General features: G+C 36.6%; 9 protein-coding genes and 1 long non-coding RNA gene across 11 annotated transcripts in view; 5 read left to right on the forward strand and 5 right to left on the reverse strand.

The window, feature by feature from the left end:
• Positions 1–8,016: 8,016 nt before the first annotated feature.
• Teh2 (tipE homolog 2 phospholipid transfer protein) lies at positions 8,017–9,930 on the reverse strand. The gene is made up of 2 exons (XM_028302145.1): positions 9,164–9,930; positions 8,017–8,068 (listed from the first exon to the last, which is right to left on the reverse strand). Exons 1-2 carry the CDS (start codon positions 9,928–9,930, stop codon positions 8,017–8,019), a joined length of 819 nt encoding a protein of 272 aa, XP_028157946.1.
• On the reverse strand, positions 9,807–12,315 carry Teh3 (tipE homolog 3 phospholipid transfer protein). Its single transcript, XM_028302150.1, is given in 3 exon segments — positions 9,807–10,014; positions 10,711–11,310; positions 11,313–12,315. Coding segments are annotated over 2 exon segments (1,302 nt in total). The 5' UTR covers positions 12,025–12,315; the 3' UTR covers positions 9,807–10,014; positions 10,711–10,720.
• Positions 12,316–20,712: 8,397 nt separating this feature from the next.
• Positions 20,713–24,626, forward strand: LOC114351082 (general odorant-binding protein 56d-like). 2 transcript variants are annotated; one of them, XM_028302130.1, is made up of 5 exons: positions 20,752–20,811; positions 21,539–21,580; positions 22,075–22,185; positions 22,942–23,056; positions 24,070–24,626. In XM_028302130.1, the coding sequence occupies exons 1-5, from the start codon at positions 20,767–20,769 to the stop codon at positions 24,201–24,203; spliced, it is 447 nt and encodes a 148-aa protein (XP_028157931.1). In that variant the 5' UTR covers positions 20,752–20,766; the 3' UTR covers positions 24,204–24,626. The 2 variants fall into 2 exon arrangements, with proteins under 2 accessions (XP_028157932.1, XP_028157931.1); XM_028302131.1 differs by lacking the exon at positions 21,539–21,580 and having other exon boundaries at positions 20,713–20,811.
• Positions 24,627–27,322: 2,696 nt separating this feature from the next.
• LOC114351083 (uncharacterized) lies at positions 27,323–31,126 on the forward strand. The gene is made up of 2 exons (XR_003655757.1): positions 27,323–27,491; positions 28,103–31,126. It is a non-coding gene; the product is annotated as an uncharacterized LOC114351083 (long non-coding RNA).
• Positions 30,921–34,549, reverse strand: Gnpnat (glucosamine 6-phosphate N-acetyltransferase). Its single transcript, XM_028302129.1, has 6 exons — positions 34,292–34,549; positions 33,840–34,056; positions 32,669–32,796; positions 32,524–32,585; positions 32,115–32,255; positions 30,921–31,807 (listed from the first exon to the last, which is right to left on the reverse strand). Exons 1-6 carry the CDS (start codon positions 34,319–34,321, stop codon positions 31,789–31,791), a joined length of 597 nt encoding a protein of 198 aa, XP_028157930.1. The 5' UTR covers positions 34,322–34,549; the 3' UTR covers positions 30,921–31,788.
• Positions 34,550–34,740: 191 nt separating this feature from the next.
• On the forward strand, positions 34,741–39,848 carry CIA30 (complex I intermediate-associated protein 30). Its single transcript, XM_028302160.1, has 4 exons — positions 34,741–35,156; positions 38,282–38,499; positions 39,023–39,208; positions 39,591–39,848. Exons 1-4 carry the CDS (start codon positions 34,862–34,864, stop codon positions 39,831–39,833), a joined length of 942 nt encoding a protein of 313 aa, XP_028157961.1. The 5' UTR covers positions 34,741–34,861; the 3' UTR covers positions 39,834–39,848.
• On the forward strand, positions 35,582–38,024 carry LOC114351100 (transforming acidic coiled-coil-containing protein 3-like). The gene has a single exon (XM_028302159.1). The coding sequence runs from the start codon at positions 35,766–35,768 to the stop codon at positions 37,341–37,343; it is 1,578 nt and encodes a 525-aa protein (XP_028157960.1). The 5' UTR covers positions 35,582–35,765; the 3' UTR covers positions 37,344–38,024.
• Positions 39,849–49,369: 9,521 nt separating the features above from the next.
• On the reverse strand, positions 49,370–51,400 carry Mp20 (muscle-specific protein 20 transgelin). Its single transcript, XM_028302161.1, has 4 exons — positions 51,267–51,400; positions 50,722–50,933; positions 50,347–50,467; positions 49,370–49,841 (listed from the first exon to the last, which is right to left on the reverse strand). Exons 1-4 carry the CDS (start codon positions 51,294–51,296, stop codon positions 49,650–49,652), a joined length of 555 nt encoding a protein of 184 aa, XP_028157962.1. The 5' UTR covers positions 51,297–51,400; the 3' UTR covers positions 49,370–49,649.
• Positions 51,401–53,912: 2,512 nt separating this feature from the next.
• LOC114351093 (paired mesoderm homeobox protein 2B-like) lies at positions 53,913–59,685 on the reverse strand (the record flags this gene model as incomplete). Its single annotated transcript, XM_028302146.1, has 2 exons — positions 53,913–54,926; positions 59,397–59,685. Coding segments are annotated over 2 exons (486 nt in total), but the record flags the coding sequence as incomplete, so codon positions are not given.
• An 8,113-nt stretch (positions 59,686–67,798) lies between these two features.
• The window catches only part of LOC114351094 (uncharacterized), a 4,354-nt gene continuing 784 nt past the window's right edge, over positions 67,799–71,368 (forward strand). Inside the window, exons 1-5 of the mRNA XM_028302147.1 lie at positions 67,799–67,897; positions 68,252–68,455; positions 69,011–69,052; positions 69,577–69,687; positions 70,474–70,588. Coding sequence (XP_028157948.1) covers positions 67,799–67,897; positions 68,252–68,455; positions 69,011–69,052; positions 69,577–69,687; positions 70,474–70,588 — 571 coding nt within the window. The remainder of the gene's footprint in view (positions 67,898–68,251; positions 68,456–69,010; positions 69,053–69,576; positions 69,688–70,473; positions 70,589–71,368) is intronic.

A 71,368-nucleotide genomic window follows, 5' to 3' on the forward strand; every position in this document is an offset into this window, starting at 1 on the left:
AAATACGCAAACGTCATATTAAATCTATTACTTTATGCTTCGACTAGCAGCCGCCCGCGACTTCGTACGCTTGGATCCCGTTTTATCCCCTTAGGGGTAGAGTTTTGTAAAATCCATTCTTAGCGGATGCCTACGTCATATCCTCTACCTACATGCCAAATTTCAGCCTGATCCGTCCAGTAGTTTGGGCTGTGCGTTGATAGATCACTGTGTCAGTCAATCAGTCAGTCAGTCACCTTTGAGTTATATTATATTTATGTAGATTAGATTTTAACTACTACTATTTAACTTATTTTCTGTTATAAACCTTTTATTTATTTTATCACATCTCCCTTGTGGCCTTCTGTGTTAAGACAACACTTAAGCTGAAGTACTTGAGTGGCTCTTAACATCTTTACTCAACGACTATCGACTTCCCGATCCAATAAACAGATATTATGTCTAAGTTAACTTTTAGAATTTAAGATAAAATAATAAATAAACTTAACTTTTTAAATGTGAGATAAATAAAATCATAAAATAAATTAGAGGAGGCCTATGTGTTCAGCAGTTGATGTCCTGTGGCTTAAATGATAATGATAAAATAACAATCGTATCTTATACACAAAATAATTTAATTTACCTTCGTTCGTTCGTTCGTTCGTTTCAGCCGTCCACTGACAAATAACGTCCACTGCTGGACAATTTACATTTTAAAATCTAAATTCAATAAACGGGATATCACAATGTAAGTTACCTAGTTTGATCTTATAGGGGCAGTTATTATGTACCAAAAAGTCTTATTACTTAGTACCGTATAAAAATGATATTAGATGATTTGACTATCAGACAAACCTTAGCTAGCATCAAAGACGTTTTTGACCCCAACCACCCCAAAACCTAGTCAACTAACTAAAGGCTTTTTCTCACGGAGATATCCCGGAGGATCCAGTACAGTGTACGTAATTACGTATTTTAATATTAAACTAATATTCACACCAACATCCCGCAAAAAACCGATCTGTTCAAAGGAATGAGAATTTCAAACATTTGTCTGTCCACACGACAGTCCAGTTTTGCTGAATTCTGCATAACTGGATACTGGAGAAAGGGCTCTAAGAAGTCGCTTCAAATAAAGCACAAATACGTCAAAATGTGCAAAATCCCATCTCCATTGAGCCAAAGGTGTTTGACGCGAACCATAAACGAGGTAGAGTTTATACGGCAATGCAGAGAAACGCAACTTGCCGTGCCGTTCGGGTCAAAGAACCCTTTTTAAACACTCGCAATTCTTCCGAAGGGATCGTTCATGGTTATGACAGTAGCGATTTTGTGACGGCAAAGGTAGTTCAAAGAAATTTTGTGAGGCAACACTTCAAAGAAATTAAAAGTTTCATCATCATCGTTTTAGCGATTGGCCGGTTGATAGTGAAGTGAAGATAAACAGAAGAGCTCGATTACTATATTGTACTTATTCATAAACATTACTATGAGATCTCAAAGTGCGCGTGGGCGCTCAGGCTAACACACGAACCAATCACAGAGCTCTATTCAGCGCTGTGCGTTCGATTTGTTCCTTCACTTAAGCAAGTACCGTCTGTGAATACGGGCGTAAGATAACAAACATAGCTTTGACCGTGTTAAATAGGCGTCCCTATTTAACACAGTCAAAGCTATGTTTTATCATGACATGCAAGTCTTGTCAGTCAAGACAATGATTTCCTAGGATACCCATTATGAGCATTGTATAAATAGAGACAGTGACTGCTTACTTAAGATAGTCTGAACTGTAAAAGTAAACTTTCAATCAAAAAAATGTTCTTGTAAAATGTTGCCAAGACGAAACCATATGGCTCGCACTGTTAAAATGTTATCAGATCTCATGTGCAGCTTTTACCATACACGATCTTTCGTAATGACCAAAATCGTTACAGATTATCGCTCCGTTTATGGTCTGCGTGCTACCGAACATCAATGTTAAATTATTAGCTAGTATTGATCGCCTAGTAGTTTTATGCCTAGTAGCTAGACCAGGAACTGAAACTTTATACTAATAACAGTAATAAGTAATTTAGTTGGTCTACGGGGGCCAAATAACGACTGAAAACATGACTGTCATTATTTTATTAACGAACTAAAATGCTATATCTGGGGNATAAATTTTAACTACTACTATTTAACTTATTTTCTGTTATAAACATTTTATTTATTTTATCACATCTCTCTTGTGGCCTTCTGTGTTAAGACAACACTTAAGCTGAAGTACTTGAGTGGCTCTTACCATCTCTACTGAACGACTATCGACTTCCCGATCCAATAAACAGATATTATGTTAGTGATAGATGCTAAGTTAACTTTTAGAATTTAAGATAAAATAATAAATAAACTTAACTTTTTAAATGTGAGATAAATAATTTATCATAAAATAAATTAGAGGAGGCCTATGTGTTCAGCAGTTGATGTCCTGTGGCCTAAATGATAATGATAAAATAACAATCGTATCTTATACACAAAATAATTTAATTTACCTTTAAAAACCTACATTCAATAAACGGGATATCACAATGTAAGTTACCTAGTTTGATCTTATTGGGGAAGTTATTATGTACCAAAAAGTCTTATTACTTAGTACCGTATAAAAATGATATTAGATGATTTGACTATCAGACAACTTAGCTAGCATCAAAGACGTTTTTGACCCCAACCACCCCAAAACCTAGTCAACTAACTGAAGGCTTTTTCTCACGGAGAAATCCCGGAGGATCCAGTACAGTGTACGTATTAATATTAAACTAATATTCACACCAATATCCCGCAAAAAACCGATCTGTTCAAAGGAATGAGAATTTCAAACATTTGTCTGTCCACACGACAGTCCAGTTTTGCTGAATTCTGCATAACTGGATACTGGAGAAAGGGCTCTAAGAAGTCGCTTCAAATAAAGCACAATTACGTCAAAATGTGCAAAATCCCATCTCCATTGAGCCAGAGGTGTTTGACGCGAACCCATAACGAGGTAGAGTTTATACGGCAATGCAGAGAAACGCAACTTGCCGTGCCGTCCGGGTCAAAGAACCCTTTTTAAACACTCGCAATTCTTCCGAAGGGGTCGTTCATAGTTATGGCAGTAGCGATTTTGTGACGGCAAAGGTAGTTCAAAGAAATTTTGTGAGGCAACACTTCAAAGAAATTAAAAGTTTCATCATCATCGTTTTAGCCATAGGAAGTCCACTGCAGAATAACTTTCAGATTGGCCGGTTGATAGTGAAGTGAAGATAAACAGAAGAGCTCGATTACTATATTGTACCTATTCATAAACATTACTATGAGATCTCAAAGTGCGCGTGGGCGCTCAGGCTAACACACGAACCAATCACAGAGCTCTATTCAGCGCTGTGCGTTCGATTTGTTCCTTCACTTAAGCAAGTACCGTCTGTGAATACGGGCGTAAGATAACAAACATAGCTTTGACTGTGGGACGCCTATTTAACACGGTCAAAGATTATCTTTTATCATGACATGCAAGTCTTGTCAGTCAAGACAATGATTTCCTCGGATACCTATTATGAGCATTGCATAAATAGAGACAGTGACTTCTTACTTAAGATAGTCTGAACTGTAAAAGTAAAAGTTCAATCAAAAACATGTTCTTGTAAAATGTTGCCAAGACGAAACCATATGGCTCGCACTGTTAAAATGCTATCAGATCTCATGTGCAGCTTTTACCATACACGATCTTTCGTAATGACCAAAATCGCTACAGCTTATCGCTCCGTTTATGGTCTGCGTGCTACCGAACATCAATGTTAAATTATTAGCTAGTATTGATCGCCTCGTAGTTTTATGCCTAGTGCTAGCTACCTGGAACTGAAAATTTATACTAATAACAGTAATAAGTAATTTAGTTGGTCTACGGGGGCCAAATAACGACTGAAAACATGACTGTCATTATTTTATTAACGAACTAAAATGCTATATAGCTATAAAAGCTACTGACTCATTCATCGCGAAATCTCAGAAACTACAAGTTTCAAATTTCAATGCTTCAGTGCTAACTACTTGGCGCCACTGTCTTCGCCACTAGTAAGCAACAGTGACCTTACTCTAGAGTGGCGCCATCTGATAAGTTCTAATACGAGAGCTCTCGTTAGCCTACGCGCAGACGCTGCACTCGGGCGATGACGGCACGCCGCAGAGGTTTTACTGGGTATACCAAGTCCTTTTCAGAACGGAGCAGCGCCCTTTTCAGGGCGCCGGGAGTCCCACACACCACCCTGTCCCTCGGCAGTGGTAAAGGTGCGCAAAGCATTTCCTCCGCGACAAAAAAAAGGCTCAAATCTATGGTTTGATTGTCTGAGCTTTAGTTAAAGACCCATTACACTGAACTGTCCAACCAAACACATTGACAGGGGGGCGCCACCATCGTTCAACTATTTAGATTCCAACGTGTCAAATTATATGTATTGACGGTGGCGCTCCCCTGTCAGTGTCACAGGTGGGACAGTTCGTTGTAGTGGAAATATACAAAAAATGCCAAGTCTTCAGTTTCTTAGGGCTTGTTTGCACGGGAACATTCCGTTTTTTGCAGAAACTGTATTTTGCAGGATCTTATTCATTAGTATACGGTTTTGATAATAACATTCACACGGATATCCCGTTTGCAGTGTCCCATAAAAAACGGATCATCATCATCATCATCATTACAGCCATAGGACGTCCACTGCTGAACATAGACCTCCCCCAATGCTTTCCATGTTGATCAATTGGTAGCGGCCTGCGTCCAGCGCTTCACTGCTTTATGATGTCGTCGGTCCACCTTGTGGGTGGACAAAAACCGATCCGTTATTCCAAGCAAACACACATTCGCACGACAGTCCAGTTTAACGGAATCTTGTATTACTGGATTGTTGTGGGAACGAGGTTTTATTTATTTGCTAATTATTTAAAAATAAAACAATTTTACAAAATAAGCTTTATTTGTCATAACAATTTGTGTCGTCTTGCGCTTCAGATGCTGTTGCGTAAACTTACAAATAAAACTATCCTTATGTAAATCATTTATATAACTTTGAAAATTATATTATTTACATTTGTTTCACAGCATATTTAAAGTACAATTTTCATTATGTACAAAATATATTGGTAACATATTAATTTATACAAATTAAGTGAAAAAGCAAAACACATTCTACGTACAGACAATAAAACTACGTACGAATAGAGAAAGGCTCACATACTAAATTTTAATCTTCAAAAGAATTAAAACAGAAAATAATTGACTATCTACATCATACCCAATTACTTTCAAAATGTAGTAGTGATTTTCTTACGTTTATAAAAAATGCTTTACTCCGGTGCAATATTAAATGAAAGTTACACAATATAACCTTTTTCAAAATTAAATAAAACCAATATTTAACTTTCACAAAATTATAACACGTATCCTCCAATAATAATATTAATTGAAATTAATTGTTGCAATTTTTAAATTTGTACTTTAAAATATTATTTGTCTATTTGTAATGAAATGCATTGCTATTTTGTTATAAGGGAAGCAAAATTACAAATACATAGTTATTTGTGATTTTGCTTCTACTTAAATTTTTGTACGATCGAATAATTAATTTATGTCTTCATGATATGATTGGTACAATTTGTTATATTTTTATTAAATTTATTTTAGCATGTTTTAATTATTTTTCTATGTGTGCAATGTACATCACACGATAAGCACTAATATCACAAAAACATGGCAGATACATTAAAATTATTGAAGGCAGTATATTATAATTTTATATTATTTAGTTGTACTTTGAAATATAAATAATATTTTTTTTATTTCATACTAAAATAGCATTTTTAAGATAAATGACAAACTTATAACGTACATAATTTCATGTAACATTTATTACACAAAATATTATTTTGAAGATAAATTTACTTAAATTATATCTATAAGTGAATATAATTCATCTACATTTTGTTTGAATCTACAACTAAAACGTTGCATAATACTTTAATTATAATTAATTTTAAGATTTTAGTACAAAAACTAAGTTGCATTTACAATAATTTTAAAAAGCGAAAAACTTTATTTCACTTTTGTTTCTCATATTTATATTTTTCTGATAAAAACTGAATTATTTACGATATCTCAAAAATTCAAACCGTTATTGAAACTGAAATTATGATTTTCACAAATAAATCCACTTAACTATTTTTGTATTTCAATAATTATTATCATTTGCCTTAATATTTTTGCACTATTCAATAGGAATTATTCTATCTAGGTATACTTATTTGCTAGTTTATACAGAACACAATATTAAAGTCACGCGTTTCCGGAAGCAAAAAAGATCAAAGAAAACTTATACAACTATAATATCCGGCATAGCTCAATTTTATAACAAAGAGACGCTCATTTTTTATGTTATCAATTTTCTCAAAACATTATTTATACAAATATCAAGCAAAAGCCCTGCAGCCCGCCAAAATCGTTTTAATACTGCTCATTTTCATATACCACCCCAAAAAATTTGCGTTTGCGTCAGAATATGTCATTGAAACAAAATATCGCTATTTTATGTGTGAAAAACCACAGTATTGGAGTCACTACTTAAGCTTCGAATAGTAAAATTCAATATTTCATTTCATTATTGCCATTAATCGTTATTGTAAAATGTACCTCAGTTTTCATAATACGCATTCGCAATATTGATGTAGCGCTTTTAACTAGCTTGCGATGAAGTAACGTGTGTGACGTCGTTGTTTATAATAGCACCGTAAAGTGACCTCGAACAAAAGTTCTTTAGTAAATTATTTTAAAGTTATGTAACGTTTAACACGACAAATTTAAGGTGGTGCTATACATGCCGCCCGTATTTCTGTAGTCACTTTACTCATAGTAGCTACGTGGCGTAGCACTGGCCGTCTACGAAAAACAAAGGCTACGCCGTAGTAGAGAAAGTTCTTCAGTGATTACGTATGTTACGAGGCTATGAAATTACGAAGTGTTTACAAGACTTATTTCTTGGTTAGAATAAATACGGCTATAGTGGACACGACGTAGTCAGTGCTACGGAACTTTAGGGTTAGTTACGCCTCAATTAGTGCTACGAACCTTAGAAGTGATCACTCGAAGTCAATGTTACGACCAAAAAAATGTAGCCACATACGTAGTAAGTGCTACAGACTTCAGATGGCTACATACGTAGTCCATGCTACAACTTTAGCAGTAGTAAGTGCTATAGACTTCAAAAATGGCTACATGTAGGCAATGCTACAGATTTTAACAGTAGCTACATACGTAGTAAGTGCTACGGATTTCAGAAATGGCTACATACGTAGTCAATGCTACAACTTTAACAGTAGCTACATACGTAGTAAGTGCTACCGATTTCAGAAATGGCTACATACGTAGGCAATGCTACAGACTTTAACAGTAGCTACATACGTAGTAAGTACTACAGGCCTCAGAAACGGCTACATACGTGGTCAATGCTATAGACTTTAACAGTAGCCACATACGTAGTAAGTGCTACAGACTTCAGAAATGGCTACGTACGTAGTCAATGCTACAACTTTAAAGTCGCTACAAACGTAGTTAGTGCTACAGACTTCAGAAATGGCTAAGTACGTAGTCAACGCTACAACTTTAAAGTAGCTAAAAACGTAGTTAGTGCTACAGACTTCAGAAATGGCTACATACGTAGTCAATGCTACAGACTTTAACAGTAGCTACAGACGTAGTTAGTGCTACAGACTTCAGAAATGGCTACATACGTAGTCAATGCTACAGACATTAACAGTAGCTACAGACGTAGTAAGTGCTACAGACTTCAGATATTTATGGCTACGTATGTAATATACGCAGGCTTTAAAAGTGGCTACGTAATAGTCAGTGTTAAGAACTTTAGCAGTAGCTACCAGTCACTCACGTCACACAAATGACGTCATCGCAAGATTAGCCAATCAGCGTCTTTAAAGCTGCGTATAGTTGCGGGGGGAGGTGCGGCGGCGGGCGGCGGAAGCGCGGCGTCAGAACACTTCGTCACTCGGATCGTCATCCAACTCGCAGAGCAGTTTGCTGCTGTAAATAGAGAAAAAACTCAATTTAAATACAAATATTTGGGCATGAAACAAAGATACTTCGTAATAAAAACAATAGCACATCAACCGTAACATGTTCAATTTAAAACTGCGCTTATTATGGACAAAGTAAAAGCGCTTTTGCGTTGCAACTGTTTCACTTGATGTGCCGTTCTCTTTAGCACTTATGTTACTTATTTATAAGAAATATCACTCAACAGATTCTGATAGTTAATATTTTTAAACTGTTGCATTAATAAGCGGCATTATCATTCAAATTAGAATTGGTGGTCTGGTTAGTTAAGAAGACCGATAGATAGAAATTTAGAGAAAAATATACCAATTGAAAAAATTAAGCTTATTTAATAAACTACACTAAGGTTTCGTACTTTGTTCAAGAAAAGTGCTTGTTCTAATGATGACTAGATAGTTCAGCAGTTGACATTTTAGAAATACATCCGTGCAGTCTAATCTAGGTCTTAATGTAGTGTTTTTGAAGACTATTTTTCTACTTTACTTTCGCAATTAAAGATCAATCAAATGAGTAAGACATAAAAATTATATTAAAGGTTAATTTCAAAAGCCAATTTGAATATTTATTTCTGTTTCAATATTGTGGGTTATAGCATCTACATCTACTATTAATTTAGAATATTTTTAAGCGTTGAAGCCAATTTAAAATTTAGATAAAATTGTGTATAAAGTGGTTAATTGCGAACATAAAGTAGAAAAGGAAATTATAGTTTGACTGACGGATACAGTGATGTTACTGAAGTTTTTTGAGTCAAAAGATTGAGTACTTCACTCTTTACAGTGCATCAACATGAAACGTACTTGTGAAGTAAATTATTCCAACAATAATAATATCCACTACGATGTTCCATCGCCAAACTTGAAATCGCTATCGGACCTGAAAGTCCAGTATTTAGAATCATCAATAAACTAAAAAGTTCTCCTTTCGCAAGCACTGACACCGATATAACTCCCAAAAAATTAAAACTGCATTGAGATGAAGAGGAAGATTTTCAGTCATCAGTGCTCGTGAAGGCTGTCAAAAACAATCACTACAGAAATTAAAAGGTAAAAAGATACTTACTCCTCTTTACTCGCATACGATTCGGCGTGAACTCGCCTATTGCATGCTCTGTCGCAGCAGCGGCAGTGCCAATAAGCGAGCACACTTAGACTGAACACGAAAACAGTCGTGGGTAGCACCAGGGCCAATATCAAGCCCCTGACAGTAGACTCCCATGAATACCTCGCGACCACCAGATCTGGCCTCGTCAGGCTATAGTAACATGGAAATATCTTCGGGGCTTTAGGCCCTGCATACTCGCTTGCGAATATAGAACAGTTCACTCTCGGTGGATATCCGCAACCCTCAGGGTTGATTAGGAATTTCAAGTCAGTTTCGTCCCATTCCTTTGGTACTTTTGCGCCTTCCTCATAAGGTCTTCTTGCTAGATTGACGCGGATCTTGTGGCATTTTGTGTGGGCAGTTGTGCAGCCCTCCCGACATGATGCCCATGTGCAGTTGGTTAAAGTATTCGCTTGGACGTGTTCGGATACCGCACAGATACCAGCTTCTGGGACGAATTCTGCTAGAATGGTTTGGATCGCGGGCTCCACGACAAAGGGTATTAAGAATAGGAAGGCGAAGACTGCGAGTATAGCTGACGTGCCGAGGCAAAGTGACGTGTAGAACTTGAATCGCTCGAAAAAGTGCGTTAGCAACTGCTCTCTGGTCGGTTCTAGTGGCTTGAACTCCGGGCTGCCTGGTTCGGCTGAAGCTCCCATGGGGAGCGTGGATCTCTCGGAGGCGGCTGGGGAGAGGCTCCCCCGGGATCTGCTCATCGAAGACATGAGGAGTTCAGCCAGTAGAAAGCATTGCAAGCGGTTAGTCGTCTCTTAGTGAACCAGCCGGACCCTCGCAGAGGAGGGGAACGCCTGGAATGAGAAATAGTAAACGGCATTACCAATAAAGTTGGTCACATAAAACTTAATACAGCTTGTTTGCGTGACAACAGCTCATTTAAATACCCCCTATGACGTCATCTTACTGACGCTTGCTTTCTTATTATTTTTACTTACATACCCATAAAGAAATGGTTTAGGTACAGTTCACAACATGTATATTATAGGTTTTTAAATTTTAAAATTATGATTGTGTATTTGTAAATAAAAAGTAACATGTAACATGCAATTGTTTCTACATTTGTGCATTATGTCATCAGTTAAAAATAGCCAAGTCAATAATCCATTTGACAACCTACTCGTAAAATTATGACTTTATCAAATTGGCTAATCACCTAGAGACAATCATGTAATCAAATTCAATTACTACAAACTACTGTAATCACTCCACTTACTCTGTTAATAGGGTATGCATTAGTAACTAGGTTAAATTGAATCCGAAGTAGAGTTCCTTTCCTGTGTAGGAGAGGCCTTAAAATAAAATATTCAATGTACGCAAACTCCTTCCAGTCACGACATATTTATATCAAGGACAAATATATTAACTGGCTTGAACTGAAATACCACTATTTGGATTTCAAATCAGGGTAATAATTACCTGTATTTTGTTTGTATTTTTAATATATTTTATGGGCAATAAATTATTGTTTGTTTGAAAAAAATTCTTACGTGACTGATCTCAGAGTGGAGAAACAGGATCATTTGGAGATAGCTGCATTTCAGCTTGACCGCTGGTGCAGCCCTTGAAACGCATCTTTGCGTCATCACCTACTTCTACAGTCTTTTGACACAACATCAAAGTTATACACGACACAACCACCAACACTGTGGGTAGTACTAGAGCTACCAGAAACTGGCGATACGTTGTTTCCAGATCAAATCTGGCTACAACAGTATCTGGACTGTTTTCCATGTAGAAGCAAGGGAATCTTGCTTTGGCATTATGGTCAGTGCCATCTCGCCCGTAATCTTTGAGGAACTCTTTGCATTCATCAGCTAGAGTATTGACGCAGCCTTCCAGATTGATCATCAAGCGGCTGTCATTGGCCAATGTCAATTCTACTTCTGATGGAGCGATCATTCGATTCGGTGCTGCTCGTACGGTATACAAATACTGTAGGTACGTGAAATTGGTCAAATCTGTCAGCTCAGTTCTAGGCAACAAAGCAGCGTTTATGCAATCAACAGCCACAACACCCGACGTGCCATTATGCACAGCGTGACAGGACAGCATTAGCACTTCTTCACCAGAATCGTTCCACACTATCACACCGCCTTCTTCTTGGCCAGTTTTGCACATTTTGCGAGAAAAACCCTGTCCCCACTTAGCACTATGACGTTTTTGTTGCGGGTCGGGATGTCGACGCAGCGGCGATCGCAGTTGTACGGCGTTCGTATTTTTCTACAAGTTCCTCTGTTACACGAAAACAATCCATGAACGTCTATACAAGTTATCTTCCCTCTTCTCCCAGAACATTTCAAGGGCGGATCTGTTTCTCTGAATGCGCATTCAAAAGCGTCTGTTATGTTGATGCACTTTCCTTCTGTACAGTTGAACGTTCCTGTCAAATTTTTGCATTCATCTCGAATGCAGTGATACTTCCTGGCGTTTTCTTGGTCGATGCCGTAGCAGGTTTTGTTGGCTGCACTGCCGCATTCTGACAGGAGTAAAGACGTGCCGTTCTTTCTGACGTTGACGTAGATTTGAATGCAGGCTCCCGATGTCTTGCTGAGGCACCATTCTCCACACGATCCCCAGTCGCAGTTGTCTTTGTTGACGGCCCTTGTTGTGGTGCACATGATCGGTGTGGGGTCAATCCCGGAAGCGATGGCTCGCGTATAGGGCATGTAAATAGCGACTGTGAGGTAGACGATAGCGACAGCGCTGAGCACTGCTGTCATTTGGCAGACGCATATTGTCCCGCATATCTTTTGGTCTTGTGGTGGTATTATAAGGTCCTCCACTGGCGTCGGTTTCGGCATGTTGAGTACCCTCGGCACCCCGGTCGCGTAGCCACTGGCTCGAGGGTAGCGGCGTGCGCCTGCGTGGCGCTGCAATCGATACGGCGCAGTGCGGGCAACCCCGCTTGTGCTATTTTTTTAATACACCCCGATGTCAACGTCCTGACGTCGAACAATAATAACGGACCGTATGGAATGACATTAGAAATTAATTGTATGAGTTTGTTTAAACGATAATGCAGTTGACAATATTAATCACTTTAGACACTAGAATAATTTTAAATTCTTGCTTTAACTGATATAAACACGACCTTTGTCTTGTGAAACAAGCGATAAATAATTCGGATACTAATGCAGTATACACAAAAAATATCTCAGTGTATGTAATTGATAAGAAACTTTGAGCTGGACGAGAACTATAAATTACACCTACTGTACAGTCAACATTAACGTCAAATCATATTTGCATACAACAATGATAATAATAAAGAAATTACCTTAAAAGAAAAGAAAATCTATTTCGTTCAGGCATTTTAGACTAATTAACTACCTACCTTTATTTATATTTTTAAATATCATAAGACATTTTTCAATGAGCTCACGTATTGATGATAAAATCATAAAGCTACTTGTTTTAATTTCTTTAATTATGAGTTTTGTTCAAAGGTCTATCATTATGTAGTTATAATAAACAATATAAAGGACAATGCAACCGATTATTTCATACAAATAAAATTTTGACATGCCAAAACACACAAGTAAGAAAAATCAGTATTTTCCCTATCTTCGCAAAAAATACGTTTATGAAAATACCTACCTATTCTAGATACGATGCAATTAGACCATACATTTTAATTTATGCCGTACAGTGACGTATAAGGACTAGTGACTTACCGAAACAGATGTTTGTGTAACTTCTCAATTCTCACAATTATTAATAATCCAATCCTCAATAATAAAACCAATGTATATTCCGTGAACTGTACCAAATTTTTGGTCCAATATTTGGTGTATTTTCACAGTTTTTGTTGATTTATCTGTCGTGTATGCGTTTTGTGGGTTTTGGACAACTATTCTGAAGTTGGCAACGATTGGGCATGCGCAATGCGGACTTGTGCAGACGAAAGTCCATCAAACTGTACTTGTTTTTGTTTTAAAATCGCCTTTATTACAACTGCATAAGATAACAAGGTGTCAAGCTTGATATGCAGTTGTCTGTGCCACTGTGAAGTTGTCTTGGATGGGTTTAGTTTACCGCAACATTATGGACAAACTATAAATCTTACAGAACGCCTAAGTATTTCTCATTAGAGGGAAAGAGAGGGTTATTGCGGCAATTTGAAATTATTAGGGTTTATGGACTCCCCCGAGCAAAAAATTGATTGTCATGAAGCTTCCTTATGAACTTATTTTAACTATTTAAGACTATGTTATACAGTCCGGTAACAAGTTGATAAAATTAAATGTTCTTTATTTAAATACTATTAATTTACATCAACTGAAGAAAGCATGAGGCAGTCACAACTTGAAAGTTCTTAGCACCTGAAAGTTTTCTGACAATGGCACATCAAACTCAACATTGTGCTACGTATTAAGCAGATACTATAAGTGCTGCTTATTTTGCAACATTGCACAAAAATGTGTTGTGGACTGTACCATTATTTTTTTACATTGTGTTTTTGTAAAACGCAATTTATTATTTTAAACTTTGCACATTGATAAGAAGACCGCTACTTTACGCAAAATATGTTTTATTTTTAATAACGACAGCGTGCGCTGGGCAAGTTAAAACTTTTTTCGTGGAAAAGTACAATTTTGATTTATGACAGTCTTCAATGCGATTAAATTACTAATTTCAATTAACAGATAATTTCTACTTTAAAATATCAAAACTGCTTACCTTCAAGTCTCCTCGGTCTTCCGTCCATTTTACTTCACATTTCTTCTGCTCTTTCAAGTTTGCTCACTTTGTTTATGTTTACATTAACACGTTCGACTACGTTCAGTGCAGAGTCGTTTAAACGGTGCCAGGTTAACCCCGTGACAGCGCATGCGCGGTTTGGTGCCAGTTTATGTCATATTTACTATGTTTGCAGCGTTTTCATCGACGTTTGCAGATGTATTGCAGTGGTTTATGAATGTTTGCAAAAGATACTAAAACGAATGAAAAAGCCACCACTTAATAATAAATAAATAATCACATGAGAATCTTTGGACTCTCCGCAATGGCAGAGTCGTATACGGCTTTGATTTCCAAATAAACTGTTTTTTTTTTAAATCGCACTATTAAATTAATAACCATATTGTCTCATTTATGCAGAATTTGTAATATAATCATCAGGTAATATAATTATTAATATCAATAAATATACTCTAAAATCTCCATTTTCTTGTTGTAATTAAGGTACATAATACGGTTAATTAAGTAAGTTCAGTACGGCAAACGTAGGTACATAATACCCATTTTTTTACTTTCGNAAATTCTTGCTTTAACTGATATAAACACGACCTTTGTCGTGCGAAACAAGCGATAAATAATTCGGATAGTAATGCAGTATACATAAAATTTATCTCAGTGATTGATAACAAAATTTGAGCTGGACGAGATATAGTGCCTCTATACTGTACAGTCAACATTAACATCAAGTCATATTTGCTTATAACAATGATTTATAATAAAGAAAATATAGGCTAATCACAACCTTTACCTAACCCTATAACAAAAGAAAATCTGTATCGTTCAAGCATTTTAGACTAGATTTTATTCCTATAATTTATATTTTAATGTCAAAATTTTTTTCAAGGAGTTTAGTAAGCCAGTTATTTTTACTTTTTATTATGTATTATATGCATGTCTATCATTATGTTATAATAAACAATAGTAAAAAAAGGACATTGCAACCGATTATTTCATATAAATAAAATTTTGACATGCCAAAACACACAAGTTAAAAAATTCAGTATTTTCCCTATCTCCGCAAAAAATACGTTTATGAAAATACCTACCTATTCTAGATACGATGCAAATAGACCATACATTTTAATTTATGCCGTACAGTGACGTATAAGGACTAGTGACTTACCGAAACAGATGTTTGTGTAACTTCCCAATTCTCACAATTATTAATAATCCAATCCTCAATAATAAAACCAATGTATATTCCGTGAACTGTACCAAATTTTTGGTCCAATATTTGGTGTATTTTCACAGTTTTTGTTGATTTATCTGTCGTGTATGCGTTTTGTGGGTTTTGGACAACTATTCTGAAGTTGGCAACGATTGGGCATGCGCAATGCGGACTTGTGCAGACGAAAGTCCATCAAACTGTACTTGTTTTTGTTTTAAAATCGCCTTTATTACAACTGCATAAGATAACAAGGTGTCAAGCTTGATATGCAGTGGTCTGTGCCACTGTGAAGTTGTCTTGTATGGGTTTAGTTTACCGCAACATTATGGATAAACTATAAATCTTACAGAACGCCTAAGTATTTCTTATTAGAGGGAAACAGAGAGTTATTGCGGCAATTTGAAATTATTAGGGTTTATGGACTCTCCCGAGCAAAAAAATATTGTCATGAAGCTTATTTAAACAAACTTATCTTTAACTTGTATTTACGAGTACCTATTACATTATTGTCCGGTAACAAGTTACTTATTTAAACTTGATAATTATTATCTAATTAAGTAGTCACTATTTATTTACATCAACTGAAGAAAATATGAGGCAATTTGATAATTCTTAGCACCTGATAGTTTTCTGATAGTGGCAAATGAAACTCAACATTGTGCTACCATAATTTGCAAATAATAACTGCTATTTTGCAACCATATTATGTTATGGACTGTACCATTATTTCATTACATAATTAATTATGTTTTTGTAAAACGCAATTTCTTATTTTACATTTTGTACGTTGATAAGAAGACCGTCTCTATACGTTTTTTTTTTATAATCGACATCATTCGCTGGACTAAAGATAAAACGTTTTTCGTGGAAAAGTACAATTTTGATTTATGACAGTCTTCGATGCGATTAAATTACTAATTTAAATTAACAGAATAATTTCTACTTTAAAATATCAAAACTGCTTACCTTTAAGTCTCCTCGGTCTTCCATCCATTTTACTTCACATTTCTTCTGCTCTTTCAAGTTTGCTCACTTTGTTTATGTTTACATTAACACGTTCGACTACGTTCAGTGCAGAGTCGTTTAAACGGTGCCAGGTTAACCCCGTGACAGCGCATGCGCGGTTTGGTGCCAGTTTATGTCATATTTACTGTGTTTGCAGCGTTTTCATCGACGTTTGCAGATGTATTGCAGTGGTTTATGAATTATTGTAAAGAAATAAAACGAATGAAAAAATGGTAAACATTTGAGAATATCATGAGATATTCTGGACCCTCCGCAATGGCAGAGTCGTATACCTACAGCTTTGATTTACAAATTAAATTTAATTAAAAAATTTATAAAGATATTTTTTTAAATCACACTATTAATAAACAGTGGGTATTTATGCAGAATTTGTAATATAATCATCAGGTAACATATTAGTATCAATAAATATACGCTAAATCTCTCCATGTTCTTGTTGTAATATTGGTACATAATACGGTTAATTAAGTAAGTAAGTTATGTACGGCAAACGTAGGTAGGTACATAATACCCATTTTTTATACTTTCGAACATAATATTATTAAAAAACTAACATAAAAATAGTCAAAAGGAGTAAAAACTACACCAAAAAGTATCATAAAAAGGGTTCACTCGTGGGTAGTGACAGATGACTGTTCCAACATCACCCCTTTTGCCCAGCAACATCGGCCCACGCGCATCCAATCGTTCCTAAAGTAGCATCTTCCTTGCATCTTTATAGCTTGATCAATCGTGATGAGGCGCACGGCACCGGAACGCCAAGGTCGGGAACTGGTTTGAAGGGACACAAACTAGAGTTTATTGAGAGGGATTTANAGAGATGAAATGTAGTGAATTCAATTACGTGGGAAGATTGGCTCATACGTATGAGAGGATGTCCGTGAATTAATACTTTATGCTCATAAATAGGGATGTTTCCTAGGTAAAAAGGCAAGATTTTGAATTAGTCTGTCAGTTATCAAAAAAACTCGACACGTATTTTTCACTTTTTCAAACTTATGAAAATCGAAAGAGATAAAGCGCTCCCAATTTCAAAAGAAGAGGCCCGTGACGTCAAGGTAGCCTAAAAGTGTAGCACTTTGTGACGTCACGCGAAACTTTAACGCCCCATAACTTCGTAATTGCTTGTTTGATTGACAAATTAAAATATTCAAAGTGTCCAAGATTTTTGATGATTTATTCCTTCCTTGCATCTTTATCACTTGATCAATCGTGATGAGGCGCACGGCACCGGAGCGCCAAGGTCGGAAACTGGTTTGNAGCTGATGGATTTAATGTAGTGAATTCAATTACGTGGGAAGTAATTATGTTGTAGGTACGTCACTCTTTGTACAGTGTAATTCTTGTGTAGGTATTGCATGAGTCATTGAGCAGCAAATCTAGATCAGATCTTTCCATTTTTCTTTATAGTAAAGTACCTATTTACGTCGACCATTTTATTTCCTATATTTCTCTCTATCTAACATCTCTGAATAAATTACGTCAGTTAAAGATTTTGGTATTTATTGTCTTGCTCAAACTTACATTGTTTTGGTGAGAAAGACGAAAAGTAAATAAGATCGTCACATGAAGATTTGTAAACACAGATCAGAAAAGTAAGTCTAAAAATAACTTAAAAATCGTTATTGTCTATCAATATAAAAACATTTTGTATCAGTATTTTTACGTGTGTAATTATTAATTTGGAGTGTCTTACCCCATTAGTGTAAAAGGTCAAAGAGTACACACAATTATAAATACATAGCAGGCAAACTTGGCCATTTTTTTCATAAACTGCTGTATCTTTCCATTGAATTGGTAGGTATATACATATAAAAATCGCAGAGGCCGTCCGGGTCAACGGACAACAATAAATCAATGATCGGAGCTGCCCGCTCATTGTGCGCTGCAATTTAGCTATTAGACTTGCGCGCGCGCACACGGGGGCTTATTTTAAACCGACTTTTAAAAAAGGAGGTTTTCGTGCACTACTTATTTTTAACAAGATCGTGTTTAAATTTACTAATTAGACATGCGCCCGCGCACAAGGGGTCAGATTGTTAACCGACTTCAAAAAAGGAGGATGTCATAATATCCTCCTTTTTGGAAGGCAGTTTTTTAAAAAGATCGTTACATAAATTAGTATGTCAACATAATGCCCTTAAGGTGGACAAACGACCTATAGGTTAGGTAAAGGTTGCAGAAAGGCACTGGATGAAGGCATTGGACTTATATTCACGTTTGGGAACATAGAGTTATGTTTAGTAAGATACTAAAATTTTTAAGTAAGGTACTCGGTGAAAACTTGGCTATTTTTGACAACTACCTTTATGACGAAATACCTTTAAGTTTTATTTGACCTTGGTACTTCCCATCATGACCTATTCAATAAGATAACATGTTTGTGAAAAAATAAACACATGCAAATTCAAACAGCTTACGAGTACACACAATTTTTTAATGTTTGTTCACTTATGATTTTTGTATGTTTACTTATGAATGCAAAATAACCCATCTCCAGTTTTACTGCCCTAATAAAATAGCAAAACTAGATACCCACTTACTTATTAATACTCAATAAACGAGTCCAGGACTGGGACTGGTTTCGCATCATTAATAATAAAAATACAATTACAACAATTATAGTAAATATCGAGTAGTGTGCGCCGAAGACATCAGTTGAGATGTGACACAGGCTAATCCCAGATCATTCCAGACCGGCCTGTATTGGGCAGGGGTGCGCAACATTTTGTGTTCAGATAATAATATTCCATACAGAACTTTATTTAAGGTCTTAACTATTCATCATATCATCATTGACTTATTTACGCCGGTATTTACAAATGATGATTTTTGAATAGAGCTCTGTGATTGGTTCATGTGTCAGGCGCAATGTGAGACCTCATAGTTTGTGTAACGCCCGTAGCGTTTACCAGAGGCAAGTGGAAGATTTGGTCTGAACTCCTCGTGCTGGTCAAATGGATTTAGAGTAAAATAATCTACATCACATACTCGTACAATTTTTCTAGTAGCCAACCAGTTCCTATGGATTAGTTAGGAAATTGAATGAACGCTTAAGAATAAAAGTGGAATTTTGTGTAGCCATTTCTTAGCCATGACCATAACGTTACCTACTTCTCGCCTCGTCACACGCGAGATATTCAAGGTCTCAAAAATATTGTTTTCTACTATAACGTAATCTTATGAGTAGTATAAAACATGTACCTATATCTCTTAGAAAAATATTGATTCAACAACTTACTACATCCCCTTTTTCGTCTGATTAATTTCGTTGCGGGTCCAATGACAGTTTAACTTTCCCCCGGGACAAATTTAATCTTCTCTGATTGGGTTTTTATTGGCGGTCAAGCTGTAGATCCTAGCTACACAGGAGTTGCAGCGGTGGGAAAGAGAGGTGGAAATAGTCCCGTTACTACTTTTTGTTCGTCTGCAAAACTTCAAGATACAGTCTGTCTTTAAACAAAAAATCTATACTTATAATAAATCTGTAGAGAGGTCAATTCTGTACATGAAATATATTTTCAAAATAACTATCAGGGGGTGATTAGTGATCGATACTGACGCCAAAAATGCAATCAGTAAAATTTTTGTCTGTCTGTCTGTCTATCTGTCTGTCTGTCTGTCTGTCCGTCTGTATGTTCCTTATAGAAACAAAAACTACTAGACGGATTTTAACGAAACTTGGTGCAATTATTCTTCATACTCCTGGGCAGGTTATAGTATACTTAGGAATTCCCACGGGAACAGGAATTAGCGGGAAAATCCTTTTGTATGAAAAATCTAAACCGCTTAAGTTAGACGCTTGAAATTTGGCTTGTAGGTAGCTTAGTAAACTTAGAGCTTAGATACAACAAGGGATTCCCGAAATTTCCACGGGAACGGAAATTCGCGGGAAAATCCTTTTGTATGAAAAATCTAAACCGCTTAAGTTAGACGCTTGAAATTTGGCATGCAGGTACCTAAGTAAACTTAAAGCTTAGTTACAACAGGATATTGCAAAATTCCCACGGGAACGGGAGTTAGCGGGAAAAAACATTTGTATGAAAAAATCTAAACCGCGTAAGATAGATGAAGGGGGTAAAACGGGATCCACGCGGACGAAGTCGCGGGCGGCCGCTAGTCTTTAATATAGGTCAAATTGTCTAGACATCCAATTATTTATGAAAAGGTCACAGACAGAGCTCGTATAAATAATTAATATGAATATCGCTCAAGGAAATATGAATATTACCGTGAAGTTATAATAACAATAGTTTTATGCTAAATTATACTAATTAGTAATTATTCAAAAATGTAACTCTAAATACCGTATTATGATTTAACTACACATAAGAATATTCATAATAATTATAGTATGTTGGCTCTTTTCAGGGCGCATACACGTCACAAATATCTTGCTCTACCACTTTGAGACAATAATATATCGGCTAGTACCGACAATAAGTGCGTTTTATCTTTTTTTAAATAAAAATTAACCCAAAAAATATTCCATTTTAATTTTGAATAAACAATTCACCACCCCTGAACGTCCTGCGTAAACGGATCGACTCCTGCGCACGCCCCGGGCTATATAAAGCTGCGTCTGCCCACGGGTACGCATCATTCCACCATGAAGACCTTAGTCGTGCTCGCCGTCTGCTTCGTTGTGGCCCAGGTGAGTTTTATCACTATCAATATAGCCATCTGTTCTGCCCTTTAGATACTATGGCGTTGGTCTTTTTGTTCGCTATAAAGTTACTCGTAAAAATCATTGGTGTTTATCAAGATCGGATAAGGGATAGGTCTTCCCTTTACAGCCTTTTGGGTTAGTCTTTATGTTTGCAATAAAGTTATAAATAAAAATAAATATGCTGAGCATCGGTTCTGTGGGCATTTAAACAGGTTCATTGCAAAGAATATTCACATTAATCGTAGCCCTTGCCAAGTGTTTTGTTTGTATTTTAATTTGCTATAATACTCGTACCTAGAATTTAAATTCTTGAACCTTAGAACTCACTGAAAAGCAATTAACCCTAGAGTGGGCTCGTNGAGCTCGTCTTTTTTCGTAACGCCAGTGGGCGCGTGGGGAGCATTTTGCCGCTCCTTTGTACAGTGATTATGTTTCGGCAATATAGACTTGACATAGGTGTGTGCAATGTTCATATTATGTTCAGCATATGTGTTATGGACTAGACGTCCTATGGCTGAAATGATAATAATGATGAAGTAAATAAAATCTTAAATAATGTCATAAAATCTATTATTTTTTTTATTTTTCAATTTAACACGTGATACTTTTAAATTCTTTAATTCAAATATTTTTTTAGCCTTTACAACAAATAAAAAATAAATACACTACAAAGTAAGGTCTAATTTATGAGACAAATTTTTACTTACATGAGTGGGCGTACGGTGAGAAAATTGCCGCGTGGCGTAACCTGACGGTAAGAATCTCATCCTCAAGAGGCCATTCATGCACTGATTGTTGATGCAATTGTTTAATGATAAATGTAAATGTTATTTTTTAAGTTTTTGCAACGCCTTCACTGGGCGTCACATATTATTATACAAAATTATGTTCTACCAACCCTTACCTATGTGACATACAATAAATAATTTGAATTTGATGGCGTTAAGCTTTTCAGAATGAGTTGGGAACGAACGCAGGGGCAGCTACTAAAAGCTCACACTTAGAGGGCAATTTATTGCTTTACGAATTATTAACACTTTTTTTGCAAAGGGCGGCAAAATGCTCATAGCGCGCCCACTCTAGGGCTAACTATCAGCCAATCTACTTTTATAAAATAAAGTAGTTAATTACAGAACTAACACAAATTTACTTTTGCTAGCTCCTGTAGAGTCCGGACCTCATTTTAACCTAAACTTGAAATAAAATAATTTGAATTGAAATGTAACTTGACATTATTATTTTGTTCAGTCCTTCACCGATGAGCAAAAGGAGAAGTTGAAGAAGCACAAGTCAGAATGCCTATCGGAGACGAAGGTGGAAGAAGCGTTGGTGAACAAGGTGAAGACTGGTGATTACAAGGTACGAAAATATTACAGACGCACACATTTTCTGTAACTGTAAGTCTAGGCGCTGTGGTCTAGTGGTAAGACCACCTGCTTCAGACGCAGAGGTCCCGGGTTCGATTCCCAGTGGGGGCAGATTTTTCTGTTCGGTTTGGTTGGTGGTAGGGCTTGTTCTAAGTCCGCCTGGCTAGCTACCACCATCTTACCTAAGTCTGTCGCCATAACAACAATGTTAACATTACTGTGTTCCGGCAGTTAGAGGTAAGATAGCCAGTTCCTCCGTGGTTGAGGATTCCGGGTGAAGCTCGCTTCCACCTTCGGCCTGATCGTCACTTACCATTAGGTGAGATACAGGATACAGGCCAAGAGCTTCCTCGTTGTGCATAAAAAAAGACCATCAATTTTTTGTTGGTCGATAGTTGGGCCCGATTTTTATTTGTATGAAGAATCGTCCAAATCAAATAGGTGTTATGTGTGCACTTCCATACATGCCCATACTGATCAACTGCTCGACTAAACTATGGGCCGACGAAAAATCGATGGTCTGCGCATAGGCTAAAAACCTGTTTCTATAATATTAGTCATTGTTTGCGTATGATATAGGTACTGCTTTAATTCCTTCTATAACGATAGAAATTGAAACGTAAGAAAATACATTTAGGTAAGTAACTATTTACTGTCGGTTGGATGCTGGCCACTGCCAATCGACCAATTTGGACAATAGGGGGAGGCCTGTGGCTGATATGATGATGATGACCTCTTATTGTTGCAGACCGAAAATGATGCCCTGAAGAAGTACGCCCTCTGCATGATGATCAAGTCGGAGCTGATGACCAAGGAGGGCAAGTTCAAGAAGGACGTCGCCCTGGCTAAAGTTCCCAACCCAGGTATGTATTTATCTATTACTGTAAGGTAACGTTAGCCCAAACGTTGGTCCAACAGTGTGGACTTAAAAATAGCTTGTTCCAACGCTAGTGCCAATACTTTTTTCTGGGTTCATACGTTGGACGTGTGGCGTTTGGTAAATAGCTTATACAGACAAGAATATCAAGCTGATGAGAATAAGAATGGCATCTAATACGGTTGTAATAGATGTTATTTTGCGACAAATATTTGGTCTGAAAATTTGCTAAACAAGCTGCAAGCAGTGACAGTAGCATCTTTAAGTAGGTACCTATAGTTGTATAGGTGATATTTTGAAACAAGAGTCTGATGTACTGACATAGATTTACACAAATATAGACTGTAATAAAACAGGTTCTGATGGTGTTAGTGAACTTACAAAAGGTATCGCTTCGATTCTACCTGATGCACCATATCGACTTAATAGTTATAACGCAATTTGACTACCCTGCATTTGTCCACTCCATTTGTATACGATCAGACACCAGAACTTGAATAAGAGCATAATGTTTCAACTCCGTGTCTTAGTGGCATACGGCTCAATATTTTTGAACATACTTTTATTAAGAACGACATATTGTGGTAAACTGATATGCTGTAGACGGTACATGGAATCGATTTAAGCTCGAATTATAATTGGCCTTTGTTTTTCGGGCTTGTAATCGATGCAAAGCACAATCGCCATTTTTATCCTGTTAGATAAAAAATCTAACAGTTGAATGTTGCAGACATGATCTTTTTTTTCACTTCGTTATCAAGGAAAAAACAAGCAAAATAGGTATTTTAAAGTAATTTATTATCATCCCAAAAATTTTTGGTAACACTTATTGGAACTCATATTGTTTTGCAACTGGTATCTTAAGTCATTGACTGCCAAGACACTAGACACATTGTTCGAGGTTCACCTAGTAAGGCTCACGGCGTCCTACGTATTAACTAAGAGAAACATTGAAAAATTAAATTTAATATATTATTGAATGTACAAAATTGTCCACAGCTGATAAGCCAGCGGTAGAGAAGGTGATCGACGCCTGTCTAGCCAACAAAGGGAACACCCCCCACCAGACAGCCTGGAACTACGTCAAGTGCTACTACGAAAAGGACCCCAAACACGCCATTTTGACCCAATAAGAGCTCCAAATAGAGTATCTTTTTGCTCAAGCTGCCTTCAAGATTGGTGATCCATGGCCAATGTCATTTGTTCCTATACTAGTCAGTTGATAGTGACATCAACAGTGACCTACGAATCGGTCAAGTCAGTTATGACCCCAAACTGACACTTAGCTTGAGCAATTGAGATAACCTGTTTATTGAAAGGCAAATACTTTGGTTCATCATCATTGGCTTTAGTTATCGAAGTATCAACATCATCTAAAAACATCAATTTGTAACCTTTATTTTCAAAAACCATGTCATAATAGTTACATGTTCTATTACTACTAAATTCATCCAAGTGAAATTAAATACAGGGAACAATTTGGTTGTAAAATCTTTATCAATACGGTGACTGCCCAAGCGAATTTATTAATTAGAGAAATAAACAGTGGAATTATAGTTTTGGTTTTTATTTCCCCATTTATGACAAAATTAAGAAGAAGAAGAATATTGGTTTTTATTTCCCCATTTATAGCAAAAGACCGAGTTTTGATAAAATTATTATTAAATGAAGATACTTAGTTAAAAAAAACATGATCTATCCAGAATCTAATCTGGGGCGATATACGTCACATCGACAATTTGAAGTCACTATTAGGCCATACACATTAAGCCTTGGCGTAGACCACCAACTTTTAGTTGGCCGATAGTTGGGTCGGGCTGTTAATCAGTATGGAGAATAGAGATGTATGAAAGTGTGCACACTATAAATACCGATTTTATCGGCCAATTCTTCATATAAATTAGAATCGGGCCCAACTATCGGTTAACTAAAAATCCTTGGTCTGCGCCTAGTCTAAATACTGGATTGCTTCTACTCGTAGAACTTACGTAGCTAGAATGCAGCGGAAACAACAAGTTAAACTCGTTTATCTCATTGAGAACAAAAGAACATAAATTNACCTTAATGAAAAAGGGCTACTATAAAGTTGATGATTATTAAAAGATAAAAATGTTTGGAATGTTTAACTACCTAGCTCGCATCAATACTTTGTATAGACTATAATTTGTATATTTTTAAGACTGTAAAACCTTGAAAAGGAGGCTGACAATAGTGTCTGAGTTTCTTGCGCTGGACGTGCGACGTGTAAAAGCGCTTATTTAAAGCCTATTTGCAAAAATAAATGAATTTTATGAATTTAATTTAAGAGAGACACATGAAGATTTGTAAACACAGATCAGAAAGATGTACTTAAGTCTAGATAACTTAAAAATCGGTATAGTCTATTGATATAATTTACGAGTACCTACATTTAAGCAAGTAATTATTAGTTTGGAGTGTCTTAGCCCGCCATCGTAAAAAAATTATTAAAGTCGTTACAAGTGAAAAAGTGCACACTATTATAAAATTAAATAACCTACATAATCATGAAAACTTAGCCATTTTTTTCATAAACTGCTGTATCTTTCCATTGAATTGGTAGGTATAATATAAAAATCGCAGAGGCCGTACGGGTCAACGGACAACAATAAATCAATGATCGGAGCTGCCCGCTCATTGTGCGCTGCAATTTAGCTATTAGACCTGCGCCCGCGCACACGGGGGCTTATTTTTAGCCGACTCCAAAAAAATGAGGTTTTCGTCCACTACTTATTTTTCAACAAGATCGTGTTTAAATTTACTAATTAGACATGCGCCCGCGCACACGGGGTCAGATTGTTAACCGACTTCAAAAAAGGAGGATGTCATATCCTCCTTTTTGGAAGGCAGTTTTTTAAAAAGATCGTTACATAAATTAGTATGTCAACATAATGCCCTTAAGGTGGACAAACGACCTATAGGTTAGGTAAAGGTTGCAGGAAGGCACTGGATGAAGCCATTGGACTTATATTCACGTTTGGGAATATAAAATTAGGTTTAGTAAGATACTAAAATTTGTAAGTAGGCATTCGGTGAAAACATGGCTATTTTTGACGACTACCTTTACGACGAAATACCTCTAAGTTTTATTTGACCTAGGTACTTCCCATCTTACGACCTATTCAATATGATATATTCGTGAAAAAATAAACACATGCAAATACAGACAGCTTACAAACAATTTTTTAATGTTTTCATTTACTTATGAATGCAAAACAACCCATCTCCAGTTTTACTGCCCTAATAAAATAGCAAAACTAGATACCCACTATTAATACTCAATAAACGAGTCCAGGACTGGGACTGGTTTTGCATCATTAATAATAAAAATACAATTACAACAATTATAGTAAATATCGAGTAGTGTGCGCCGAAGACATCAGTTGAGATGTGACACAGGCTAATCCCANAGAGGGATTTAATGTAGTGAATTCAATTACGTGGGAAGATTGTCGTAGGTTCGTGACTCTCTTTGTACAGTGTAATTCTTGTGTAGGTATTGCATGAGTCAGTGAGCAGCAAATCTAGATCATTTGTCTTTCCAATTTTCTTTTTAAAACGCTAGAAGTATAGTAGGCACCTATCTTCGTCGATCACTTTGTTTCCTATCTCTAAATAAATTACGTTAGTTGAAGTTTTTTTTAACTTGTCTAGCTCAAACTTACATTATTTTAGTGAGACCATTTTATTTTTACCATGGGTGTGCCGCAGGGATCGATATTGGGACCTTTGCTAATTCTTATTTACATTAATTACCTTCCCTACTTTGTAAAAGATCTATGTGATATTGTGTTATTTGCTGATGACACATCTCTCATTTTCAAAGTTGATAGAGGTAAAGTAAACCTTGATGATATAAATGACACACTCTCACAGGTTTTGCATTGGTTTACTGTTAACAACTTATTGTTAAATGCAAACAAAACTAAGTGTATTAAATTTACTTTACCTAATGTGAGGCAGGTTCCCACACAATTGATGGTGAAGAATGAACCATTAAATAGCATAAGTTCCACAACATTCTTGGGAATCACTTTAGACTCTAAACTTCAGTGGGGTCGTCATATTGAAACCTTGTCAGCAAGGCTCAGTTCAGCTGCTTTTGCAGTGNTCGAATAAAATTAAAATAAATGTTGAGCTCCATACAAAAAAAAAGGAAATTGTCAATAACTTATTAAATAATAACTTTATCAAGAAACGTTACATAACATAAAATATTCCTTTTTGGTAAAGGAACACATTGGCATATTTATTTTTTCAAAATTCGGCACTTGATTTTTGAGCGACGCTAAGTCTATGAAGCTCTAATATAAGCCCACCGTGCGCCGCGCACCAGAACAGCGGCGACTCGCTCGGCGGCTGGGAGGACGGCGAGTTCGAGCCTATCGAGGAGAACGTGGACGGTGAGTCACCCGGCCCCTTCCTAGGTACGGCTCTGGCAGCGAGTCACCCGCCCTAGCATTGCCTCATACTGCCCCCTCCCTAGCTACAGCCCTGACAGCGAAACACCTGGCCCCTCCCTAGCTACGGCCCTGGTAAGTCACGTGGCCCGAGCACCGCCCCGCCGCGCACCAGAACAGCGGCGGCTGGGAGGACGGCAAGTTCGAGCCTATTGAGGAGAACGTGGATGGTGAGTGACCTGTGGCCCCTCTCCTTAGGTTCGGCTCTGGCAGTGAGTCACCCGCCCCTCCTAGCTGGCCGGCCCCCTCCCTAGCTACGGCCCTGGTGAGTCGAGCACCAGCCCGCCGCGCACCAAAGAGCGGCGGCTGGAAGGACGGCGAGTTCGTGCATATTGAGGAGAACGCGAACGGTGAAACACCCTTTCCGTTATGGTTCTAGGCCTCGGCCCTGAGCACGTCGTCATCCAGCCAGAGCGCTGAGGCCGGTACCAGCATTTGTTTCAGTTTGGGCAGAATTTCAGAACTACTGTTTATGAAATGACTTACATTATTACGGCATTGTCACTCCCATCATTGATTACGGAATGTTTTATTTATTTATTTTTCAATTTCAGAGAACAACGCGTCTAAAATGGACGAGATGCGGCGCAAGCGCGAAGAACGCAAGCTGCAACGGCAGCGTGAGATGGAGGCGCGGCGCTCGGCGCGCGCGCAGGGGCCCATGAAGCTTGGCAGTAAGCTGTCCGGGCCCGCGCCGCCCTTCTAGTGACGTCCACTAATAACACCGAGGGCACATGCCTCCAAGACGTGACATCAAAGCAAAGGTGAATGTACCTTTTTACCCGTGGTTCACTTTGTATTAGTTCAGTTCTCAGAGGGGGTCAGTTTCCCATAAAGCTTAGCAGCTAGCTGTCTGAATCCGCGCCGCCCTTCTAGCGACTCCCACCCTGCCCCCTTATGCCCCTGGGACATACCAACGCAAATGTGAACCTTTAAAAGTTGTACCTTTCACTCGTTACCTTTGTACCCGTCTCTGAGAGGGGCTAACAGGGCCCATGAAGCTCGGTAGCAAGTTATCAGGTGTCGCGCCGCCCTTCTAGTGACCCCTATGCTACCGCTGCCCTGAGACCGAGACTCATACCGCAAAGGTAAATATACCTTTTTACTCGTTGTTATTTGTGCCCGGGTCTCTCTCACGAGGGGCTGACATGGCCCATAAAGCTCCTCAGTACGCTGTCACGGACATGGATACTCACACCTTGACTTTATCGACCCTCGCACTGGCAGTTTTAGCCCGATTTTTGTTCAGAGTGATATAACTATGATTTGTGACACTTACATCTAACCACACAGGAACTGGTAGGCTAAATAGCACATTATAAAACTAATCGAGAAAATTTCATGCTATTTGTTTTGTATCGCCTGTCTGATTTTTTCGAACAGTTTTATTACAAAATAACTTGTAATGCTACATACATGTTTGAGACTTTACATCTCACCATTGGATGAAATTTTAACGATTGTCTGTTCCATAAGGGTTTATTTCATGCTTTTTTCGGTCTGTTGAATGAATGGCAAATCAAACAGTTAGTTAACTGTCCATTGATGTAAGATAATTACATCAGTACCTATTATTACTGTATTTATAAAGAGACCCTTACCATGCTTATATGTACATACCAATGTGTATAAATAAAAAACTTGTGAAATTGTGTCTTAAATGCAGCGTAGGAGCGCAATCTTCTCTCTTGGCTCCCAAAAATGTGCAATTCAGGAATTGTTCTTTACAAATTTTTTCTAACGTCTTCATCATTACAAAAGTAAATTGTGGTCATAATAAATAACTTCTTTTGTTTCTCGCAATTATGTGTTACAACTTTATTAGTCAATTGTTATTATTTTTGCGTTTTACGCGTGTATATAAATTATATTATTTAAAGCATTTATAAGTTTAAGGTGTGTTATTTTATGTCTTATTTATCTTAAATCCTGTTTCTAAATTACATCGCTGTGATTGCTGAACTATTGGCCAATTTTAGAAACTGGGGTTATAGGGGTAGCTTTTATATTTTGCTAATTATTCTCCACTAATATAGACGAAATTGTGAATTTTATACGTTTTGCGATCACCAACATGTTTGTCAATCTATTTATGTATTTACAATAGTAATAAACAGAAGTTAGCTACATCGATGACTTGTTTTTTAATTGGTCGATATTAGGGATCAAGTTTTGTAAACTAAGATGCACCAAGTATAGAACGCTCAAGTGAGACTAGACGCCAGTAAGGCTATTAAAAAGAATATTTTCGAATTGTACTTAGTGACGTCAAAAGAATGACGAGATGATCGAATCGCGGTGGTTTTTCCATTGTTTTATCGAATAATAGCACTGTTTATAGACACGTGGGTCGTTTTCAGTGCTTCACGTTTCTGTAAACAGCATAAATGTAATACATCACAATGTTTCCCTCTAGCTTGTAACTACGCATATGATAATCAAATATTTAAATGTACAGATAAAACAAATTGCTTTTTCTTACGACGAAATTAATGGGAATGTGTGCAATCGGCAAATGAGGGTGTCAATTTGTTGTAAGTGCTTGTATGTTGAATTTGATGGACGCGCTGTAACATTCCAGCACCGATACTTGACATTGTAGAAAAAGAACACTCACCACTTTAATATTATCTTCAGATTGAATATCTTGATTATATTAATGCGATATCAAGTATCGAGGACTGATAGCTGTTAGTATGAATAGGTCGTGTATTTTATATGTATTATTGCGTATCAATTTTATATGTAATTTAATGTCTAACCGCTAGACTGAAACGGTCTATGATTTTTTTACCCTATAATGTTATATTGGCTAGTTGAATTTAATTATTTATTATTCATTAAAAATCTCTTGAAATCAATCGTGTTCTTAATCGCCATATTTAAATTCTAACATCAATGTGCCCAAAGCAACGAAACGGCTGCTCATTAAAATTATTTACCGTACTGTACTCGATACGCTTTAAAAACCAATTATGATAATTAACATACCTATATTTTTTAAATTCATTATGATTAGCGAAGCGTTGGTTTATTATACCTACAAGCAAGTTCTATTATTACGTTATTAGTTTACTGTGTATTAAAACAGTAGCTTCAATTCCGCTGCATGTATTATATTATTGTAAGTTCCGTTCGTTTTATTTTTTAAGTTAAAACAATCACACAAGTTATCAAACTTAAATGGTAAAATTAAGTTTTTGTGTAATTTTATTTATTAAAATTTGTTTTTTAAATTATCTGTTCATGGCTTGTTGAATGGAAATGAGTGGGTAACAAAATTACTTATTCTGTCTGCTATAAAAATTTACACTTCTGTAAATAAAAGTTTAAAAAATACTTTTTAGTTTTATTGAAATGAAACCAGGTAACTAAGCAAATACATGTTTTAATGCGGCAATGAAATGTAAAAAAATATGTTAGTTCAATGACAAAATTAATCACATATACAAAATAAACAAATCAAGCAACAAAAAAATGTTATTAGCAATACAAAAATAAACTATCATCTAATCAACACATTATGTGCTAGGACACCCATAATCAATTTACAACCCCATCAAATATGGCAGTCAAATTAATATAAAGTTGATCACTCATTTTTGATGGATAGGCAAATTGACCCTGCAACTGTAGCATACCAACCAAGCAGAAATCACAACAACTAGGAAGAAATACAATATTTATGAGGCAACAAATATCAAATAACACATTTTATGTTGAATATTTTTACAACTTTAATTAATCTGTATAGTACGAGTACTCGCGGTATCTTTTAAGCCTGATATTTAACCGAGTGTCGTTTCTAAAGATCATGTTACCTTCCAGACCCATCAAACACCGGTCTGTCTCTCTAGGTAGACAGGAATCCTCGTTCGTATTTACTTTGGTTTCATAGAAACAGAAAGAAATACTTCAAGGGCAATCGAGAATTAAGTCATCCGCGAGTCGGTAATTAAGTTAGACGGGTCGGGTCGGTTTAGTAAATCTACTCCTGTCTTCTTAACATAAGAGACTCCAAACCTCGGCTAAGTATCAGGCATAGCTCCCGCTTTACAAAACCTAATGGTCCTAAGAAAACAGTAACGTTTATTTTCAATGTAACAAGGTTCAAAGTCGCACTTGGCGCCGTCTGAGGGGTGGCGATGAGGCGTGGCGTGGCGAATGCTGCGAAGTCTGCTCGGCCGCTGTATCGTACTTACAGTTTGGAGCGCAGGTCGGACGTCCCAGCGGCTAATTGTCAGGATGGATCATCGAATCTGAAAAGATAATAATTTGTCGTTCAAATAAAAGTACAAAATATAATAAGTATTCGGCCAAGATTCCGATGATTGCAGTAACCTATTTTGAATGTGCTAAAGTCACATTAGCCGATAATATAAGGATAATTAAAAGTGATAATGAGTGACTGCAGAATGTATGATGTAAAATGTTATGTATGTGTGAATTTTCACTCAGCCGCATTCAATCCGGCTAATCGTTGAACCGCCGCATTTTAAAAAGGTTTTTGAAAACGACTACCCGTTTGCTAGCCGACTGCGATACAGTATGGAGTAAAAAACCCACCTCATATTCATGGCGTTAGAGTTGCCTGGCTCCATCTTGTAGCCGAGGGTCTCGTAGAACTTTATCAGCTTGTCTTTGCAGTCCAGAGACATCTTGTAGCAGCCAAGCTCCTGCGCCAGCAGGGATACAGTCACCACAATCCTGGAAAAGATATTGTAGATTGTTTACCCACAATGACATAAGTTTATAGGCGCTTTCAAATTAGGCGTTTTGAGATGGCGTTTGTCATGCATTTACAGGACCGCACCGACGCAGTTGTCATACAATTTTCCGTGTGCGATACTGCAAACGGACGACTAAAGTTCGTTTCAAAACGCCTAATTAGAAAGTGCCTATGACTATGATATGAGAAAATGATTATGATAGTTGTAGCTATTTTAATATTGTGATTTTGAGTACTATTACTTACAGCTTTCCAAGTTGTTTCCCGCGATACGTATCGTTAACAACCACATCTTCCAGCCGCCCACGCTAAAAAATAATAAAAATGTTTTATTTATTTAAATAGGTAAGTAATATAAATTAAATCACGGAAAACAAAGAATAAAACTTACATAAGAACAGTTGTGTATGAACTTTTGCTCAATGGTAAGCGTAGCAGCGCCGATAATTTTGGAAATGCGGGTATCTTCTATGACGGTTACATAGTAACCTCCAGATACTTTCATTTGAGTAAACCGGTCTGAAAATATAAGAAAATAAATTGATTAATTAAAATTAACTTATTTATAAAGGCGGCTCCAAATTCAAAAAGAGCTAAAAAACGATTCCATAAAATACTTGAAGGTCCAAGCAACATAGATTGAAAGAAAAAGTTCAAGTTGGTAAACATGTGCCTAGAGTTCTAGATCATAATATTGCAAAGTCAAAAGCAGGAAGAAACAAGGCCTTTGAAAGGTCAGTAGCTTATTAGCGAGGGGCTGAGTTATTCCAAGGTCGCGTCAGCTAAATGGCGATAAGAATTCCACATTCTATCTTCCGCGCATATTTAAAAACCAGTTTGGGCGCTACAAATTGATTAAATAAATCGTTATCAGATTTATTAAACACTTCATTCGTATTTACAAGAACATGAAGATATCTACCAGTAATCAAATATAATAATCATGATTTTATGAGTCACATTTGGTAGATCATTTTCCGATTTTTTTATGTTTCCCAGAAAATAGTATAGGATTTTTATTATCAATCAATATTAATTTTTTGTTCACTGCTAATGTGCATTCAAAGAATGTCATACATATGTATAAAATCTTTACTTAATTACAGCCTAAAAAAAATAAGACCTATTGGAATACTAAATTGAAACACAATCCTAACCCTACAACTTGATGTTATTATTTATAATTACTTTTGTATAGGTACTTTGATGAACAGGGTCAACAAAATTCAATTACCTATTAATTTAAAAACTGCAACATACTTTTTAGCTAGTTAATTGAATGTTCAGTCAAGATCTAATATTACTAGTAAGTGGATAGAATCACAAAAAAAACTTATGAAAACATTACCAGAAATACCTACCTACTTTAAAAAAAAGTAAACATCATTTAACATTACAAGGGGCAGATCTAAACTACAATAAATAAATATAATTGGGCTAGTAAAATGATTGTTTGAGTTAATAAATAAGTAAATTAACATTATCTAATTCGTTTCATGAAAGTGAATTACACTGATAGTAGGTTTTATATTTATTTATTGGTAATTTCCTTTAGTTCTTACCATCAAACTGTTTTCTTGACACATTTCCAACGCTAGTAAGCTGTCCCAGCAGCTGCAGGAAGCCTTTATCATAATCTAAGCGTTGCAGCGGCCTCACAACCATCCAGTCTTCACCGGGCTGTGCTGCACTGATCTTCGGTTTGAATATCGCTGGGCTTTTGTTAAAGTCCAGCCTTTTGAGTATCTCAGGGGCATAGAGATACTCTGATTTTCCCTCCTAAAACATATGAAAATTAGTTTTAATGATACCTTGAATAGTTACAGCCAAGAATGTGAATCTAGTCAAAATATAAGGGTTATTGTATATTTCCTACTTTTTATTTTGCGTCAGGTAGTTTTAAATCATAAAAGTAACAGCCTAATTGGAAATATTTTTATCTTGATCAAATATACCTAACGTAAGCAAAAACAACTTTTAATTATAGTTTTGTAATAAATAAATAAATACTTACCCCATTTAAACTTAGTTTATCCATTCCCATTTTTTCAGTTAATTTATTGTCAGGTTTAACTTTTAAATAAAATAATTACATTATATCATGGGAACTTTTAACACACTTGTATTTTGGAAATATCCGGGTTATCTAAATTAACAAAAACACGTAGAATCTACTACGCATACGTGGTAGGTATTCAATCAAGAACATCTGTTATCAAGAAGAACTCGAAAAAAAAATGGAAAAGCGAAAGTGAAAGACACAGTGAAAGACATGAACATGAATGAAAGGTCTCGTCGTTCACTCCCGCGCGGATTTTTTTGCCAACTTGGTCGATAATTGTTGCCATTGTCAAAAAGTTTCGCTTTTCGTTTTGGAGAAGAACTATTGCAAATGTGCACCATCCCTAAAAATATTTATGGAAATTAAAAAAAAACTACCATTCGTTCATCATCTGTCACTGTCAAAAACAGCTGATTGCTTGATTTTAGACTGTCGGGTCGGGAAGAAAATATCTGAAAAAAGTTAGTTTTTATATAAATTATCAATAGCACACTCAATGCTGATTTCATAAAGGTGTTACAAATGACATCATTAGTGAATATAGGTGTAAAATTCTCCATAAAACACCGTAATTTTTCAACTTTGTGTAAACACATAAATAAGTGTGGCGAGTTACATTTTCCAGCAACACAAAATGTTACCAAACGTTGGTTATTCTGGGAGAAAGACAGAAAAGGTGGCTATGATACTGCGATTAAAGTTTCCCTAAAGGAACATCTGAAGAATGGCTTTAAAGAAATAAAGAATGAGTTTCGTTTGCTGTCTCAAGAAGTCAAGGATCTTGTTGAAACAGACCCCCTTCTAGTTGCTCGTCCAGGTAAGTTATACTAATTCTGTGAGTGTGAACTAATTAAAGCTTATCCCATTTACATAATGCATTGGCTCCATTAATTTGTGTTGTATTGATGTAATGTAATCGAGGCATATAGATCAATGTGAAGTGTCGTGTCACCACGTTAATTTCTCAAAACAAAGCTGTGTCTTATGAAGAAAGAACGGCAATTTCAAAAAAATCTTTCTGAATTTAATGGAAAATAAAAAACTTAAAAAGAAACACTAACTACCTAATCGTCAATACGAATCAAACGAGCCTGTATAATGTAATAGCCGCTTTTTTCTAGTGTTTCATTAATCAGACTTATTTGTTGATAAGTTGAGACACTCCATTGGTTTATATTCAAGCTTTACTTTTATTAGTATCATTCGGTCCCTGCTCTTTAGTCTATGGTTCGTCAGCCATTTCCTTTAGTTCATTCATTCATTGTACACGATTCAAAATAAAAATCCGTTGCCAGGAAATCGTTGAAAATAAACTTTGTTTTGTTTCTATTTGTGCCTTTTACGTGACGAAAATAGCACCGACGAACACTTTTATAGTTTTATTATACTTTTGCATACTATACTGTTAAAACTAAACCAGAAACGAATGTTTTCAAATATCTTGACTGTTGATTCTTCGTCATCGCCAGTTCCTAACCAAAACAGTAGTTTGAAGAATATTTATCAAAAATTTCAATTTATTTTGGGCCGTGGAAGTGGAAGCAGTGAAATAAAAAAAGAGATGTTGTCGGCTCGAGGAAGTGCAGCTACGTCAGATGATAGTTTCATTACTCCTGTATCTTCCATGGGTGATCTAATGGCACTGTCTCCAAAAAAATCTACAGATCTAATGGACCAGCCCGATGTCACAAACGATCTCCTCACCGGATCCGAGTTTGATAGTATATGTGACGTTACAATGCAAGAAGTTCCAGCCTACGACGATATGTTCATTGATGCTACAAGTTTAGATTACTTGGTGAAATGTGCAGAATCCAACCGCAATCACAATCTTATAGACCGAGGCAAGGAAAGTTTATTTGTTAAGTTTGATCCACTCTATGCTGCTAAATCTCTGGGATCATCACAACATAGTGAATCTATAGCAGATTCTACAGAGGGTGACATCGGTTACGAGACTGGCAGTGCGGCTTCTGGATTCACGGATAGTCACGTCGCATCACCCAAACATTCCATGTCTGTTGGGTCTATTCAAGTGTCCAATGTGAGAGAGAAGCCAATGCAAGTTGTGCCACCTGTAGTGAATTGTGAACCTACTAAATCAAGTGCCTCACACACTCGACCTACTCCAGGCCTGATTCGTAGTGTATCTGCCATACTCACTCCGACACAAGTAGCCACAGATAGATTGATAAGCATCGCAGGCAGCACACCACCCACTGCAGCTCCACGGAGCCCCCGTTACCACAACTACAGTGCGCAAGAGGTAGACAGACTTCAATCCCTTCGTGTTATTCTACAAAAACAAGATCAAGAAGTCCTTCTTCTCAGACAAGAAAACAGAGAACTAAGATCTGCACTTCAGGATAAAGAACATAGATATTCACGAACAATTGAAGAGTTGGAGTCTAAAATTAAGAAATTGATGGATGAGAAAGATAGTTTACAGGACAGGGAAAATAAGTTGACTCAGCAGGTCAATGAAAAGAATATAAGCAACAAACAAATGAGTATTGTTATGGAAGAATATGAAAAAACTATTTCATCTTTGATTGGTGAGCAACAGCGTGATAAAATTCAGTTCCATGAAACTCAGGAAAGATTGGTTTTAGAGAGAGACCAAGCCCTGAATCACCTTGCCAGCATGGAAAGTTCATTTAATGATTTGCTATCCAAATATGAAAAATGTAAAAGTGTAATAATGGAAGTTAAAGATAGAGAGAAAATATTTGAACAAAAGATTTCCGAATATGAAGTTGGCATGAAGAAATATGATGTATTGTATAACAACCTTAAAGAAGTGACATCTGATAACTTAACAAAAGCGAATGAGACTTTGGAAAGCATCAAGAAGAATCACAATGTGGAAATAACGAAGTTGAATGCTACAATAAAAAAACATGAGATCACTATTGCTTCCTTGCAAGAGTCTCTAGTTCAAAAGACAAGAGACAATGAAGAATTAACAAGAATATGTGACCAGCTCATAAATGAAGTTCGTTGATGGAGCTTCATAATTAAATATTGTTTACTCATTATTTATTTTTCATACTAAGTTTGGTATTGGTGCTCTTTCTGTACTTAAAAGCTTTGTAGTATTTTTGTATTATTATGGTCTCAAAAATTTCTGCTGTGATCTTTATTATATGTTCTGAATAATCTTGTTATTATAACTAAATATTGCCTTAGGAATGACATTTATTTAACTAGTTAACAATAATCTTCTTGACTTGTAATTTTAGCAATATTAATAGAAACAAATTGTTGAGTATATTAACTGTAAGAATATATTAATTTGTTGCCAAGTTGTGATTATGGCTAGCCTATTGATTAGTGCCTGATATTATTGTGACATTTTATATATTTTATAAGTTGTGACAATTTTGCTTATTATTTTAGTTATACATCACTTTGAGTAAGACGCCAATTTGTGGTCATTACGATTGGATTTTGTGATGGTGGCTTTACTATCAAAATATTATAGGCCAGATCAAAAGCTGAGATCATGTTGATGAAATAAAATTATTCAACTTAATTAAATATGGCCAGTAGTGCCTCAAGTAATGGTACAAGCCACCAAAAAACTTGAATTATGTCTTATTATCATGTAGTTTGAACTTCATGGTTTTACTTGATGTACTTTAGACTTCTGGGTTTTAAAATAAAGTGCTATTATAGACTTTTATAACTTTTGTTGTTAATTTCGAAACACCTTCCCATACTGGCCATACTAACTGGCCATACCAGTAGCATTTAATTTTATTTAGTAGGCCTATGTTATGTTCAATTCAATCAATAATAATTCATCCACAAAAAATATTTTAGGAGTCATCAGTATCATTTTGGATGCTCAAATTATGACAGATTTGAAGATTTTTGTATGAAAATAATTCAATTTTCTAATGCTACTGACTATACAAGGGTTATTCTATAATTTTACAGGTGAAACTGATGTAATCTGGTGCTTCAATGAGCAGTCAGTATTGGACAAATTCGTGACTACGAGCGATAGCGACCACAACCAGGGCTACAGCACGTGCAAACTGGAGCTGAGTGAGGCTGGCAGGGCCCAGTTCCACGGCATCCTAGACACCAGGGTGCCTAAGGATGGAAGGATAAAGAAGGCGGGATATTGCGCTATGAGATCTCAAAGAATTAGGGTGAGAACAAACTCCACTTTTATGATAACAATGTTTGATTTTTTTGTCTGTATAATTTAAAGCTTCGTCAAATAGAACGCGTATCTGGCGCGCGCTAGCGTCTGCAACTCGATTAATGCTATAACATACAACCCCGTCGAGATGCGCAGCTATCCTGGCGGTCGTGACGTCACAACGATGCTCTGGTACGGACGGGGCGAACGCGGCGAGGTACGCAGTTAGTTCGATCGAGTCGTAAGTATACGTGATATATCATCAGCGTTTGTGCGATAAAACCGTAGTAATGCCCACTGCAGTCATTGTCATAAAGCGCACGCACAGGCCTGTGGTTGATATTCACGTATTAGGGTGATTACACGAGAAAGCAGCGATACCCAATAGCGACGAGACGATGCTTCTGGTTGCGAGTGATGTAACTGAGTCTTGGACTGATTATTTCTTTTCGTTTCGGAACTCCGAGGTCCGACTCGAATCATGAACATGGGTTTGAGATAATGGATATTCTATTTCTTTTTTTTTGCAGAAATCCTTCAAACGGGAGTCAACATTCAATTGGAATTTATACAATACCTTGGTACTGAAAGTGCGTGGTGATGGCAGATCTTACTTATTGAATATCGCCTGTGAAGGGTATTATGACATAACATGGAATGATATTTACCACTACGTGCTTTACACCAGAGGCGGTCCTTACTGGCAACTTGCTAAGGTAAACAAATAAGCCTAGCCGCGGACCACAGACTATTGGTCTGCCGATAGTTGTATCGGGCTGTTAATCAGTATGGACATGTATGAAATTGCGCACACTTTCCTCTATGGTGCGCACATTACACTGATTTGGTATCGGCCGATTCTTCATACAAATTAGAATCGGGCCCAAGTATCAGCCGACTAAAAGTCTATAGTCTGCGGGTGGTCTAAAGCTGTTTCAATAATTCACGAGAATATTCTTACTGTTAATTTTTAAATCTATTACATTTTTTTTATATCCTAAGATAACAAAAAAGTAATCGAAGTATACTTCGAAAATATTTGTTGTTTCAAACTTTATTCTTATAATCAATACATGAATGCGTTTTATTTTATTCCAGATACCATTTTCTAAATTCGTCTTCGCTTCAAAAGGCCGAATACAAGACAAACAACACAGGATGCGACTTGATAGAGTGACGCACTTCGGAATAGCGTGTGGTGATAAAATACCTGGTAGATTCAACTTGGAAATAGAATATGTTGGTATGTATTTTCATACACTACGTAGGTTACGTACGTCGGTATTGAGCAGTGAGGAAGGGATGGCATTTGTATACGTATGTCTAAAGTTTATAATGTAGTATAGTGTCGCTAAAGCTTGCCGTAATAAAAACATATCCCCCGCACATACCACTACCAAAAGAACCTAGTCTATGCCTGATAAAGCTTAGGTACGACTCGGTCGAGTCAACTGGCGGCCGTGACGTCACATCGACGCTCTAGCACAGAATAAGTAATAGTACAGGTACAGAAGGATTACTCCGCAAGACGATTTAAATAAATGCGAGTCTTGCTACGACGCGATACAGTGGAATTCAGCTCGCACAGCACTACGTATAGGTGTACCAGAATCTCATGGCAAATGGGGAAAATAAACTTTGTTGAGTGCCATACTGGGGAAATTGGATTAAACGATCTTGATTAGAGATGCACCGAATGTAGATTGAACCGAATACGAATGTTCGGCCGAATATTCGGTTCAAAATGTACCGAACCGAATATTCGGCCGAATCATTCGGTTCAAATTTTATTAAAACTTAAATTACTGTTAAACTACAGTTTTTTTTTAATTTGTGAACGGATGATATAATTTGTCTATTGTTGATTTTAAAGAATTTTATTTGAATTACATTGAATTTAAACTACACCTAGTTCACTATTCACTAGCATACCTACATACCTAGATAGATATTTATTTAAAAAAACTAGTTTATTATAAACATATTTGAATACCTGTTTTGCTTCCTTAAGATAGTAGTTATTACATCATAACTATTCTAAAAAAGTTTTCTGAAAATAGTTGTTTGTTACTAAAGCAGTGTCCTTAAAATTTTCAATTTCATAAAAATTAAATTTACCGTCTGTAAAGCAGCAGTTTCTTTGATAAAATAATTATTTATTGATTGTTAATCTTTTTATTTCACAATAAATAATTGGTACAAGTAGTGTCTGTTTCATTATCAAAAACTATAAAATACTTTCGCAATAAACCACACTTATTTAGTAATTAGTTAACCAAACTGTTTAATTAAATATTATTTTTTCAATTGTTAACAATAATTTTAATATTCGGTAATTATTCGGCAATTCAACCGAACATTCGGCCGAATACGAACATGAAAAAATATGCCGAATGTACCGAATACGAATATTCAACCGAACATTCGGTGCATCTCTAATCTTGATACTGTTATTTTTTATTTTATAACTTTAATATTAATGAACATGAAGTACGAATATACGAGTGTATTGTTTTTAACTTTCATGGTCACTAATGTTAGTGATGGTAGCATGTTAGTGATGGTAGCATTATTATTAGTGACAAGATTGCTACCATGTACCTTAGTTTTGAGTTTCCGATATTTCGGCACTGTCACAACGGAGTAACTGAAGAAACTTGCTGTGAGATGTTATGGGCAGACATTATTGGTCTACCCTCTTTCGCAGTCTTTTATTATGATTGCCATTACCCGCAAGTTTCTTCAGTTACTCCGTGACCATGGCGCTTGCAACAGTGCCGAAATATCGGAAACTCAAAACTAAGGTACATGGTAGCAATTCCGTCAGTAATAATAATAGGAAAATGTCTTGAAATATAAGTAAANTAAATAAAATAAAAAAAAAAAATTCAGCAGCAAGGCAGCAGATGAAAATGATGAAAAAAAGCTATTGGAATTTAAATACAGAATCCTTGATTAATTTTTTTCTACTAACTAACTAGAACACCAGTGTGATCTTGCATCGGATCCAGGAATATGTCACTGTAGTTTACCGTCCTACGTAGCTATCTAGCTACGAAAAGTATTTCAGTACTACCAACTTTGTTATTCGTCCTCTGCAACCAGTAGACGCCCTTGTGTGACATTGTGCCCCTCCCCTCTCTGATCTTCAGTAAGTATGATACATAAAATTCTGCTCAATCGTAGCCTAACTAGGAGGGTTACAATTGGTCAAACGGCGAATCATATTTACGTAGCAGCCTACTTATGCTACTTTTTTACTTTTTGATTGAAATCTAATGTCAACAAAGAAAATACGTAAGAAAAATGGGTTGGTTAGTGCCATAATATTTTTTAGATAGAGCTATTTAGCTGCTATATGTAAATAAAGTCCGAATCCTATAGATTGAACCTGATGTGGTGTACTGGAATGTATTACTAATTACAGTTAAAATTTAGGTAGAGCCGGTATGCTACGAGGCATCAATAACGATGTGCAGCCTGTGGTTCAGCTTAGTAAGATGATCCTCTTAGTGAGGATTTTTAAATACTCGTAGTACCTGCTTAGTATTGTTATCCATTCCGAAACAAAATTAAAAAAATATATAAAGATACACGTCATTCCAGAACAAAATACCCTGATGACTTCAGGTTCTAATTCTCTACAAAGATGATACCTCAATCTTCATTCGGCACCTACACCGGAAACTTTTTATCATTAAAAGATTATAATGAGTAAATGCTTACCTATATGACGTAGGTAGGTACTCGTATATGTTAATTATGGTTCTAAATCAGATACACTAAAGTAGATAGTAAATGTAGAGTAGGGTCATACCTATAGTCCCTTAACTAAAGAAGAAGTACAAAAAGGCATCTCTACAATTCATAAAAAATGTATGCTGCAGTATTTTAATTTCAATTTAAGGTTCACGTGATACCTGAAAACCTGAAATGAGTTTAGATAGAGTCTACAATAAATTGGTCTCTTACCTTACAGCTAGTCAGTCTTTTTGTTGCTTGTAACACCATCTCGTAGCGATTTAGGGAACCATTTCTTTGAGAGAGCTTGCGATGCAGCCCCCGAACGAACGCCATCTAATAGAAATTAATTGTACTAAATTGAAGATTTTGCGCCATCTGGCTGACGGTTTATCAGTGCGGGAGGCTCCCGCACCGTCGAACGACTGAACCGCGCAGGCTTCTACATCCACACGTCTAATAATACACCTACACTGTAATCAAGATGGCTTCGTTTTATTTAGAGGTTTTGCGCAGCAATCTCGAGGCTAATTTGAGATCTAGGCTGGCCGTTATTCGTTGTTCAGCCGTTATTTTCGTTAGCCGTTACTCGGAACATATTTAGAAGTGGCCGGGCGTTCAACGATTCGTTCGCCGGGCGGCGGTTTGTTTATAAATATTTGTTCGAGTAAATATTATGACGTCGGTGGAATTTTTAGTTTTCTAGAGATTTCCTTCTATAATAATAAAGTGAGGTGTAAAATACTACTGGAATTTCTCATAATTACCTATACTTATCTCCTGAAATGATTACACTAAGTAAAAAGCGTTCTGAAGTGTTATTATTATTATTCTGAGTAAAAATACCTTCTCTGGCAATCACATTCCACTAAAGTGGTTGAGTCACCTTTGTTACTTAGAATTAATGATAACCCCTGCCTGTACGTTTGCACATTATTATTTATTGGTATTTATATCTTATATTGACTCTCCATTACCTCATAATCATGAAATAATACATATAATTGCAAGTCTGAAAGCACCAAAAATACATACATTCCTACAAATGTTAAAAACTTTTGAAATTAATAAAATAAGTAAAGATTAATTTTCATTTTGATCTCGTTTCATACTAAATCCATAATGCATATACAAAATTATAAACTCTTCTAATAGATGGCGCTGGATTCTTGACTGAACTCGCGATTTAAGACTAAATTTTCGCAAACGTTCTTTGGTTCTCTCTCACCACATATTGCTAACATTTTTTACTAGATGGCGTTACGAGGATGTTATAGGTGTACCAGAATCTCATGGCAAATGGGGAAAATAAACTTTGTTGAGTGCCATACTGGGGTTAGCAATCTTGTCACTAATAATAATTATGTAATTATTATTAGTGACAAGATTGCTACCATGTACCTTAGTTTTGAGTTTCCGATATTTCGGCACTGTCACAACGGAGTAACTGAAGAAACTTGCTGTGAGATGTTATGGAGAGACATTATTGGTCTACCCTCTTTCGCAGTCTTTTATTACGATTGCCATTACCCGCAAGTTTCTTCAGTTACTCCGTGACCATGGCGCTTGCAACAGTGCCGAAATATCGGAAACTCAAAACTAAGGTACATGGTAGCAATTCCGTCAGTAATAATAATAGGAAAATGTCTTGAAAAATAAGTAAATCGTATATTACTTTTTGTAGGACTAATTTTATTATGTATCAACTAGATAACGATTCTAATTTAAGAATTCCACTTTTCTTCAATAGATGATCAAGATAAAGAGGTATTTATTTTAAATTGCTCTTCCAGCATTTCAATTATTCAATCTTGCTTGATGAAATGTTTTTCAATGTTATTTACAAGGTCATAACATTTTCACCATTCCTCTGCACCAATTTGTGAGGTACACCTGAAACCCCCGATAAAGCAGTTATTATGTAAGAATAATATACAAAACAACCCTCCTTCAGACGCAGTTATGTAATAAACTAAACGTATCAAAACATTTCACTCCAACTTACTGTCAACTCAACGACGAGCTTTAAAATCAAAGATTTACTTTGAATTATGCCTTATTTTATAATACACATTGAAAACAATATGACTTGCTTGAGCTTTTTCGACTTTTTCACAAAAATAACAAATANCCAGCATTTCAATTATTCAATCTTGCTTGATGAAATGTTTTTCAATGTTATTTACAAGGTCATAACATTTTCACCATTCCTCTGCACCAATTTGTGAGGTACACCTGAAACCCCCGATAAAGCAGTTATTATGTAAGAATAATATACAAAACAACCCTCCTTCAGACGCAGTTATGTAATAAACTAAACGTATCAAAACATTTCACTCCAACTTACTGTCAACTCAACGACGAGCTTTAAAATCAAAGATTTACTTTGAATTATGCCTTATTTTATAATACACATTGAAAACAATATGACTTGCTTGAGCTTTTTCGACTTTTTCACAAAAATAACAAATAGGCTTAGATTAATAAAACCTAGATGGATAGTCTTCATACAAACGCTTCGTCAAGAGTGAGGCAAAAATCCTATGTCATTAGTGTCAATTTTGTTGGGGAGTGTAGACAGTGAAGGCGATTTTCCCGAAAGTAGGGAAATTTTTAATACGTTTTTAATTATTTTATAACTAACAAAAACAAAACGCATCATGTACTTACTTATTTATTGAATTCAAAATACCTACCTAATTACAATAAGATAAATCGACTTAAAAGTCTCGATTTCATTAAAAAGGAAGTGTATTTGTACGGCGAACAATTGGGAAATAAATTTTCTTGTTACTGGTATCATTCCCGTATTTAATTTTTGAAAGCCAAATTCAAGCAAAATACGCGTCGAATCGTAGTACTTACTTATGAAATGTAACACTGGTCACTTTCTTTAGTTTTTCTGATGTATTTAGACACCCTTTCACAGCACAAACCGTCTTAATTAATTAAAAGTCGTCGGACGTGTTTACCAATTTTTCACTTTGACAGTTCATGTGACTTTTACGAGTAAGCCATTCTGGCTCACTAAAATCTGCCTCACCTTTCGTGCACTGACTATCTATCTAGGTTTTATTAATCTAAGCAAATAGGCATGAAGAGATTACAAAATTTTTGCAGCGGCTGACAGCTTTCATAATTTTCTTTGACAGGTGACAATTAAACCATAGACAATTGCCATATGAAAAACACACTTTTCCAATATTTTTGTTTGCCATGAGATTCTGGTATACCTATAATATTTAATATTTTTTATGTAAAGAACTGCCCGCTACATCTACAATAATCTACACGCATTAGTAGATCAATAGGCCATTTTCAAGAAACTTAAATACCTACATGTCCCAAATAAAGCTTACCCTCTCCTTTGGAACAAAATATCGACTGGTGCTGAAAAAAAATGGGGAAAGAAATTCAGTCACTTTTTCAGTCTCTTATTTATTACAGGAAATACCATTTACAAGCATGGACCTATAAAAAAAGGCGGACGGAACTCGCGCTACAACAAAACTGTGACGCAAAATTTTGGCGTTTGTATATTGTGTGAGTGAATTTAGGGATGCCATGTTAGCCAAAACATTTTACCCATTTATCTTAAGAAAAACATAGATGGGCAGATAATATGTTACTTGGAAATGTAGACGAAATTATATCGTGCCATTTGAAAAGGATGAAAGATGAATACGTTGAGGTAGACGCGAAATTTTCAAATTTTCTTACTTTGTTTGCAAGTCAGTGTCAGGTACGATTCACGCAGTTACAAATTATCAATCTTGTGTACCTACGTAATCATATTCTTATGTATCATCAATATTATTATCTCTGATAGATTTTAACATACAACCTGACACTGACTTGCAAAAATATAAGAAAATTTGAATTTCGTAGTTCCACGCCCTTGGGAAGGATCAAATCTGCCTTTGAAAAGGATGAAAGATGAATACGTTGAGGTAGACGCGAAATTTTCAAATTTTCTTACTTTGTTTGCAAGTCAGTGTCAGGTACGATTCACGCAGTTACAAATTATCAATCTTGTGTACCTACGTAATCATATTCTTATGTATCATCAATATTATTATCTCTGATAGATTTTAACATACAACCTGACACTGACTTGCAAAAATATAAGAAAATTTGAATTTCGTAGTTCCACGCCCTTGGGAAGGATCAAATCTGCCTACGAAAACATATATTATCCCATTAAAACACAGTTATTATGATACATTATTTTATTTCAATAGTATGCGTAATAAAAACCTAAAAAGTCTTAAAATTATAGATTTCCCACTTTTCGGGTAATTTTCCCACGTAAATAACTGAGAACACTGGCTTTTGACGTATTATTTTGTCGGGTGATTGACGTTTGATTTTAATATTTTAATGTTTATAAAATCGGGGAAATAAGTGATTAGATTATTAGTTTACCTGTGAAATGTGATTCCTTGATTTTTGTTCGTTCGATCAGAACGGTTTTTACACAATTTCACCACGCAAGACATGTCGTATTTGTGTTTTTTTTTCGCCGCGTAAATGTGTCAACTGTGTGAAGTTTGCACTCGAAGTGGTGTATCAGGGTATGAATGTGTGCGTGCCGGCCTGTACGTACAGGCGAGCTGGTATATCCTAATGTCACAGTATTTTGTTGATGAGAATCCGTCCGACTTTTTTTATAGGTCCATGTTTACAAGATATGGAATAAGTGCGGGCTAGGCACGTACCTATAAATTAAATTTTAATTTAGGAAAAACTTGAACACGCCATGTATTTATTCTTGCTTGTATTTCCACTAACATAAGACTGACTGCACTCTCTTATAGCATTATCAGCTATAAGAGAGTACCAATTGTACTCTTTGTGCAATAAAGTAATACAGCTGTTTAGTTGTGTTTTGTTTTTAACTGCTTAGCAGTGATACAAGTAAGAGAAGTAGGTAAGTCTGTAATTATACAGACGTATTATCGTAAATACATCTCACTGCAGAGAGACTTCGCCAAGTGGCAACTTTGGACCTGATTTTATAAAACACAACCTATCTTATTAGATTTCCTTGCTCTACGTTCCACTACGACTGCTACGTGTACCAAGCTATAATTTTTAATAGGATGTTTGATTACCACATTCTGGTTTTATTTATTGAATATCGTTATAGGTTTAAGATAACATAACAATACGGTTGAGTAACTCGCTGTGGAAATCCTTGGGGAAAATCTTTGTCCAGCAGTGGACGTCATTTGGCTGAAACGAACGTCACATTGTTTGTATGTATGGTTAATCTGCTCATGGACTCAGGTTTTTAATGCCAACGAGCCCAATTAGACCCTTCGTTCGTCAATCGTTCTCCTATCAATGTCTAACTCCTCCCTCTGCAAATCTTACTGAAGTCTGTAGTTGGATAACATTTCCGAAATAGTTGTATCGCCCTACGTCTTCCTTAAGAATGCTGCTACGAAATAATAAATTTGAAGTTTGGAAGGCAAATGTAAAACGAAGGTAGGTTTGCATGCGTCTGTAATAGGTCAATGTATAGAGGCACTTAAATAATTCTAGATAGAAATCTAAACTGTGCCTTCTCCCATAAGACTACCTGTGGTACTGTAGTCATTATTTTAATGCCATTATTAGACTTTAGTGGGTAAGTTAAGAAAAGAGTTAAAATTCCTTAGTTTGTGTTTAAAACATTGTTCTAATTAGTTACTAATCTGTCCAAATATTTATACAAAAACCAATAGGTATAGGTTTTAATTAGATTTATAGTTGTCGGAATAGCAATACTTAACCAGTTGTAGGTACTATAAGATGGGACAAACTACTGTTTTGAAGAAATGGTAGGTATTTATCAATGACATGAACATCAATGGTAAGTATTTTATCTCAATATTATCGATTAGGAAATACAAATGAATGAAAATCAAATTCAGAGTTCTGAAGTGGGTAGGGTAAGTGCGTTAGTTTTCGTCCAATTATCGGAGTTGCCAACTTTGTGATGCGAAATGAATATCCTAAAATACCCTTACTCATATGTATCATATGTCATTTTAGTCCTTATATAGTCTACTTTACGTTAATATAATATGACAATAAGTAAATACCACGGGTTTTTTTATAAAAAATATTTTATGCAAAAGAGGCGATTTCATTAGTTTTCGTCCAAAAAAATCAGTTTTCGTCCTAGTGTACGCTAGTTTTCGACCACTGTGTAGCAAAAAGGGTGCAGTTGAATTATTAACTTAAAACCAATTCTACAATACAGTAACTATGGATTGTGGTATATCATTTGAAAGGTAATTTTGTTAGCTTTCAAATGATATCAAAAAGATTTAAATAAGTTTCTTGCCTAAATTTAGGAAAATATTGCAATAGGTCGAAGGATAAATGGACGAAAACTAATCTACAGGAATAGCTAATTTTGGTTTTCGTCCACCCCAGTGCTTGCTCATGACGTCATGGACGAAAACACAACAACGTTTAAAGCTGTTTTTTGTTTTCGTCCACATCTTTTTAACGGTTTTTATGGGTTTATCACTGTTAAAAAGTGGACGTAAACTAAAATGTTTAATGTAATAGCAATAAAGATCATATTGGAAGAAAAAACATTGTATTTTGTAGGTCCATTGAAGTAAAATGATTATTAAAAATATTAACTAGGTGTCAGGGTTTCCGTCCACGTGGACGAAAACCAAAATCTTGCAAAATTGTTATGCTAGTATTAGTCCACTTAATTATCTAAGATTTCTATACAAAAACTTTAATAAACCCTTAAAATAGTGTTTATTATGCTAATAATTAGACATACGTGCCAAAAACATTACGTAAAGTAGCTAAAACAGTAATTAAACATACCATGAAAGTTCCCTACCGGCACGTTTTTTTTCTAACTTGACGACGTTTTCCATTCACCTGTGTGCACCAGCAACTTCCGTAGATTTTTTTGGAGTTATTACTTGTCAAATTACATTTTCATGCAGGCAGAACTGTAACTTAGATATTATAGATTGTAATAAGTCCAAACTTGCACGGAAAGTTAGGTTTGTATTCTAATTTTCCGTATTTGTTTGTGGCAAGTCGGTCAAATGGACGAAAACAGGAGCTGGACGGAAAACCGGCGCAATTACCCTACTGTTTTATTATAAAAAGGCATAATAAAATGGAAATAAATATATTACTTATCCTAAGTACTTATGTACAAAATCTTGTGTGCGCTACATGGAACAAATAGGTTGCAGACAATAGGCACAGCTATACTAAACTAGGTACATGGTGTTTTCCTAATCTCAATTGAGACAATGTTTCTATTCCCATCACTTTTGACTAGATTTCTCAAGAACAATATAGTCACACAACAATGTCCTTGTGCACTTGGTTTTGTACAAAAATCTTAAAAATAATATCACTTGGAGCAGAGCTATGGCGAAGTGCTCACTTGCCGAGCAAGATTTTGCGGCCAGCGCCCATGTTCTGACCGGCCTGGGTGGCTCCCTTGTTGGAACCGGCCTGCAGACCGATCATGGTCTGGCCGGCCTTCAGGACCTCCTCGGAGAAGTCACGCTTGCACTCATCAGCGGGCTTGGGGCCAAGGTAGGGACCGTTCCACTCGGGATGTCTGTAAGTCTGTAACCAAACATCAAACATTAAAGTCAGATCGCTTCAAAACCCAAGAATGTGTAAATCCGTTGTGCAACACTTAAATAACCCTTACTCGGCCTCAACATGACCACATGGCCTTGGATATTTATGAAAACCGAGGTAATGTTGCATGTTCGTAAATCTCTGTTGAACTTGGCGATTTTCCAACTCCTCAAATTCGAAACGTATCGCAAAACGAAATGGTGTGTGAACGCGTTGTTTTAAGTAGCTATCACGATTCTATTCCTGAAGTTATGCGATAAACGAATATGGATCGGATCAGTTATCGTAAATTTTATAATGTTTATAAAATCATAAAATGATCTTGCGTAATTTTAAAACAGATCCAGACTATTTATTATTTTACCACCTACACCAGGGAAGCGAACATCGTAACAATTATTCTTAGCCCGTTATTACGTCGTAACATCTAGGTATTATTTGTTTATATTATGACATAATTAATGGTAATTTTTATATAGATACTGACCTCACGGCCGAGGGCGTACAGTGTGCTGACGACCTGGGCAATGTCCTTCTTCTCCCAAAGGTCGACTGTTTGGAACACGTCGATGTCAGGGACTCCATATGCTTTGATTGCGGCCTGGAAGCTGTACAAAGAAACCATTGGTTGGTTAGATGTCACAATTTAAATGATAATAATACGTCTTCTGAGTAATCAGTTACGTCCTCATTGAAAAATGGCAACGGTTGGATGTTTTAGTCTCATTCTACAGATTAGTGTAATGGTCTTTACGAGTCTTCAGAATTTACAATCTCTATCTTGGCAGCAGACCTTGCTCATCTACAAAATGGTTCGTTTACATTATCACTACTAAACAGAACTATTAAAAATGTTATTTACTTGGTAATGTTCTCCATCATCTTGAACTGTCCACCAGAGGTGTTGATCTTGTTGACGGAGCCAGGCTTCAGCTTGTTGATGAGCTGGCAGAGGACTGTGCCGTCCTTGAGGACATCTTCGAACGCGTCGCTAGGGGGGAACTTGGCACCGAGGACGGTCTCGATCCACTCCTGGACCTCCTTCTCCTGGTCAGGGTTGCGCTTGGAAGCGAGCTGTGGAAGATTTAAGGGTTAAAGCACTATGTTCGAATCGAATGATAAAGCAGATTGTTTTAACGCTGCTTTTTTATTGGACATTTTCAAATATCAGTAATACGAAAACACTTTATGTATCTATCTTAAGGACTGAAAAGCTTTCGTTTTGGATGTCTAATAACTTCTAAATTTCAAAGAGCTTAAAAAATTTTTGAATGACTATTTAAAGAATACTAAGGTGAAATTAGTGAAGTGATTTCATGGCTAAACTTTGAGTTAACACAAAATTTGCTTTGACTAAACGTTTATTTAGAAGACCGTTATTATGAATATAAAAGTGTGTGTATATACCTTGGCGCGAACTTGGCGTTCCAGAGACATGTTGTGTGGTTTGCGTTGGCTGTGTGTGTGCACTGAAAGCTCTGTAAGACTGAACTCCTGAAAGCGGAGAGCACGTATTTATAGTGGCGCAGGTTCCGCCCTTCTGGAAAACTCGCGCGTTGCGCCCGCGCCGATGAGCGTTCGCGCAAAATAGGCTCTGACTCAACAACCTTTGTTGTTCCTACCACTTAAGTTTTCAGTGACATACATGTAATATTTCGCTAAAAATGCTAAAAAAAAGTCAATTTAAAATGGAGGCTGGCAATAGTTTCAAAATAACGATGTTACTTGACTTTTTAAAATTACCTTTTCGTCCATGATCCTTCCGATTCTTTGTCCCGTTTCTTATTCACACATGCACAATGCTCAAATAAAGCAGAAAAAGTACGAATGATTTAATCAATGATAAATTTCACTGAATGGTTCATTTTCGACCAACCAAAGACGTAGTACCTACCATCGAATACTTAAATTATTTAGGTAAACCTTTGTCGTTGCTGAACTATAAAAAAAAACTTTTTTTATCACAATACGAGTTTCTTGACATCATAATACGTGATGTTGTAGTAGGTAAAGTTTATTTTAATAAAAGGGTAATGACCAATGTTACAAGATAGCGAAATTAGATTCGGACATGCCACATAAAAAGAAGTGCTCTAATAAATCACGATGATGACTACATATTTCATTCACCCAACTGTACACGTGCCATTCAAATTCTCATTTTTCGGTGTTTGAAATATTGTTTTGCGTCAAACGGTCGGTCAATCAAGTACAAGTGCTGATTGAAATAATGAGTTCAGATTTCAGCACCTAACTGTTACTGTATTTGAGGGTACTAGGTTAACATTTGGTCATCACAATAATTTAATTTAATTGATGCATATTTAATTGATCTTTGGTAGAGCTGTTATGTATTTTACGAGAAAGTCTGATAAACTCGTAAGACGCTATGTGACACCAAAGGCACAGATAACATAATAGGTACCCCAACGATAAACATATTAAAATAATTTTGTATTATGCCAACACGATCTACAACGACAATAATTTAAATCTTAGACCCTTAGGCGAAGGTATTGAAACCCGTCCTTAATACTTATTCAATTACAGATGAACTTTTGAATTAGCGTGATTGGCAATAAAATTAATTAAAAAACTGCGTCATTAGTTTTTTGTGAAATAGACCTTATCCAGGAATCGAACCTGGAGATTTTGTAACAACTTAGATCATCACTATTCAATAGTATATTCTGCAGAGAGTGGACGTAAATACCCTCAGAAGTTGATAGCATATAAGTACAACTTAGTCTACAGTCATTACACTGAAAGCCAGTGAAGTATAGAGCCTTAGTAATGGATGTTCAGCCTTTGATAATAATGAAGTATTTTGTTTTAATTCCAGTTTACCCATTTAAGGACTACACGCGCCAAACGTGTGGCACGTTCCACCATTGACGTCACGGCTTGTAGTAGGTACCTACTCTTCGAACTCGGCGCCCTCCCACCACCCTCCAGTGAGTACCCGATGACTTATCATTGTCGCCGGTGCCCACGCCTGAGTGGACACGAATATAAAAAACACCTTGGTACTCTCAACCTTGAGTATTTCGGTCCAATGAAAAAACTGTGATTCATGGTAAATAAATAACTGCACTTCATAAGAAGCTATAAAACCTTGTCTTGATTTTAGTGAGTGGAATTTAGTCGTTAGAATATGAGACTTCTTTCATTTTACTTTCGTAGAATGCAGATACTTTGAAATTCTTATTTTAAAGCTTTTATCGTCAATGAAAGTTTAAATACCTACCTACTTTTATGAGCTTTCATAAAAAGACGTACTTTTCAGGGCATTTAAAGAACAGAGGTACTTACCTACCTACTTTGTTTTGATTACTAGTTCATATACCAACTTTCGTAGCAAACTTCAAACAAGTCACAAACAACTTCTAATGTTTCTCGTAAAAGCTCCTAAAATGCATGGGATTAGTCATAGACATTTCCGCATAGCGTGAGAAATTGAATTCCATAGATTCCGTTTATTAGAGACGTCGGCAGAGAAAGTTAAACACTGTAGCATTTTGCAATAACAAATAATATTACATTATAGCACCTGTACCAGTGCTTTAGTGGTGCAGAACACACTCGTTGCGTTATGAAACTAAAAGCGACGCGGTACGAGTAATAGCAAGTTATTGAAACGTTGTTGAAAAAACATCATAATAATATGTACAATCATAATGCTGTGTTGTAAAGGTACAAATCATAATTGAATTTCTCTAATACATTCTTCAAAAAAGGAAAACACTACGTTACGTACATAATAAACACTAAGTTTTATACCCAAAAGTTGAAAATGGCATATTTTTCTTAGTTCATTCTGATGTTAAATAATCCTAACATTATTAACTGTGTTTCAATGAAATCTTAAATACTATACATGAATGAAATATTCATTTTTCAAGTTTCTGAAACTTTCGTAGCACTACGGTGCCGCTACGAAAGCTCCTACTTGACTTGACTTGACTTGACTTATCTTTTTTGTGAGTATATTTTTCCATTGGGGTAATCGTGGATCTAATGCTATCTGAGAAAAATAAAATAAGTAAATCCCATTTATTATTCTCTTTATTAAAACACTCTTCGACAAATTCGTCAATTTAATTACATACACTCGGGTACAGTCACTATGCACTTATGTACAATGTCTTTCATTTATTACATATTTACAAAGTTGTCCCATGCCATTCCCGACAGTATTTATATTTAATAACTATTTTAAAATAACTAATAATCTTCATGTTTATTTAATTAAAAATACTGCGTGTCGTGCGATAACTTAAAATTATTTACTTGACTAAATAAAATACCATGACTAGAACTGATCAGACTGTTCAAAATCTACGTAAATACAAATAAATAATTATTAAACCTCTATTTAGTTTCAAAATTGGAATGGTTTGTTTACTTTCATCTAAATTTAAGTATACTTGATAAACGTATACAACGTTGGAAATATTATTTACATACATTAAATATCACACAAAGTTTTATTTTCCATTCATTTGACTAATATTTTTAATACTTAGTTAAATTACACTTATAAGTAGATTTACTTTAAGCTATACACCCTTGTCTGTGCAATCGCACATGAAACACATCATTACAATAGAGGCGAACCTAAAAATGATTTTCAACGTTCATTATTGTGTAATACGATTTAGTGGACACGTTTTGGCACTTGATAAACAATTTTCACTGTGTTCAGTCACTTTAAGCGTTTTTGTTTTCCTATTCGAAGGAAAGTTCGACAGCGTCCGACACGTGGAATGTCACATGGAATGCGAGGTCGAGTAGGGACGCGTGACCGCGAGCGGCGCTCCCGCGGACTCGGCGCGGTGGTGCGTGACTCAACGGGGCGACCTTACGCCCATTAGAAAAGATGGTTGTTCGTCTTAGCGAGGGTGCCCAGGTGGTCCGAGAGCAGATAGTTGGGCGGCGCCACTCCCAGGAGAGGGAACCCGGAGGGCTGGCGCAGCAACCCGCACCCGCCGGACCACTTGCCGCCGGCACCCGACACCGGAGGCATCCCTCCTCCGCCTCCGTTCAGCTCGTCACACAACTTATTCGCTGCAAAACAAAAAATACAACATTAGAACCTTTCCAATGCCGCTCTTTGTGGCAAAACCACTGGACATAACACTTAAATTGTTCGACGAGCTACAAAACTGCTGCATTAAGCACGCCAAACAATTGAAACTCCTGCATACAAATCTGCTCGGATATGAAATCAGACTGCAGCTCGACGGGCGAATATGAAATAATCGTGGTAACGCAATTAAGCGCTAATCACCTAATCCTTGCCGCGCGGCTCCGTTGTTTATTCAAGCCTGAGTGACAATCGCGCGCACAATTAGCGCAAATGAGCCGAAGTGAAAATCTGGCGGCGGCGGCTGCGGGGGGCGTAATGTGATTAATGCGCCCGCAAGTCCGCCATTAGCCGGTAAGCCGTGTTGTGCCATTGTGCCCACAGCCGTGCCCGCACTGATACGTTACAAAGTAACCGCAGTCTTAACACAAACTTGCAATATAATGTGCACCAATAAACACACCGTTCACACTCAAGCTCATTACTAACACTTCCTACATTTATGTTTTGTGCTACCGGTGTCAAGATAGTTTATGGTTTGTTAGAAGATTATGATTGGAAGTCAAAAGCTCTATATTGGGCCGAAAGCTTTCCATAGGAAGGAAGCAACACTTTTAGCACGTGCACTACTGTAGACTTTAAAAAGGCACAAACGCTTAAATTCTTTGGAATAACAACCGTGAAGTTGATCGATTTCCCGAAGTTTGTTCAGGTAGACAATAAAAAAGCTTTTTATTCCGTAGTATGAAAAGCTTTCCTAAATCTTTGATCTTGTAGCGAAACTGCCTACTTATTTACGTAAAGCGCGTGACCCGCTATCGTCAAAGTGTCCATGATGAAGATGCTATATTTAATGTAGGTACACTTATTCGGTGTGACTTGTTTATCTCATCAAAATCCTTGTTATGTTCGCCCACGCAAACCTGGGCACTAAAATAGTACAATCGGGTTGCCGATTGGTCGGATATTTTGTGCGGGTGAGTCATTCGGCTAAATTTCGGCAATCAATGTAAGAGAGATTTGGTGAATACTCGTATGTGCTAAAAATAGTCATGATATCGTGCTGGAGTAAAAATATCGCAACGGAATTTCACGCGTTTAACGAAACATTTTCCGCGCGGCGTGCCTGTGTGTATTGGTAACGCGGTAATTAACTTCTGCACCATCAAACAGCCTTGCTGTTTATACTTCTGGAATCGTTGGAATTGGAATTAGTGATTACATTCTCATTTCCAGCTAGTCTGTAGAGTGAAGCTTAAATAAATATACAGGGTGTAAAAAATGGTTGTTAAAAGCTTGTAAAGACTTGTTAATATATCCGAAGTAGGTATTAACAAGTCTTCCAAAAGGAGTAGACTCCATTCTATGCTCAAAACCACAGGAATCGCGGCGGAGGCGTGTCATATTTTTTTTTTTTTTTTTTTTTTTTTGGTCGATAGTGACGCCCAGATATTTGACTTCCGTGGAAAACTCGATCTCTTTTCCATTTAGAGAGGGTTTGACTAGTTTGTTCAACTGTCTACGCCTGGTAAATGGAATAATGACAGTTTTATCAGCGTTAACTGATAAACTGTTTCTTTTGCACCACCCACCTATGGTGTTTAGCGCTCTTTGCATTATGGAAGATATTGTACTTTGGCAGAAGCCCCTTACTATGACAACAAGGTCGTCAGCGTACCCTTGAGTGTCAATGTTGAGGTCGGCCATTTTATACAGTAGTGTATCAACCGCCAGAGTCCAGAGAAGGGGCGAAAGCACGCCCCCTTGCGGGCATCCTCTGGTGGTTGTAACTTCCATAGTGGTTTGAAGCAGAGATACCTTAGCTCTCCTGTTGGAGAGCATCGACTCCACCCATCTCGTGGTCGTCAGGTCAAGGCTTTTTGCAACCAGACCTTCGACCAGCAGTGTAGTAGGAGTGTTGTCAAAAGCTCCCTCTATGTCTAGAAATGCGCAAAGCGCGATTTCCTTGTCTTCCAGTGCCTTTTCGACCCTGTCAATCAGGCTGATCAGGGCTGTTTCCGTAGATTTACCTCTGCGGTAGGCATGCTGTGTGTGGTGAATAGGTTTCGTTTTTCATTTTTTTTTGTGTCATATTTTACCTTAGCAACATGTTGTTTTCATTGTTATGACATAACGACAACCGAATTTGTTTTATTAATTTAAACAGTTAACGAAACAGGCTGTATACAAATCTACATATTAATGTTTACAAACAAATAATTACCATAAATATTTGTAAGTGTTAAGTGTCGTTAATAATGGAGTTGTTCGGAGGTGGTATATGCACTAGGAATAGCATCAGTTTTAGGTAAATAATTTAAGATTAAATTCAGTCAGGCTCATACTTTAATGTAGAGGTAGAGACTTATTGCAATACGAATATGTTCGTATATTCTTGAGTCAAATATTAACAAAACCGCTATCATCATTGTTTCTTACTCGGCAGAAGAAACATTTAGGTGTTTTTAATTTTTAAAACTTATTTTCTAACTTTTTTTTAATAGTCTGTAGCCGTTAGAGTTTTAAACATGAAAGAAGACGCCATTAATTAGACAGTTGTCACCAATTAGCGTGGGTCGACATTTGCAAAAAACCAGTATTCTGACGAAAAGGAAAAAGTGTAATTTTTCATTGTACTCGTCATACTACAACCAAAATAATCGGGCGAAAATAGACGTTGCCTCACACGAGCGGCGTATCAACAAGTTTAAAACTGACGAAAGTTTCGCTTCGATAATACTCTCGCCACCTCTTTACATGTTTCAGTGTTACATGTATAGATTTTACTACGTCTCTTATTGTAACATTATACCGGATGACTTCAATGATAAATTCTACCTTCTATTTAAGAGCGTTGTCACATTTTTCATGCAGAAATCGAGAATTTGGCAGATTTCGAAATGATTTTAGTCATATAATTTATTGTTATAGCTTCTTTTGACTTATATCATCGTAATTATCATACGTTTTTACGGAATGTCTATTGACAAAATCTCGTTCAAATTGGATGTTTGCCTACGAAAACAGCGAATTTCGAAAGCCCGATTTCTAGGTAACTCGCGAAGGCACAACTTTGAACTAATATTACAACAAATTTATTTCTAAGTAAGAAGATAGAATGTATTCATTAGAATAACTTATTACTTTACTCAATTTAAAGATTAAAAACTTGTCGCGGGATTTACTAGTGTAAAAAATACATTAATTACGTAACTTGATTTTGCTAAAAGTCTGATCTGAGAATAAATCAAATAGGTAAATTATACATTATTTCTTTATTATTATGTATGATGTACTGTCTTAGGTACGATACAACTACGGATTAAGATCGTTTAGTCGACGCAGCGTTGAAATTGTACAGATAAATGCAGTTTGCGCACTCACTGCGCGACGTCAAGCAATAAAAACCTAAAATTCGAACGCCAACTTTTTGCTACAACGCTCTTAAGTGGGTCAATACATTCTCTTTCAAAGCTTCGAAACGTCTTTCAGATGTTTTTCTGTAACGCACGAGTGACGCACGTATCATTCACTTCAGCATCTTTTATTCATCCTTTAACTTACTTCAAGTATTTACTTATTAACATCGTTATTAATTGGAATTAGGTACATGACATAAAAATGTTGGCACGATTACTTCGCTGATTAAAATACTGCTCTTATTTGGGCGTCGTTATTTATCAAAACTTTGTTTTACACTATTATCGTAGAAAACTGTGTGAAAACACCTGTATGTAAACTATGTGTAAGATATTTGGAAAACATAATAACTAATAAGCTAATGTTCAAGGTCCCGTGCCCGATATCTGTGAGAGAGTCGTTCGCCAGCGCCTACCTGCCCACCGCGCCTTATTTTAATCGTAAAATTAGAAATGCGCGCCGAATATTTTATCACGCACTTACTGCAATTTATGGGTGCGCTGCTTGATTTTATTGTAACCACTTATTTATACGTTACTCTAAATACGCTATAGATGAAACGGCTAACTATTTCGATGATATTTATTTTTCAAAACACTTTTAATTTTATTTTTATAGTCAGACTACTGAGAACTGTAAATAGTTGCTACAATTCTACGAGTGCTACGAGGCAATTAAATGATGTTATCGTGCCCTAATTTGTCAATATTTCGCAAGAAGAAGAGATGCTGTATATTTATAAGACTGGCGAAGTCGACTCGAGATGGCTCGAGCTTTGCGTTCGTTACGTTTTCATGGATTCAGACTGCACGGCGAACATGCGTCCGATTGTGAACAAGAAAGTGCACTGATTGGGCCCATACACGTGTACCTACATCTGATAGGCTTTTAATGTAAGGTAAACAAAGCAGAAAGGAAACAGAATTTAAAGAAGGTGAAATAGAGTGTTTCCAAATGAGCCGGCTATACAAGAATCTAATTGGAAACTTATATTCGCTGCCACAAAAACTAGGACTTCTCATGTTTATTACCTGTTGAAGTGATAGGCTTCAAGTCGGTCGGGGATAGGTGCGGCAGCGCGTGGTGCGCGGGCTGCGGCGCGGGCGCCGGCGCGGGGTGCGGGGACGACGCGGGGGACGCGGGCTTGTCGCGTTTGCCCTCCGCCTTCACAGGGGCCTCACCCGCCTTCTGCTGCGCGAGGCGCTCCTGCTTGCGGAACTTGGCCCGCCTGTTCTGGAACCACACCTGGAAAACAAAAGAACAACCGTATTTGAAATAGATTAGAGCAACTTGATGAAGACGAGGGCTCGAGAAGATCAGTTATTTAACAGTCATTTGTTTTAGCTATGAGTAACTCGCGTCAAAATATCCTAAACATAGGATGTAAAATACTTCGCAACGAATGATACATTACTTTGGAGACTACTATTCCATTTTACATGAAAGCTTTAACGTCCCAATAACACTATAGTTACTTTGCTGTAAGTAATAAATTTGAATAAAATATCACAAAATAACGTCGAATGTAATGGCTCCACCCATTAATTTTCCTTGAATTTGACAGACCGACCTCCCACCAAAACAATTCCCACTATTTTCGTTGCGACCGTGATTTATCAGCGTACATTCAAAATGAAATATTTTATACTCAAATTAAAATCTGTAAGCCAATGATGCGAAAGGCATCGTAAACAAAGCTGGAAACAACAAAAAAGGTAATGAAACACAAGCGCACACGGGCTCGAGTGGACAAACAAAGCGCTCGACCCGACTAATGGGAACGCATCCCGTGCATCGCGCGCCAAATTTTAATGCAAACCGTTTTATATTCGTTCGAATGCGCGCAAATCCGAATTGATCATAATTCGATTTGGTGCGAGAGATAATTGCAACTGCCACTGGCGCTGATTGGGCAGTTGCGAGTAAAAAATGCGTCGCAGGTATGGGCGGGCGGCCGGCACAATCATACGCACGCTCTATTTACTCATCGCGGCGCGCTCTGATGATGTTTGCTCACCTTTATGCTCCTTCATTTGCATGCTTGTGACCCGAAACAAATGAAATGCTAAGTATGCATGAATACAACGTACTAATAAACTACCAGAGCTTAATAAAGTTTACGGCTCTGACGCTTGAGTTTCAGAAGAATACCTACTTTTTATTTGAAAATATTTCAAGTAGTTTTGTGTGAGCCAGTGGCATTCCATCAATGTTTAGTGACCTTTGGCTTAGTTCATAATTGGGTGCATGACTAAAAAGACAAACGACCATATTTACAGGCTCGTGTTCATACAAATTATCATTAATTTGTTATAGCGAAATAGAATGTACGTGGGCCAATTCAAATAAATAAAGCCGTCTCCAGCCCACTGAATACATAGTTGTATGTACAATACATAATGCTGGACGCCTACAGAAGTCTGCGCAAATTCGCCTTGGCAATGATCATGACAAACGTTAATGACCTACTGGCGTTCTAGAAAGATTCCGAGGTTTATTAATGGTGCTACAAGACAGGCGGTTGAAACACCATTATTGGTTCTGAAACTAGAATGTCCACACACTAAAAATACCTACTTAGTAATCGGTGTGCAAGCTAATCAAATTATTTCGTCATCAACGGTGACGTCTTTGTGGTCCAGTTGTTAAGGTTGGTGCTCTCAGGAGCCTTAATTTAATTTTATCTAAGTAATCTATATGCGTTCGTAACATCAAAGATAATTTAGTTTATTATTTAAAACGTTTGTTGCACTGATCTAAAAATGTAGAGTCGCTGTCTTTAAAGACAAAGTTGACTCTGAATTACCAACTTTAAGCATTTCAAGTTGGTAAAAATTCATTGCAAGTTTTTGTATCAATGATATTGAATTTAATATCGATGGTAATATGTCTGTTTACTTTACAATGTAAATTAAATAAAAGCTTCTAAAGATATTATGACTGATGTGGTTTGCTACCACTGTCATTTCCGCATAGTCACAAAACAAATCCTTGCATGCTGTCTATATTTACCGCGTCATAATTTGTGCAGCAGTCAGTGGTCATGACATTGAGGCGCAAGATATATGGCAATGCTGCACTCACGTCAGCCGTATGTCAGCGCGTGCGCAGCTGTGCTTTGTAGCCTGGAGGCCCACGCATCGACATGCATCATATACGGATTCGGATCGAAATACTCGTGCGAAAGTCGTAAAACATTTTTTTTTTAATTTAACAAAGAGAAAACATCAAAGACTTTTTATTTTGTTCAAGATTCGCAGTCACAGACGTTTTATTATAATTTAAAGGCTACATAACATGTAAATATGTGCTTAAAGTATAAATTACACACATATTTTGTTTAACTAAAAAATGATTGAAAGCTTTACTAAGTTTGGGGTATGGTGATAAAGTTGTACCTATCTACTAAACTAAGTATTTACGAGTAGTCATTTAAATTACTATTCTTAGTAATATTTTCAATTCGTCTTACGCATAGACACTATTGTTATTTTTCGAGAATTAATTAATTCAGTAGTCAATTCATAATTCTTCCAATATTAGAGCGACGACCTTCTTCTGAACACGTTCCCGTGTTCCCATCCCAGTGAACTTAAACATCACCTCAAATATGACAGCCTGACGAGCCATTACCGACACTTGATACCAATTATATCGCTAATGGACGCGGAATGGTCCAAATATCCCACACGCGGAATGTGTCGTCAACATAAATCATTATGATTTAATTTGCCATTAACTCACGTGACGAGGTGCTCAGCATCATTAGCAGCATGTAGCTTTACAACACCTAAAATTGTAACATGAGTTATTCCCACTATTACCACAAATCTTCTATTTAAATCGTTGTCAACAAATACTCGTTTACGAGTACTACGAAATTGCGATGAAACATGACTATCAATATAAGTTATAGGCATTAGTTAGGCAAATAGTTTTAGCAGTAAAAACTAGAAATACACCTCCTTCATTTCCTGTATGCACCGCTGATAAAAATTACAGCATACATAGTTTTTCTTTTCAGTAGGTAGATACTGTACCAATCTATTCGTCGAAGGTTATTATTAGCTCATACCTACTATTTTCTTTTGTCGGTAATTAAGTAGGGGTTTATTAAGCTAGACCACATTGTTTTAAATACAGACTCTTAACAAAAATATTGAAGATCAAAGAGAAGAGAATCGTAAGTAAACAAAACCCGTTGTCTCTATGAGCGTATTCGAGATACATTTGTTCTTCAAATCAAGCGGAAGATTGCTGAAGTTCATAATTCTGTTGGATCCTATCTAAGAGAAAATCAGTGCTTCCGAGTGGAAAGGTCCCACGTACGTGCCCGGGTAACCAAGCGGCAAGCTCGTCGCGACTAACGAACACGCCAATTCGCTTGATTGGCGCTCGCGATCGCTCCGGCCCGGCCGGTCGCCCGATGCCCCGGGCTCCACGCCTTCCGCATTATTTCCGAATTGGAAAAAATCAAAGCGTATGCGGCATCCGCAAACAAACAAATAATACAAGAACCGCCGCCAATACAAATGAGAACCGATACGACGGCGAGCGGAATGCGAAGTCGACGAAGCCGAGCGTGGGCCCGAGGCAAATAAACGATGCGATGTTTATCGAATGTGTGGCTTGCTTCTCGTAAATATTTCGTCAAATTTTCCTTGCGGCGACCGATTTCGGTTCGGCTCTCCAGCCGTGACATTCCGATTTGATGATCTATTTTAGTGGAATCGTAAATGAATGGTGTTCGATAGTTGCACATGAATGTGCAGGCGGAATGTCAATAATAAATAACGGGTGGGCAATTAAGCGCAGGGTCGGAACAATTGAGCGTGGCATCGAAATGCACTTTGCAAATGAACCGAATGGCCTCCGGAGCGAGGGCGGGCGGGGGCGGGGGCGCTTCGACAAATGTAATTAAACACGAGATGCACGCGCTCCGCAGATGCCATCTCAGATGGATCCATCAGATAACGTACCTACTCTAATTGGACAATGATTTATTAACAACTCTTTTAAACTTTATTATTTTATCTCTATTTCAGAATAAGTTGTATAAACTTGAAAAACGTTTAGGTACTTGAATAATGTGTAACTTATAACTTTACAGAGTCAAAAGTTCCATGGAGTCTAAAATCATATCAATTTTCTATTTGCATTAATGTTACTAAATCTCGGGACATTTTCCAGATAATACTGAAATCTTAATTGATTTTAGGATCCGTTTTTTTAATTTGACAACGGTGAAGGTGGTAAAAATATTTAGACATAGTTTAAGGAATGCCCTAAATAAATACTGTTTTTAAATCTCGTTACAATGAATCGCCCTTAATTTAACAGTATGTCTGACAGAAGGTGGTCTATACAATCGTCATAAGGGGTACTTTAATAGAGTTCCCTCGGCAAACAGCGACAACAATGGCTGGGTATTAAAATAAACAGAGCGACGTAGCCATGTGGCGCTGGCGCGGCAAACACCAACACGGCTAATGTATTCAGCGGGTAGCTCAACCTTACTTGGGACAGGGCTACCGACAGACTGATAAGTATTTGGCTAAATAAAACAAAATACAATTTTACCGTAAATAATAGAGACTACATTTCTAAGAGCCAAGACAGTTGGATTTCTACGAATAGAGTCTATTTTTTCGAGCATACATCTGTGATTGTTATTTCTTGTAAAAGGTGAATCTATATTAAAATACTACAACATCAGATATAGTCATTAAACGAAAAGTGTAAGTATGAAATTATAAAGATGTCAATATACCAACACATTCATTTATACCTACTACGATCACACACCAAAATCCCTATTCAACTAGAGTCTATTTTTTCAGCATACATCTATGGTTGTTATTGCTTGTAAATGTTGAATCTATATTAAAATACTACAACATCAGATATAGTTTTAAACGAAAAGTGTAAGTATGAAATTATAAAGATTTGAATGTACCAACACATTCGTTATACCTACTACGATTACACACCAAAATCCCTATTCAACTGTATTATTTGTTCTTGATTTTTATTTACAAAAATGAAGAACGTACCTACTTATCTTTAATAAAATTTCAGCATTAAAATTCCATAGAGCACTTGGCGAGCAAATGGAAAAAAAATCTGTTCTAAAAATATCCCACAATTTTATTTTTATTTTATTTCTGAAATAATATTACTATTGTATATTTGAACTCGCAGTTTTCAACCCTAGCTTCGATACAGCGGCCGCGTTGACTCCACTCGGCGATTTTACAACTTTGACTTTGGCTTTCTAATGAACGTAGCAAAACTAAAACACGAGGATGCACCCGCTGACGTTCTACTCCTAATTAAACATTTATATCGCTTTGTACAACAGACTTGCTATCCTGAGTCATTTTTCATCAAATTAGCTTAGGGGAGTGTCATGTGTTGAGCCTATTATTTAGCGCTTCACCATAAAAAATGTTTAGTGCAAATCAAACGTAGCGGAAACTAGAGGGTTTGTCCGGTGCTTTCATGGATTAACTTATGATCCATTCAGAAGTGTTATAAGTATGCGGAGTTCATGAATACTGACTATCATTTTAATGGCGTGACAAGTGAATAACATTTGCGTTGTATTTATTAATGTGATAAAAAGCGAAGGGTTTGTACATTGAAAACTGAAATAGAAATACACCATTTAAACGAAAAAGAAACTAAAATTTATAAAAGGCGTCCCAATTTTCTGAGTCCAACCAAATCTCCAGTTTGCGAGTCGTACCTAATTAATTTTGTACACCTTAAATCCCAGCTGCCAAAAACTCTATATTTGCGCTGTCAACTAGCGCTATGTACATAGGGCGGGTCGTCTTTATTTGACACGTCAGAGGGCGGCCCTCGAGGCGTATGAAAAACGTACAGCCGCGCGGAATGATCTAATTGTATTCATTAGCCTGCCAGGGCCGGCAAATATTGACGCTTGCCGCACCTCGCCTCGGGCCGCCGCACGGCTGGAGGCTGTCGGAACTAACACTGCAGCTATGTACGATTGTTCCCGTAGCTATTGAGGTCAAGATATAACAGATTCTAGTTGTATTTCTGTGGTTAGGTACACCCGAGATATGATTCACAGAATAGAGGAAGTTTGTAAAGAAAACCCTTTAACAATAATTAATGGCTTAAAAGTTTTCGAAATATTATTTACCTACTAGGTACAACATCAGTCCTAACCTGTATCATACGTACTTAGGTACTACAAACTTACATTATCATTATATTTTTAACAAAATATACTGAATGAATAGTAGTACGTATGTATATTAAATAAAAGAAATAAAGTCACCCAAACCCAAACCCATACTCAAAACAAAATACGAATTGATATACCGAAACTGCTAAACGATCGCCTACAAGAAACGAACTTAAATCAATCTTTGGCGTGGCCGACAAACGCGATCAAACACCGCGAACACACCCCTATGTTTATACTCAGCGGATGAAAAGGCAACTCCGAACGGCCCGGAATAATATTAGCTACCCTCAATAATCCGGCCAATTCTATCGCCTTCGCCGCGACACAAAAAACGCGCCTCAAAACATCTGATAATAGAGTTCAAAACGGTACGGGAATAAATGATAAGCTACGTCGTTTAGCAACTGCTATATTTTTTTTACTAACTGGTAACATGTGTTAACATTTGCTGATAATCCTGGATTAACACATCATAATAAAGAGATGAATGCATCGTTTATTCAAGCCGTATGTCGGCACCGAGTATTCGACAGCGTTTATGATGACAGGTGTGCTGACGCAACTCATCTTATTTGATTGGCTTGTGTAAACAAAACAACAACTAAATATAATATGAAACAAATGACAGAGCTACGCTGTGCGTTGCAGAATTTTTAGGTATCCTTCCGTTTGGCCAAATTACTTTTCGCCAAATTTCACTTCGCAAACAACTTATCGCCAAAGTTTCATTTCCCAAATGAACTTTTAGCAAATGTACTTTTCGCAACTATTTCATTTGGTCAAATTATCATTTGGTTAAATTTTACTTGGCAAATGTTTATATAGCAAATGTTTTATTTTGCCAAATATTATATCCCAAATAATTTATTTGGTCAAATTGACACTTCACATGCTTACCCACCGTTACCCACAAATCAAAGCACAAGGCAAATGATCATGGTTTTCACAAGAATTTTATGTAAAACAAAGAGATTGCAGAAAATAGTATGGATGCGAAAGTAGGTTTTGCAGAAAATAGTAGGTTAGGTTAGGTTAGAACAGTGACCCTTAACGCGCAAAGGCGAGCGAAGCGTGCCGCGGCAGCGGCCGCCGAGCGCTAGAATCACCTCTATTGTTAATTAATCATTTAGTTTCGATAAAAATAATGAAATATGAAAATAAATTTATAACAAATTTTATATTTAACTACCCACTACACAAAATAATAACCACAAGCTAATTTGTATTCCATTCTATGCACCAATCAAATTATTTTGTAAATAATTTATCGTGAAATATTTTTGCCAAATGAAACATTTGGCAAAACATACTTTGCCAAACAATAATTTGCTAAACAATAATATGCCAAAAAAGACATTTGCGAATTTAAAGTTTGCAATAAGTTGTTTTGCCAAATGAGAATTTGCCAAATGAAAATTTGCGAAACGTTGTTTGCCATGTGATAATTTGGGAAACGTTTTTTGGCCAAACATTAGTAATCCGAATTTTTAAGCTTAAAATGCAGGACCTATAAGACAAAATCACAAAAAGTTAAACACAATTTTTTATCTTTGCAAGAAAAATTTTATCAGTGACTGAATTGAACCAAATTAATTATACGCAATGAGCTTTTATGATTACTTCAGCAGTAAAGTTTACTAATAAAAAGTTTGAACAGTGAATTAGTGAATCGGCTAAATATTTCATAATACAAAATTGTCATTTTGTATGATTTTAAATTTTATGATAGTCAAAAATATAATTTAAAACAGACCCTCTGGGGTCCAAGTCTAATAGTGATTTCATTGGAGTTTATCCCTTTATCATGAAAGGACATTGGATTGTCGATGACACTGATGAATAAAAAAATAGTGCGAATTCTGGGCGTAACAGATGCGTTCATAGCCTTACGCTCGATTACACTACAGCAGCCTCCCCTTCCCTCACTGTGATCATAAATAAACACGATAGAACTAGTGCTAATGATGGCTCGCAAATGATTTTACGATTTACTCGACTATATTAATAACTTGTTTACGGAAAATGCTTGTCATTTCTGGTAAAATACGACATTCGGTTTGGCGGCTACGTGTGTGTAGCAACAAATAGAGCTAACAAGGACTCGATTAATCATCTGTATCGATATTGAAGTGCTTTCAATTTTAATTAAAAATAGGACAGATTTGAACCGATTTGACGAATCACCGTGAATGCGCACGCGTCTTCCGCGTGACAATGCAGCGCAATCAGCAATCGCGCACGCGACACGACAAATCGCCGATAGCGATCGGCAGATGTTCTAACACAATAGCTCTACCTCGACTTGCTGACCGGGTACATTTTACTAATGTTCCTGTCAGTTTCGAAATTAATTACTTCTGTCTAACTTTGTATCAATAAGTAGAAGTTAGTTAAATCATTGTAATTTAAAGAGCCTTTTCTAAAATAAATAATTCTTAACTCATACACAGTTTACGAGAATAGAACCAATTATTTGGTAATAAATTAAAAGGACTATTTAGTCAATGCACAATGTAGGTATTTCGTGGTTGCAGATAAGAACTGTAACTCGTTATCTGCCGCTATACTGCTCTACATAAAACATCAAAATATTGCCGTCCATTTGAAAAATCAAAAGCTGCACTATCATGAAAGAGCAGGAACATTAAATGCGAAAATCTATTTCAGCTACGGTCCATCTACAAATCAGATTCCCCATTCCCTCGCCGCAAGTGCGACAACGGAGGATCGGTTATGATATTCATATATCGCGCTCGCGTGATAGTTTCTGACGGGTCGCCTATGCTCCCCGACGGGCCGCCTCTATGGAACAAAGATGAACTTGCATTTTCGAATATAATGGACGAACTTTTTCTGTTTCCTCGTAGCTATGTAGCGAATTTTCACATTTCGTTTTGGATTTGGAATTTGAACAGATTTATTTATTGCGATGTGCTTTTTGCGTTTGACATAAGTAATATTGGGTCACGTAAACATTAAATGGCTATTTCTCATCGCCACGGTTCTCATCGTCACCTTCGTGGCGAATTTTATTTCTAACTTATTTCAACTTTTTGTAAACAAAAATTGTAGCGCNGGGCTCGTCTTTTTCGTAACGCCAGTGGGCGCGTGGGGAGCATTTTGCCGCTCCTTTGTATAGCAATTATGTTTCGGCAATATATATTGCTGTATAATATATCATATAGGTGTGTGCAATGTTCATGTGTTCAGCAGTGGACTTCCTATGGCTGAAATGATAATAATGATGAAGTAAATAAAATGTTAAATAGTGTCATAAAATCTGCTATTTTTTTATTTTTCAATATAATCACGTGATAATTTCAAATTCTTTGATTTAAATATTTTTTTAACCTTTACAACAAATAAAAAAATAAATACACTACAAAGTAAGGTCTAATTTATGAGACAAATTTTTACTTACATGAGTGGGCGCACGGTGAGAAAATTGCCGCGTGGCGTAACCTGACGGTAAGAAACTCATCCTCAAAAGGCCATTCATGCACTGATTGTTGATGCAATTGTTTAATGATAAATGTAAATGTTATTTTTTAAGTTTTTGCAACGCCTTCACTGGGCGTCACATGTACAAAATTATGTTCTACCAACCCTTACGAATGTGACATGCAATAAATAATTTGAATTTGGCGGCGTTTAGCTTTTCAGAATGAGTTAGGAACGAACGTAGGGGCAGCTACTAAAAGCTCACACTTAGAGGGCAATTTATTGCTTTACGAATTATTAACACTTTTTTGCAAAGGGCGGCAAAATGCTCATAGCGCGCCCATTCTAGGGCTAACTATCAGCCAATCTACTTTTATAAAATAAAGTAGTTAATTACAGAACTAACACAAAATTACTGTCGCTAGCTCAATTAATTTTATTTATTGTAATTGCGGATTTATACCACCAGAACTTAAATGTAGAGTCCGGAGCTCATTTTAACCTAAAATAAATTGAATTTAAATGTAACTTGACATTATTATTTTATTTAGTCCTTCACCGATGAGCAAAAGGAGAAGTTGAAGAAGCACAAGTCAGAATGCCTATCGGAGACGAAGGTGGAAGAGGCGTTGGTGAACAAGGTGAAGACTGGTGATTACAAGGTAAGGCAATATTACAGATGCACACATTTTCTGTAACTGTAAGTCTAGGCGCTGTGGTCTAGTGGTAAGACCACCTGCTTCAGATGCAGAGGTCCCGGGTTCGATTCACAGTGGGGGCAGATTTTTCTGTTCGGTTTGGTTGGTGGTAGGGCTTGTTCTAAGTCCGCCTGGCTAGCTACCATCTTACCTAAGTCTGTCGCCATAGCAACAATGTTAACAGCATTATTGTGTTCCGGCAGTTAGAGGTAAGATAGCCAGTTCCTCCGTGGTTGAGGATTCCGGGTGAAGCTCGCTTCCACCTTGCCTGATCGTCACTTACCATCAGGTGAGATACAGGCCAAGAGCTTCCTCATTGTGTATAAAAAAAAGACCATCGATTTTTTGTTGGCCGATAGTTGGGCCCGTTTTTAATTTGTATGAAGAATCGTCCAAATCAAATCGGTGTAATGTGCGCACTTCCATACATGCCCATACTGATCAACTGCCCGACTAAACTATGGGCCGACAAGACATCGATGGTCTGCGCATAGGCTAAAAACCTGTTTCTATATGTACGCGTATGATAGAGTGTACTTATTATGCTTGCGGCTTACACAGTTTTCGTATAGGTACTGCTTTAATCCTTTCTATAACGATAGAAGTTACGTAAAATTGAAACGTAAGAAAATACATTTAGGTAAGTAACTCTTTACTGATGGTTGGATGCAGGCCGCTGCCAATCGGCCAATTTGGAGATTATCGGGGGATGCCTGTGGCTGATATGATGATGACCTCTTATTGTTGCAGACCGAAAACGATGCCCTGAAGAAGTACGCCCTCTGCATGATGATCAAGTCAGAGCTGATGACCAAGGAGGGCAAGTTCAAGAAGGACGTCGCTCTGGCTAAAGTTCCTAACCCAGGTATGTATTTATCTATTACTGTAGGTTACGTTAGCTCCAACGTTGGTCCAACAGTGTGGATTTAGAAAATACCTTGTTCCAACGCTAGTGCCAATACTTTTTTCTGGGTTCATACGTTGGACGTGTGGCGTTGGGTTAATAGCTTACACAGACAAGAATATCAAGCTGATGAGAATAAGAATGGCATCTAATAAGGTTGAAATAGATGTTATTTTGCGACAAATATTTGGTCTGAAAATTTGCTAAACAAGCAGTGACTGTAGCATCTTTAAGTAGGTAGTTGTATACGTGATATTTTATTTTGAAACATAAGTCTGATGTACTGACATAGATTTACACAAATAAAGACTGTAATTAAAACAGGTTCTGATGGTGTTAGTGAAGTTACTAAAGGTATCGCTTCGAATCTACCTGATGCACCATATCGACTTAATAGTTATAACTTCGTAATAATGCAATTTGACTACCCTGCATTTGTATACGATCGATACGAGCTTGAATAAGGGCATAATGTTTCAACTCTGTATCTTAGTGGCATAAGAGGCAATATTTTTGAACATACTTTTATTAAGAACGACATATTGTGGTAAACTGATATGCTGTAGATGGTACATGGAATCGATTTAAACTCGAATTATAATCGGTCTTTGTTCTCGGACTTGTAATCGATGCAAAGCGCAAACGCTATTTTTATCCTGTTAGATAAAAAATCTAACAGTTGAATGTTGCAGACACGATCTTTTTTTTCACTTCGTTATCAAGGAAAAATCAAGCAAAATA

This window comes from Ostrinia furnacalis, unplaced genomic scaffold, assembly GCF_004193835.3.
Source record: "Ostrinia furnacalis isolate ACB-3 unplaced genomic scaffold, ASM419383v2 OfSCF1084, whole genome shotgun sequence".
NCBI classification, from domain to species: domain Eukaryota; kingdom Metazoa; phylum Arthropoda; class Insecta; order Lepidoptera; family Crambidae; genus Ostrinia; species Ostrinia furnacalis.

Excerpts from the sequence above, each read along its gene's own strand:
- LOC114351082 (XM_028302130.1), top strand. The coding sequence starts at position 20,767 with ATGAAGACCTTAGTCGTGCTCGCCGTCTGCTTCGTTGTGGCCCAG. Across the intron at positions 22,186-22,941 it reads TGAAGACTGGTGATTACAAG|ACCGAAAATGATGCCCTGAA; the intron begins GTACGAAAATAT and ends TTATTGTTGCAG. Across the intron at positions 23,057-24,069 it reads GGCTAAAGTTCCCAACCCAG|CTGATAAGCCAGCGGTAGAG; the intron begins GTATGTATTTAT and ends AATTGTCCACAG.
- CIA30 (XM_028302160.1), top strand. The coding sequence starts at position 34,862 with ATGACATCATTAGTGAATATAGGTGTAAAATTCTCCATAAAACACCGT. Across the intron at positions 35,157-38,281 it reads CCTTCTAGTTGCTCGTCCAG|GTGAAACTGATGTAATCTGG; the intron begins GTAAGTTATACT and ends ATAATTTTACAG. Across the intron at positions 39,209-39,590 it reads CTTACTGGCAACTTGCTAAG|ATACCATTTTCTAAATTCGT; the intron begins GTAAACAAATAA and ends ATTTTATTCCAG.
- Mp20 (XM_028302161.1), bottom strand. The coding sequence starts at position 51,296 with ATGTCTCTGGAACGCCAAGTTCGCGCCAAG. Across the intron at positions 50,934-51,266 it reads AACGCCAAGTTCGCGCCAAG|CTCGCTTCCAAGCGCAACCC; the intron begins GTATATACACAC and ends AATCTTCCACAG. Across the intron at positions 50,468-50,721 it reads ATGATGGAGAACATTACCAA|CTTCCAGGCCGCAATCAAAG; the intron begins GTAAATAACATT and ends TTCTTTGTACAG.
- LOC114351100 (XM_028302159.1), top strand. The coding sequence starts at position 35,766 with ATGTTTTCAAATATCTTGACTGTTGATTCTTCGTCATCGCCAGTTCCT.
- Gnpnat (XM_028302129.1), bottom strand. The coding sequence starts at position 34,321 with ATGGGAATGGATAAACTAAGTTTAAATGGG. Across the intron at positions 34,057-34,291 it reads ATAAACTAAGTTTAAATGGG|GAGGGAAAATCAGAGTATCT; the intron begins GTAAGTATTTAT and ends CATATGTTTTAG. Across the intron at positions 32,797-33,839 it reads GTCAAGAAAACAGTTTGATG|ACCGGTTTACTCAAATGAAA; the intron begins GTAAGAACTAAA and ends TTATATTTTCAG.
- Teh2 (XM_028302145.1), bottom strand. The coding sequence starts at position 9,930 with ATGTCTTCGATGAGCAGATCCCGGGGGAGCCTCTCCCCAGCCGCCTCC. Across the intron at positions 8,069-9,163 it reads TCGTATGCGAGTAAAGAGGA|CAGCAAACTGCTCTGCGAGT; the intron begins GTAAGTATCTTT and ends CTCTATTTACAG.